The 60,948-nt window shown below is 45.4% G+C and overlaps 1 protein-coding gene and 1 long non-coding RNA gene across 4 annotated transcripts; one reads left to right on the top strand and one right to left on the bottom strand.

Moving 5' to 3' along the window:
- Window positions 1-4,522: 4,522 nt before the first annotated feature.
- On the bottom strand, window positions 4,523-17,886 carry LOC145534683 (uncharacterized). Of its 2 annotated transcripts, none has more exons than XR_014074868.1 (2): window positions 17,724-17,886; window positions 4,523-8,153 (listed from the first exon to the last, which is right to left on the bottom strand). It is a non-coding gene; the product is annotated as an uncharacterized LOC145534683 (long non-coding RNA). The 2 variants fall into 2 exon arrangements; XR_014074867.1 differs by lacking the exon at window positions 17,724-17,886 and adding an exon at window positions 14,591-14,854.
- GATA6 (GATA binding protein 6) lies at window positions 17,203-49,377 on the top strand. Of its 2 annotated transcripts, none has more exons than XM_081562750.1 (7): window positions 17,203-17,669; window positions 19,078-20,249; window positions 24,444-24,610; window positions 28,327-28,452; window positions 29,491-29,578; window positions 29,671-29,774; window positions 47,969-49,377. In XM_081562750.1, exons 2-7 carry the CDS (start codon window positions 19,121-19,123, stop codon window positions 48,134-48,136), a joined length of 1,782 nt encoding a protein of 593 aa, XP_081418876.1. In that variant the 5' UTR covers window positions 17,203-17,669; window positions 19,078-19,120; the 3' UTR covers window positions 48,137-49,377. The 2 variants fall into 2 exon arrangements, with proteins under 2 accessions (XP_081418876.1, XP_081418877.1); XM_081562751.1 differs by lacking the exon at window positions 17,203-17,669 and adding an exon at window positions 17,994-18,355.
- Window positions 49,378-60,948: the final 11,571 nt, after the last annotated feature.

Below are 60,948 nucleotides of genomic sequence, written 5' to 3'. Positions count from 1 at the left end.
TGGGTTCCGTCCCTGATCTGGGAAGATTCCACACGCCACACAGCAACTAAGTCCATGAGCTCTAGAGCCCATGCTCCACAACAAGAGAAGCCACCCAGAAGCCCAAGTACCACAACTAGAGAGTAGTCCCCACTTACCACAGCTAGAGAAAGCCCATGCACAGCAGCCAAGACCCAGCATAACCAAAAATAAAATAAATAACTTAAAAAAAAAAAAGCCACCACAGTTTTGTCCCAAAGCATACTGATCAGTCAATGGGTACCTAAGCCACTTTGTCAGGGGACAAAGCATAAGTCGAATTTCTATGGGCCTTGAGTTTCCCTTCTACAATGAAGTGGAATGAAGAGGAAGATGGAAGACATAACCACTTTTAAATGATGTAGGGAAAGACATAATTTTTCCATTGGTATTTTTCTTTCTAGTGGTGGTGGTAGATCCTAAAGTTCTAAGGTAGACTGAAGGTCTAGGGGCTGGGATCTGGGACAGAGTAGGGACTTATGGCCTGGGGCTCCTTGAGGATGGGAGTAGAGGGTACCCCAAGATGGAGCAAAGAGTAGAACATTTCCATTTCCCCACACTGTGTGGGGAAAAAAGCAGAGACATTACTTTGCCAACAAAGGTCAAGGCTATGGTTCTTTCAGTAGTCATGTATGGATGTGAGAGTTGGACTATAAAGAAAGCTGAGCATCGAAGAATTGATGCTTTTGAACTGTGGTGTTGGAGAAGACTCTTGAGAGACCCTTGGACTGCAAGGAGATCCAACCAGTCCATCTTAAAGGAAATCAGTCCTGAATATTCATTGGAAGGACTGATGTTGAAGCTGAAACTCCAATACTTTGGCCGCCTGATGCGAAGAGCTGACTCATTGGAAAAGACCCTGATGCTGGGAAAGATTGAAGGTGGGAAGAGAAGAGGATGACAGAGAATGAGATGCTTGGATGGCATCACCGACTCAATGGGCATGAGTTTGAGCAAGCTCCGGGAGTTGGTGATGGACAGGGAGGCCTGTTGTGCTGCAGTCCATGAGGTCGCAAAGAGTTGGACACGACTGAGCAACTGAACTGACTGACTGACTGACTGACTGACTGACATTCATGTGCCTGGCCCTGCTAACCTTGCTTCCTTAGCTCCACCAGCCATATAATACCTTCCTTCAGCAGTTGGGACTGGGATCAATGGGGAAAGATAGTTTAGTAGATATTGTTGCTTATCTATGCATTTCCCCCCTTCACTCAACTCAACGGGCCCACATTTTTGTCTTAGTTTACATCATTCTCACCTGTGGACTTTGAGGGGAAATGTTCTCAAGCTTCATTCTTGGTTAGCTTAACCCCTAATTAGCCCATTCCATTCCCAAGCTAAGGTCACTGGTTCAGGGAGGATGTATGACTTACAGGATCCAATCAAAGTGAATTTCAGGACTCCTGCTTGGAATCTTGTGACCTGGGTTTCTTCTCTCTTCTTTTGGGTGTAAGAAGTCCTTTTGCCACCTGAGAAAAGTGACCTGAAGATAAAGTCAACAAATGGGAGAGATACATACAGGGGAGTGGCAGAGAAATGGGGCAGGAACTCCTGGATTAAAGCGACTCTGAACTTCAGTTACATCAACACATGAATGTTCTCACTGCTCAATCCAGTTAGGATTTTCTGCATCTTGGGAGCTTTAGAGAGGGTTGGCAGTATCTCATATCTAGCCATCATATAGCCCATCTCTAAGGGCTGTGTCTTCCTTCTGACATGTTAGGAATGGTAGTCCGTTGTGCATATTAACCAAGAATGTAGTTTAAACAATATACACTTGCAGTGAACAATATTAGAAACAATTAATGTTCAAGTACACAATACTGTATAATGATAAGGGGAGGGGTGGTATTTTGGGTTCTAACCATCATTTATCATGTTATTTCTATGAGAATATACGCTCCAACATTCAAATAAGCAACTTACCAATGAACTTTGGGGGATCCTCTGGGTCTCAGGTTTCTCACGGGAGTGTAATATTAGATGAGGTGTAAGGCATTTCCTAGCTTTCTTGATTCTTTTTTATGGGTTCATTTTAAAGTAAGTAAAAGTGAGTCCTTACAATAGGGCAGCATTCTTGAATAATACGGCATCTGTTCACTGGCCTTCAGCAAGTTCTATCTTGTTCACTTTCACAGCAGTTGAGAATTTGCTGTCATTATTTTAACCACTTTTGAAACTCTAGTATAGTGCTCACATCTTGCCTCTAAATACGTATATACAGAATACCTTATTTCCTACAGCAAACCCAGTTTCTGATTTGTCAGTTTTATGAAAACCTGAGAGACCCAAACAGGCTCACATTTCTAAGCAAAAGCAAATAGTAATTTTCTCCTTCTCCACCCATGGGTTAGTCAAAGCAGGGACTTTTTTCTAAGAATAGAGGTATTTGTCATCTTTAGATGGTTTCAACACAAAAATGTAATAGTTCACAATATTTTGTGTTCAGGGCTTCCCTGGTGGTCCAGTGGATAAGACTCTGTGCTCCCACTGTGGGGGCCTGGGTTCCATCCCTGGTGGGGGAATTAGCTCCCACATGCCTAAGCTAAGCCCACACATTGCTACTATTACTGATTTTGCACGCTCTAGGGCTCAAGCACCGCAAATAGAGAAGCCTGAGCCACAACGAAGACCCAGGGCAGCCAAAATAAATAATAAGTAAGTAAATTAAATTTGTAAAAATCCATGTTTAAACGATTTTTGTTGTTTAGTCACTAGGTGTTTAAGTCACTAAGTCGACTCCTTTGTGACTTCTTGGACTGTAGCCCACCAGGCTCGTCTGTCCATGGGATTTCCCAGGCAAGAATACTGGAGTGCATTGCCATTTCCTTTTCCAGTTTAAATTATAAGTTCTCTTTTAAAAAAACCTAAAAAGCAAAAGAGCAAGCAAACAAAAAAAAAATCCAAAAACTTTGGGCTCAATTGTTAAGTTATAGATTGAAAAACAAGTGGTCAAGTGAGCTCAAAGGGTGACTTGAAATGAAAGATCCGTGCTTGGAATCATGGGTGATGACCTACCTGAATTAAATATTACTAAGAGTACTTCTTCCAAAATCTTTCCCCCAGGGATGCCAACGAGTCTGAAATTCCACCAGTCACACCTTACAGAAATCGTACTATACAAAGTCTCCATGGAAACAAGAGTATGTCTCCTCTGATGGGCTGGTTATTGTTAGCCCATGAACTCTCAGTAGCTTAACTTAGATCAGCCGTGTGTCTACCTGTTTGGGGCGGGCTGTTGGGAAAGGGAAGAAAGGAAGGATTGAGTGTGGAGTAAATGATGAGAGTTATTGTTGATTTCACAGCACTGGGTATGGGAACAAGAGACTGGAGATAATATGACCTATTTCATAGCATTGCTTTGGGATTTCCCTACATATCTTGATTTGAAGAAGTCAATACATCTCATTTTCCTTCTTGAAGTTCAGAGGATATGGACTGGAATAGCTCTTCCCTTTCCATCAATCTTGTTCTCTGCCCTGTTGTTGCTTATTACATAGGACCAGGACCTACCCAACGGGTGTTAGTTGCTCAGTCTTGTCTGATTCTTTGTCATCCCATGCACTACAGCCTGCCAGGCTCCACTGTTCATGAGATTCTCCAGATGAGATTATCGGAGTGGGTAGCCATTCCTTCTCCAGGGGATCTTCCCAAACCAGGGATTGAACCCTGGTCTCCCACATTGCAGGCAGATTCTTTACTATCTGAGCCACCTCACCTACAAAGGGGTCACACCAGGACCCCTGTACGTGACCTAGCAGTTGCTCTGTAGGTAGAAGAATAATTGTATGGACGCAGCTTCTATCTCTTGAATGAGTTCATTAGGATCATGCCCAGAGCTAACATCACTTCAGTGAGCCCCTGGTTTGGTATATGGAGGGAGGGAGTGAGAGACAATTCTTCCTTCATCTCTTCCTCATGACCAGCTCATATTTCCTGCATCAGTGTGAGAGATGACGCAAATAAGAGAAAATGTGGTGGCTTCTCTTGTTGGGGAGCACAGGCTCTGGGGTGCTCGGGCTTCAGTGGTTGTGGCACTCAGGCACTGATGTTTGCTCTTGACAGTGTGTTACAGGAGAAGTATAGTTGATCTGATATGGGTCTGCAACCGTGCTGTGAATCTATTTGGGGTGCTTCTAACTAGGTGGGACATTTTATGGTGACAGTTCTTTTAGAAAAGGATTCTGTAGGGAGGAATTTATAGACAGTGTTCTAGTAAGGTGCTCCATCTTTTGGGGTGTTGTGTGAGGATGTTGGAACTTCATTTTCTTAGTGTGTTTTGCCCTGTTTCCCATGTATCTGGGGGCTTCCAGGGAGGGAGGACCATGGTGTGGATGGTAGCTGGTTTTCACCAGCTCTCACCCTAGAAATATCCCTACCATTGAAGAGACATCTACTCTGCCCTGAACCACAGGACAGAAAGCATAGGTGAAAGGAATTTGACATTGAATTCCAATGAATCCTTCAGAAGGGACCCTTGTTTCTCTAGTACTGTTTAACCTTTTTTTTTTGCTGTGAACTTATCCTACTTTATTTTTGGCAGGTGCCAGTTATAAATCTGTTCCTTCATTATAACTACTGGCAAAAGGCAGTTTTTCTCAAGACTGACATTTGTTTGTTAACATTAGAATGATGAAAACAAAGGAGGAGCATGTGACTAGTACTCAGAACGGAATTTACACTTCACTTCGTCTTTGTGGTGTTGAGGATGCTGGTGTGGCTTAATACATTCTTGCTGACTGTTCACCATTGATACTCCTTTTAAAGTGCTCTAATTGGCTTAATAAATTATTGGCCAAAAAAGAATTCTGAACACAGACAATATAATATTCTTAAGTGGTTGAATTAAGAGGAAAAAATGTGGAAAGTATTTAGAAGTTGGAAGTAGTAGAATGTAGTGAAATATAAAGTCCATAAAAACTGAGATGGAGTCTGGAAAGTAGAGGAATATGTCTGCTGCAGAAACAGCCTCACAGTGGCTCCTATAAGGACCAAGGATACGATGCTTGGGATTAGAGAATTTGCACAGGCTATGGTTGGGATTTGTTTGTATTAAGATTATTGGATCAGAAAGTGGCTTATAAAGATAGCATTTGATAATCAGCATTATTCAATATAGAATCCTCTCCAAAACTTGATGTTCATACCTCTGGTTGAGAATTCTATTTAGAAGGATACAAGAGAGAGAGAAAGAAAAGAATTTTCAAGGAATTTTATCTCTTCAAATAAAGAGATCATTATCTTAGCATAGAAAGATCTGACATCAGTATTGTTGGAATTCACTATTTGGGCTTAGAACGTGGTAGCTTAAAACTTTCAGGACTTCCCTGGTGGTCCAGTGGTTAAGAATCTGCCTGCCAATACCGGGAACACAAGTTTGATCCCTTGTCCAGGAAGATTCTAAATGCCGTGGGGCACCTAAACCAGTGTGCCATGACTACTGAGCCTGTGCTCTGCAACGAGAGAAGACACTGCAATGAGATGCCCCAACACCGCAGTTAGAGAGTAGCCCCTGCTCACTGCAATTAGAGAAAGCCCACGCACAGCAACGAAGACCCAGCTCAGCCAAAAACAAAACAAACACCAATGACAACAAAAAACTTTCAAAGTCGTCACACTTAACAGTCTAGCTAGACACTGTGTGTGTCCATGAGGATACAAAGATGAACGAGACGTGATCCGAGCCCCCGAGGTCTCACGGACCAGAGCAGCACAGGGATGCAGTAAAGATTAGCCACCTATGACCCACCTTGTGTCCCAGTGACCACAGCACTGCCTGAGCATCAAGAAGGCAGCCATAATCATGGAAATGTGGTAGGGTGGGTGGAGAGAGAAGAGGGCCACTGTGTGATGGACAAATACTTGACAGCCTTCACTGGTTTTAGGATGGATCTCACGACCACCAGAGTCACACTAGTCATGAGTGTGGACACTGCAGAAGCTCACCAGGACAAAGTGGAGGATGTAACCCCAAGGCCAAGTTCTAGCCATCATGCAGGGTTTCCTAGAGTGAGAAAAGTTACTGACTGGCCAGAAAGAACTTTTTACACTTGCTCATTGTTAAAATATTTGCACGTTGAGAATTTTACTGCCTCTGCAACCTTCACTCTTGTCTCTGATATAAACACAATATGCTGGGTGAGAACCTATGACTCCGTTCACTGCTCAAGACATTGGCACATTCATCATTGTAAAGACAGCACGTTGGAAGGTTTTATACACAGAAGGAGTGAGTTTATGACCTTAAACAATCCCCAGTAGGAAATGTCTGACATACTTATAGGCTTTTTCCCATACCTTTTCTTTTTGCCTTTGATCACCTTCCTACCTAACTTTTTTGAGACCTTGGGATGTCGTCCCTTCTCCCTTCATCTCTCTTCCTCTAGAGAGGTGGCCTGAAATGGAAATTTGTGTTTTTCCTTATTTATCAAATGGCTCAAATAGTCTGCCTGTTGAGCCAGACACTCTTCTAAGCATTTGATAAATATTAACTCATTAAGTCTTTATAAGAATTATTTGAGGAGGAGGCTACTGTTCTTTTTTTAAATTTAATTGATTAATTTTATTTATTTATTGGCTGTGCTGGGTCTTCATCACTGCATGTGGGCTTTTTCTCTAGTTGTGGCGAGTAGGGTCTACTCTCTAGTTGTGGTTCATGGACTTCTCAATCCGGTGCCTTCTCGTGTTGTGGAACACAAGCTCTAGGGTGTTCAGGCTTCCGTAGTTGTGGCTTCCAAACTCTAGAGCACCAGTACACTAATTGTGGTGCAAGGGCTTAGTTGCTCCTAGGCATGTGGGAATCTTCCCAGACCAGGGATTGAATCCGTGTCTCTTGTTTGACTGGTAGATTCTTTACCACTGAGCCACCAGGGAAGCCCAAGTCTACTGTTCTTACCACCCTCTTTGTTACAGATGAGGAAAATCACAAAAAGAGATATTGGGGAGCTAGTATAAGGACACACAAAGAGAGTGAGCTGCTGAGCTGGGATTTAAACTCAGACCTCCAGCTCTCAACCTCCACGTGAGAGTTTCATCTAGCCATAGTGCTCAGGTGTGGATGAATTCTGCTGCCGGCCCACCAGCTCAACCACTGGGTAGGCTCTTTTCTATTCATCAAGACTTTTTCACTTCTGCCCAGAGCAAGCTGAGCTCTTTACAGAAAGGTGCCTTTGAAATGGACAGGTTGACAGGTTTATTTGTGGATCCACACTGTGGTTTTTGGCTAGAGCTGGCTGGGCATGGGCTATGTGGTTGTCAGTCTTTTAAAAAATGGTGTAATATTCCCACTGTTTTTGTTGGATAATTGCATGTCTTTAATTTGTGGGATTATAAACAGAGCTGTAACCTAGCTTAGGAGTAGCCAGAAAAAGTTATCTGATATCCACTAAGTCAAGTTTCTATTTTTAGACACCTCTGTAGAAGCGAATATTCTTACCATCAGGAAAGAAAAGCAACATCATAATATACTCTAATTGGCATCTCCTGACTGGATAGGTTAAAAAAAAAAAAGCCTTCGAAAGAACATAGGCAATAATTCAGCTTCTTTCCCTAATAGGTAAATATAATTTTCCTCTTAGATATTATGAGAGTTTAGGTTTCTTCAGAATATGAGCTCTAAAGGGGGAAAAATATCATACCTTTTAAAATTCATGGATTTGGAACAGTGATTTAAAAAAAAAAAACCGACCTACCTAAATTTCGGCTTACCTTACTCATAAACTGCTGACTGTTGTTTAGTCGCTAAGCTGTGTCTGACCCTTTGCAACCCCATGGGCTGCAGCATGCCAGGCTTCCCTGTCTTCCACTATCTCCCAGAGTTTGCCCAAATTCATGTCCATTGAGTCGGTGATGCCATCCAACCATCTCATCTTCTGTGTCCCCTTCTCCCACCTTCAATCTTTCCCAGCATCAGGGGCTTTTCCAGTGAGTTGGCTCTTCACATCAGGCAGCCAAAGTATTGGAGCTTCAGCTTCAGCTTCAGCATCAGTTCTTCCAGTGAATATTCAGGGTTGATTTCCTTTAGGATTGAGTGGTTTAATCTCCTTGCTGTCCAAGGGACTCTCAGGAGTCTGCTCTAGCATCACAATTCGAAAGTATCAATTCTTTGGTGCTCAGCCTTCTTTATGGTCCAACTAGGTGGAGATAAATGAAAACATTAAATTACGTAAAATATTTACTTATGTAGTAAATATGAAGTCCCCATAGAGTCACCATATTGGAAATAAGGACATTCATAGTCAGTGACTGCTTTTTATCACTGTTCTGTGATTTAGTTGACATGACATATTTATAGGCAAAGGTGAGGTGAAGTCGCTCAGTCGTGTCTGACTCTTTGCAACCCCATGGACTATAGCCTACCAGTCTCCTCCGTCCATGGGATTTTCCGGGCAAGAGTACTGGAATGGGTTGCCATTTCCTTCTCCAGAGGATCTTCCCAACCCAGGGAATGAACCCAGGTCTCTCGCATTGTAGGCAGACACTTTATTGTCTGAGCCACCAGGAAAGTCCTTATTTATAGGCAAAGAATAGATTATTTAGATGCCATCTTCCATTGGAAGACCTTTAAATGGTTTGAAAACTTGAGCCTGATTTAATTGCTCTGTCTTTGAAGATGAATCATTCTCTTCATTTAGCACATTGGTATAGTATTTAGATTAACTAGCAGGTTTGTATTTAGCCTGGCAGAATCCAAACAGCCAGATCAGGTACATGCCAGTGGTCTTCCTGGGGCTCTAACAGAACTAAACACAGGGAAGAGGACTCTAGTCACTGATTTGTGATTAATGTGTGTAGAAAGTAATATTTCTACCATTTTATGGATGGAGCAACTGAGGCACTGTGAGGTTAAGTGGCTTGCCCTCGATCATAAGGCTCTTTCATAGATCCAGGAAAACCATGGAGAGACTTCCCTGGTGGTCCAGTGGATAAGACTCTGTACTCCCAATGCAGGGGGTCCAACTCTGATCCCTGGTCTGGGAACTAGATCCAGAGAGCCACAACTAAGACTGGCACAGCAAAAATAAATAAATAATAATTAAATATATATCAATAATATTATTATTGATTATCTAAGAATAAATTATTATAATTTATTCATAATTAATAAATCTAATATTAATTTGGTACTATTTAATAAATAATTAGATGATTTTTAAGAAAAGGAAGAAAATTATGTAAGCTGACCAGGATTTTACATCTAATTCTCACCAACTGTAAAATTTGCAAGTTACCATTTCTGTTCCTACCCAAAAGCAGGTTACAAACTGGAAGTTAGAAATAAAATGAGAGAAGGTTGACATCACTTTCCAGGGGAAGGAAGCTACCAAGGTTCGCCTTGACTAACAGAGCCTACATGGGTGCTGTGGCTCCCCTCTATTGATCCCGCCTGGCTTCCGTCCATGAGGATTCAATCAGCCAGGGGACCACTGGCCGGGGTGGGGGGCAGTGGACTGTAAATCTGGGAAGGCTGCAACTCTTCAGGGTCTTGAACTTTATCAGGTTTGAATGTGTGATTGTGAAAGTAAAGAGCAGAGAAATGACAGCACTTAGTAAATCAAAAGGAGAGAAGATCAAGACTGTCAGAGACAAGAGAAAAACAGACTCTGGGCACAAACCTGGCTGGAAACCTGCTCAGAGGGAAGACTCCTGTGTTCCCTCCAGACCTTGCCTCCTGAAACACAAACCCCCTTCCCCACCATTTTATCTAGGAAACGGTATTCTTTGTTATGTGCCATGGATTTTTTTTTTTTTAAGTTTTCATTATTGAGGTTTAGGTCTTGTTTTAGCAGATGGGATGCTATAAGAAAAAGAGAAACAGAAAGAAAGGAAATCGGTTGGAAAAAAGTCTGGAATAATCTAGATTTTCCTCTATCAATATTGAGGCTCCTTAGCTTCTCTCTCATAGATCTTTATTTTTTTTTTTATTCCTTAACAAAATGTGATTAATGTGGAGTAAGTCTGCATAAACAGCAACACAAAACTGAAAGGTAAAAAGCATGAGAGTAGTGAATGACCAGGTCAGTTTAATTAGCTCTCCCCCTACCCCTTATATTTAATGCCCATCCTCAAGTCTGCCCTCCTTCACGGCCCCAGCTGTTAATTTGCTCCTATCTCCTGCCAGAAAGAAGCTTCTAGGGAGGCAATGTTGCTGAGGATTGAAGTTCTTGGAGCAGAGGACAAGGCTCAAGATTACTATCTTTGTCCAGTAGTAGTCTGCTGCTGGCATTTGCAAGGGCGACAAGGAATTGTTCCTCTTCAAAGGAAACAAAGACAAGTAGATCTAAGCTTGTATCACCCACCCTTCCTTTCCTATCATAATGCGATAGATAAGTCCCCACTGCTGTACATAGAAAAAGCCCAAGAACCCTTGTGAATGGTGGGTCTCAAAGTTGAATGAGTGCTCAAAGTTCTTTTCTGGGAACTAATTTAGCTCCAGGGGGATAGGTGGGTCACCCCCCAAATTGAAATCTGTGTAGTAGGTGTGAGTTTGTTACAATACAGATGTTGGTAATAGTTCATGATTACACAGTGCTTCCGATGTGCTGGGTCCCCTCAGCCCCCACACATAAGACCATTTTTAACCCTCTCAATCATCCTGTAGGGGAGGTGCTTTTCTCAACCCCATTTTATTTTATTTTTTTTATTAGTTTATCTATTTTTTTAATTTTACACTATCGTATTTGTTTTGCCATACATTGACATGAATCCACCATGGGTGTACATGTTTTCCCCTTTTAAAGGAAACTGAGGCAGAGAGGTCAGGCAAGTTGTCTTGGTCACTCAGCTAGGAAGGTGTGGGTTCACAACTCAAACAGGAAGGCTGGCCCAGAGTCTGAGCTCCCTGGGCTCACACAGGATTCCCTCAGTGTGTGAGCTAGAGCAAATACCACCCTACCTCCTTTTCATATGTTCATCATGAAGACTAGAGGAAAATCTGAGCGTGGGCACTTTTCTAGAGAAAGAAAAAAGGCTTAGACATCTCCCTCTATCTTGAAAGCTGTCTGTGGTACTTTGTCTAACCGGCTCTACAGAAGTGCCAACCTTCTAGACTGCAAACTCTTCAGAACCAGTAGGTGCCTCTCCGAGTTCTTTGTGCAGTGCACACTCAGTACTGTTGGGCAAGGGCAGGAAACTGGAGGACTGCACATGGGCAGACAGCCTTTTGGTCCTAATTCTCTGCATATTTGCAACATAGCTGGAGAGGTCATATTTCTGGGTAGCAAATGCAGTACTTAAAAAATTTTTTTTTTCCCTGGGCACTTTTTTCCCCTTTGATTGAATCATGAAGGAGCATAAGCTACTTAATTCCAAATGTCTATCATCTCCTTTTTCGCTTCTCCAATGCCCCCTGCCCCACCAGAAAACCAGTCAAAGGTCTCTAGGCTGAGACAGCTCTGGGTCAGTGGCACGGGACACTAACCCTAGAAAGGGCATCGCCTAAACACCTAGTGATACCTGCAAAGCCCAGAGAAAGCCCAGGTTTCACCTGTTTAGTGGGATGGAAATTTCTGCATCTCTCTCATCTTCTTGAGACATAAATTGTCCCTTTTTGTGTGATGGTCTGATTTTTCCTACATTTGGAGGCTGGGTGAAGGGTCAGGATTAGATGAGGTGAGTGATCCTCACCTCAGAATTAAATGAGGTGGAGTTCACCTTATTTGGGTGAAGAGATGAGAAAAAAGAGGCATCTTTAATTCCTGGAGCCCAGCATGAGATGACAAACAGAAGCTGAAGGTGCTCAATGGCCTTTCGAAATTGAGTCTTGTCTCTAACCTGCCAGAGAAGAAAAGATTGAAAAGGCAGAAGATGTGGGAAGAGGCCCCACAGCAGGGAAGCCAAGAGGGTTTTCAGCTTCTACCCCCAGTTTCTTGCCTTGCTGTATTTCAAAGTGGTATATGTGTGTTCAGTGGTTCAGTCAGGTCTGACTCTTTTGCGAACCGATGGACTGTAGTCCACCAGGTTCCTCTGTCCACAGGATTTCCCAGGCAAGAATACTGGAGTGGATTGCCATTTTATCCTCCAGGAAATCTCCCTCACCCAGGGATCAAACCTCCTGCATTGGCTGACAGGTTCTTTACAGCTGAGCCAGCAGGGAAGCCCATTTTCAAAGAGGTTAGAAAAGGCTTAGGTGGACCTGGAGTGTGGAGGAGTCTTCATTCACTTAGGGGATGAAGCAGCGACTCAGTGCAAGGAAACTGAAAACACAGCATCTGACTCCACACAGCCCAATTTTCAGCCCTTGATCAGGAAATTGGATATTCTTTGCTTCACCTTTGGTGAAGGGGAAGACATCACTCAAGGGCGGGCCTCAGCATGGCTGGCAGTCCAAGGCTTTATGCAGTGATTACAGTAGTAATTAATAATAATAATAATAATAATACATCCCACACTTCATAACCCAACTCAACTTGGGGATGCCTGAATATTTGGACTGCTGCCTCCCATGGGCACACTGTCGTTCTGCAGTCCACACCCTCCCCATTAGCCTCCATGTGATCCAGACGCCGGGTCCCTTCCACCCACTACATTCTGACTGGGGTTCAACAGGTCTGCTTCGGAGGACCATTGATGCGGAGTAACACTGCCCCTCAGCAAAACCGCAGAAGTGGGCGACAGGTTAGGAGTGGTTTGGCTTTGTAGTATAAATTCAGCGTCAGCAAATAATTCAAATGGGAGCTAACTTGGGGTTTCCCTGGGGGCACAGATGGTAAACAATCTGCCTGCAATGCAGGCGCCCCACGTTCGATCCCTGGGTCCGGAAGATCCCCTGAAGGAGGAATTGACAACCCACTCCAGTATTCCTGTCTGGAGAATCCCAAGGACAGAGGAGCCTGACGGGCCACAGTCCAAAGGGTCGCAAAGGGTCGGACGCGACTGAAGCGACTTAGCAAGCGTGGGCTCGGTTTAGGTCTTCAGTGTAGTGCGGAGGCGGGGGGGGGGGGTGCGTTTGGGGAGTCCAGCCCAGGCCTGGGGTCCCCGCTCTCTCGGGGCCCCAGGGCTTGGCACCCTTGGCCAGGCAGCGGCCGCAGGTCCCGCCCGGCCCATCCGAGGTCTGGGCCGCCAAGTGGGGACTGTCAGGGTGTCGGGACGCAAGCAGGCCGCGGGGAGGGAGGCCGGCGCCGGTGTGGAATGTCTTTATCGAGATGGAGCCACAAGCTTCTCCTTCGCTTCTTTAAGCGATCACGGAGAGACACCTTTCGATCTTTTGTCAGACATCTTGGCCCTTAATAGCTAAATTTATTTGGTTTAAAGCGGCCTGGGGAGAAGCAGCGAGGGAGAAAATCTTTCGTCGGTCATTGGGTGGCCTAGATAACAAGCTTTAAAAGAGAGAGGGAAGAAGAAAGTAAAAAGGTTAATGGATGAGGGGAGGGCTGGAAGGCGCCCAGCGTGGGGCTTTTACAACGACCCTCCCCCGGCCGCCCCCTTATCGCGGCCCTAACTTACCCGCCGCGGACGAAGTACATTAAGTCACGTAAACAGCGCGCGGAGAGGAATGCCACCGCGGTGACCTTTCGCGCGCCCACCTCCGCGCCGTGCTGGCGGCCGCCGGCGGCGCGCGGGGTCGGCGCGGGGCTGCGGGGCCGCGATCGCCAGCGCCTGGGGCCCGGAGCCCCGGACCCGACGGCGGGCAGGGGGCTGGGGGGCCCAGAGCACACGGTGGGGCCACCTCCAGGCTGCGCGAGGCCCACGCTTCCGCAGCCGCCGCCACCTGACGTTTCTCAGTAGTATTTTGGGCTTTTCGAGAATTAAAACAAAACAACAAACCCCATCACCATCACTGTCAGGACTCTCTGGGCGATGACCTGCGTCGGAGTGACAGCGGTGGAGTCGAGTCGTGGGGACGCGCCATCCCGACCCAGCGAGTGGGCCCGGGCGCTAGCGGGGGTGGAGGGGGGCGCCTAGGTAACCCCGTGTCCTTCGCGCAGAGAGTCCCCAGGGCGGGAAGAAATATGGTACAAGCGAGAAGGTCCCATAAATCTGGTTTGAAAAATAAAAACCAAAACCAAAAAAAGAAAAAGAAAAAAACTCTGGAATTAAAACCATGCTGTTAAGTCAGAAATTGCATGTATTCGTTTTCTTCCTGAAACGTCGCTGGAGGACCCGGGATCGGTGAAATGACAGAGGATGCGCTGCAGTTTGCTGGGGTGATCGTGGGTCCTCTCCGGGTCTCGCGTCTCCTCCGGAAGCGGCACACGACTGCCCCCCACCCCCCACCCCGTCACCCTTCCCCGTTTGGCCGCCAGGCCCCCGCCCTCCGCCCGATTGGCGGCTGGGTTCGGCTGGATTCGAGTGGCAAAGGGCCGTGTGGCGCGCGCGGCCCAAATAAATCAGCCCTGGGGACAGGCCGCGCCCGGGAGCCAGCCCCCCTCCAGGGATGAGGAGGGCCGCTCGGGGAGGCAGGCTCGCTCCGGAGGGGCCACTCCCCGGGTCTAAATGGTCCCGAGAGGAACGATTTCGTTCCAGATTAGCCAATCCCCAAGGAAGAGAGAGGCGTTAGGAAAAGAAAAGGAAAAAAAAAAAAAGAAGAAAGAAAGGAAAGGAAACAAGTTCTAAGGACATGACCGTCTACCTGGAGCACCGCGGAGGCCTTCGCCGGCTCTTGCGGTGCCCTTCTTCCTCTGCGCCCCTAATATCCCCCACCTTCCCGGACCAGCTGGGACTCTCAGAGGAAACTCAGAGCGCCGGGTCTGGGGCCCCTGGGAGGGTGGCTTTGAAAATGTGCCGCTCTCCAGGGGTGTTGTCTCCACGGCCAAAGTCGATGCGTTGGGAAAACTGCAAACTGGAAGGGTCAGGCAATCTGGCTTTCTGTCTGAATCAATTCCATGGGTCAAACAGTTTTATTTCTTAGTTAACTGGCAAGAAAAACAAAACCAGTCTTTAAAAAAAAAAATTGTGACCTTGCAAGAGAGCAAATAATTACCTCCCTGCCCCCACCTTTGTTCTGAGCAATACTCAAACTCGATCGGATTTCGGGGCGGGCGGCGGGGGTGGTGGTGGTAAAATGTCAGGCTCTTTCTCGAGCCTTAGTAATCGCACAAAGTGAAGTTGGTGTGCCTCCCGCCTCTCACCTCGGTCCCGGCAGTGTGGGGGCCAGGGCACCCTCTCCCGGCTGCTGCGGAGCGGCCGGAAAAGCGGGTCTCTGGGGATCATCTGTTGTCCAAAGAAATTCACACGGTCACCCCCGTAATTGCAAATATAAAGAAATACACACAGCAGGAATCAGTTTCTCGCGGGGGCGGGGAGGCTCGGTCTCCTTGGGGTTCAAACTTGGAGGCCATTCACAGCCTGTATTCCCAACTTACCCAAAGGATTTATTTGTTAACTTGGTTTCATTAGAAATCAGTTCACTGAATACGTATTTTAAAAAAGAAAACTTTGCTTTTGAGAACAGACCTCAGAAACATTTAAGAACCCTTGGACTCAAAGAAAATCAAATGCCCACAACCGTTCTGTAACGGCTTACAGATGAGCTTTTGCAAAACTCAGTCTGCATAAAAATTAGGTCGGAACTCAGGTTAAATATAAAGAAAGAAAGGCATTGGAAGCCCTGGTCGGAGCTAAGTGGACGGCGGACGCCGGGTTATCTGTTCGGGTAGATGCATTCGATCGAACCCAGGTTAAACTTTAAAGCCCCTGGATCCTGCACCAATCGCTAGTCTCCTTTCCAGAGTTTCCTGCGTTCAGTCTTTCGGAATTGCGGCCGCGCTGAAACTGGGAGCCGCCGCAGTGATCGGGGGAGGCAAAGAGGAATGTAATAAAAGTGACTAAATTGGATGAGAACGGTTTATGGACCTTCTCGGTAGCAATTTGAAATTCAGAAGTGTTTAGCAGCAATTTACAACGAAGAATGGGAAGAAAAAAGAAAAGAATCGCCGACTTTCTCGATTCGGTTCCCCCCCTCTCGGGCTGCCAGGCCCTGTCTCCTTGTCCCCTAGGACTCACAGGTCCACAGTTACATCCAGAGGAAACATATATTTAGCCAGAAGGTCTCATGATCTCTAGAAACCCTATTTTACTAAGCCTCTACCTAACCTGATTCAACTCTGCTAAGGCGCCTCTCCCTTCCCCAGCTGGAAACACACACACACACATACACAAAGATACACACACACTTCAGGGAGACTGACCTTTAGAAAATCATTTACTTTACCTGAAAAAAAAAAAGTGTAAAAAATCTATTCCCACAAAACAACTCCTCTTGCCCTAGTTAAAACTCTCTTTCTCTCGACAGCCTCCCGAGGTCACATCTGTTAGAAAAAATCCTTCTTGCGAGTGAAAGGGAGCGAGACATACATCACGGCTGCTGCCGAGGACGAACCTGCGGCCCCGCGACGCCCTGCTGACAGATTGGCGCTGATAACCCCGCGACGTTCATTTCCAGCCCCTCTGCCGGCCAAGGACCGTATCAGTTTGTACACAGTTGTGATAACCATTTGGAGGGAGAGAAGAAGGGGTGTGTATGTGAAGGTGGGGGCGTGGGGGAAGAGGTATTTCTCGCTGGGACCGAGGAAGGTGACCCCCTTCTTTTGCCAACGACTTATCTGAGACTTACCTGAAGTTCTCCAGGGAAAGTTCAGAGCAAACGGGACACTCAAACTTGGAGAGCACCTCCGGGCGCGACTAGCGTGGAAACCCCTTTCCACTCTGCGCACTTCATGGACTAACATTTTCGTGCACCGTGACCCCGAATTAAAAGTTTCAGGTTAGCTGGGGAGTGCAGATGGGAACCTTCCGAAACTTCCCAGGAATTTAGCACATTTAGTAGGACAGAGATAAGGAGCTGGACACTCGAGTTCTTTCTTTCCTAGATCCCAGGAGACGAGACCCCCGACGGCCACCACGACCTGAGCCCCAGAGTCTCTAGAAGAGATCGGGAGAGTTTAAGGTCAGTCACACACAACTGTGGAGCAAAAAAGCTCATTTACTGGGTCGGGAGGAGAGGGGAAGGCAGGCAGAGGAAAGCATGGCCCCCCTTATTCGGGGGGAACGCTGACCCCGGACGCGGCGCGTCGCTCCGGTTGCGGTGGCTGCGTGGGGTTGTGCATGGTCAACTCCTCCCGCGCCATCTCCCTCCCCTCCCCCTAACCCGCCCCCTTGAGCGCGCGTGTAACGGAGGGCGGAGGAATGGGTGTGGGTCGCCAGCTAGATCAGGCCTTCTGCCACCTCCGCCCCTCCCGCGGCGTCCCCGGGATCGGCGCCCCCTGGATGGACTGGCCTCCTGCTCCCAGGACGGCGCTCGCGGCTCAGCCCACACCCGCAGGCTGCGCGGGGCTCATTGTCTGCCGGGGCGGCGCGCTCCCCTCCCCCCGCCGCTCGGCGTCCCCTCCCCACCCTCTTTTCTCTCCTCCCCTCGCTCCCTCCTCCTCCTCTTCACCTCCAGCGCCCAGCTGCTCGCAGAGCGCAGTTCCGACCCACAGCCTGGCACCCTTCGGCGAGCGCTGTTTGTTTAGGGCTCGGTGAGTCCAATCAGGAGCGCAGGCTGCAGTTTTCCGGCAGAGCAGTAAGAGGCGCCTCCTCTCTCCTTTTTATTCACCAGCAGCACCGCGCAGACCCCGGACTCGCGCTCGCCTGCCGGTGCCCTCGGCCTCTCTCCGCGCTCGGGAGCACCCTCCGCCACGGCTGTTCTCCATGCGCAGCGCCCACCCGAGGTTCGGCTGCTTCCTCTCTTGCCCCAGCTCCCCTCTTTCCTCCTCTGCACCTACCCTCCCCAGTCGCAGGCCCCTTGGCTTCGGCTCTCCGGCCCTCTGCGGGCCGCGATCGGCTCCGGGGATGTCTACCTTCTCCATTCCCCGCAGGCTCCCAGGTTCCCGGGACACCGCGGACCAACTTCTGGTGTCTTTTCCTCTCCCCGAAGCGCTTATCTGCGCTCAGCCTTATCTCCGAGTTATCTTGGCGCAAAGGGGCGGGAGCCGGCAGTTAGGCAGGCAGAGAATTCTTTCTTGCTATCTAGCCCGGGTCTGTGTGTGGGTATTAATTTTAGTATGGTTATCTCCGATGAGCCGAAGCGATTTGAGGAAGCGGCCCCGAGAAGGCCAGTCCGGCTGCGTTCACCTCCCTCCTCCACCCCCTCCCAGTCTCCCTGTCATTCTTCCTGCTCTCCCCTTTGGGGTGGCCTCGGCTTCGGGGCGGTCTCACGTCCCCCCACCCCACCCCCCCTTGCATTTCCCCCTCCTTTTCTCTGCACTCCGCTCCACCCCGCGACGTCCGATTCCAGAACGGTCTGGCCTTTCCGTGGCTGGGGATGATCGCGGGGTGGGCCGGGGTGGCCTGGCCGGCGTGGCCCAGCCGGCGTGAGCGCACGCGCTGGCGGCTGCATAGGCGAGAGGTACCTAAGGTGCGTGGCGGCGGGGACCTGGGGTGCGCAGGAGATTTCGGCCCCGCGGACATCCCCCAAAGCCTGTGGGTCCCTAAGGTCTGAGACTCCGGTCTCCGCCCTGGCGCCCCACCTTCCCAAGGCTGGGTTGTATTTCACTCCGGGGCTCGCGTTCTGTCTCGTCAGCGCAGTCCAGGAAGCTCTGGGAAAGCCCAAGAGGGAGAACGCGGCGGTTTCGTTTTCGGGGGACAGGTTGCGTTCTCTACGCTAATGATTTTCACGCGGGCAGCCCTCACCCAGAGGCATTCCGGGCGAGCGACCGCGGTACGGAGGCAGGATAAGGCAGCGCAGACACGCATGGCTCCTTAAAAAGTTCCTTTGTGTGCCATTGGCCGGGAGGGAGCCACTTTGGGGCGGAAGGAAAACCTCGGCCAGTCTCCCAGTCACCCCTGGGATCTGGCGCGCGAGGATGAAGGATGCTGCGTCTAGGGTGGGAGGGGAGATAGAGGGGATCCAAGCCTTGCGGGTGAGGAGGAGCGGGTATCCTTGCCCTGGAAGGACTCTGCGGCGGCTGCGCGGGCTCCATGCTCCTTCCCCACCCCTGGAACTTAGGGCAGAAACGGGATTTTTGAGGAATCTCATTAGCTGGAGAGACGAGCTGAGGTGAGACGCAGTGCAGCCCGCGCCTTTGATAAGTCCTTTAAAAAATTTCTCTTCTCGACCCTGTCTCCCTCCCCATCTAGTCTCAGGAGCTAAAAGTGAGCTTGCAGCGGCGCCGGACCGTGGATGGCCTTGACTGACGGCGGCTGGTGCCTGCCGAAGCGCCTTGGGGCCGCGCCTCCTGCGGACGCCAGCGACTCCGGAGCCTTTCCAGCGCGGGAGCCCTCCACGCCGCCTTCCCCCATCTCCTCCTCTTCTTCCTCCTGCTGCTCTCGGGGTGGAGAGCGCGGCCCCGGCGGCGCCAGCAACTGCAGGACGCCGCAGCTCGACACGGAGGCGGCGGCGGGACCCACGGCCCGCTCGCTGCTGCTCAGTCCCTACGCCTCGCATCCTTTCGGGGCTCCCCACGGACCTTCGGCGCCGGGGATCTCGGGCCCCGCGGGCGCCCTGTCGAGCTGGGAGGACCTACTGCTCTTCGCTGACCTCGACCAAGCCGCGACCGCCAGCAAGCTGCTGTGGTCCAGCCGCGGCGCCAAGCTGAGCCCTTTCGCGCCGGAGCAGCCTGAGGAGATGTACCAAACCCTCGCCGCCCTCTCCAGCCAGGGGCCTGCAGCTTACGACGGCTCGCCCGGCGGCTTCGTGCACTCGGCGGCCGCCGCCGCTGCAGCCGCGGCCGCCGCGAGCTCCCCGGTCTACGTCCCCACCACGCGCGTGAGCTCCATGCTGCCCGGCCTGCCGTACCTACAAGGGGCGGGCGGCGGGCCCGCCAATCACGCGGGGGGCGCGGGCGCGCACCCCGGCTGGCCTCAGGCCTCGGCCGACAGCCCCCCGTATGGCAGCGGAGGCGGCGCGGCGGCCGGCGGGGCGGCGGGGCCCGGCAGCGCCGGCTCGGCCGCGGCGCACGTCTCGGCGCGCTTCCCCTACTCGCCCAGCCCGCCCATGGCCAACGGCGCGGCCCGGGACCCCGGGGGCTACGCGGCGGCCGGCGGTGGAGCCGCGGGCGGCGTGAGCGGGGGCGGCGGCGGCCTAGCGGCTATGGGCGGCCGCGAGCACCAGTATGGCTCGCTGTCGGCCGCGCGGCCGCTGAACGGGACGTACCACCACCATCACCACCACCACCCGAGCGCCTACTCGCCCTACGTGGGGGCCCCGCTGACGCCCGCCTGGCCCGCCGGACCCTTCGAGACCCCGGTGCTGCACACCCTGCAGAGCCGCGCCGGAGCCCCGCTCCCGGTGCCGCGCGGCCCCGGCACAGGTAAGAGGCAGGGTCGTGCCGCGGCGTGCGTGTTGGAGGGCGCGAGGGGGGGTGGAGCAGCTTTTTGACCTGGGCCGTTTCCGGGGCTTTCCTGGTGTGGGTGCCCGGAGTCTGGCCGCGTTGCGGTGGTGCTTCTGTTCTGCAGGAGAGAGACTAGATGCGCCGGTATGCCTCAGTCCAGGGACTGCAGTGGGCCGTTGGGAAAAGTGAGCCCAGGAGGGACCTGACAGGGCCTGAGCCTGGTCGCAGACCCCAGTTTTCCCGGGTGGAAGGGTGAGACTCCCATTTGGTAGGGTGACTTTAGGTGAGTGCTAAGCATGGCAGTTACCCTCTCCTCAGATACAGTCGTACCAAATTCACCTCTCCAAAGATCGGGAGCTGAGTGTGTTTTTCTCAAGGAGAGTGTCTTTCCACGGTGGAAAAGGACCTAGTTGGCATCTCCCTGCCACTCGTTGGGAGGGAAGGCAGAGAGGTCAGCCTCGTGACTGTCCCGAAGGAAAGCTGGTGGAAGGGCCCTTTCGCTTGGCATCAACAGGCAGGTTGTCTGCGGCTGCTGCTCCCGTCTGCGCCCCACCCCAAGGCTGGGACCAGGGGTACCCCAGCACCCACACCTATTCCTCCGCCAGAGTGCACGCCAGTAATTTTTCAGTTTCCAATCCTACTCATGCTTTCCATTCCAGTGTCTGGGGGCAGTTTGGAGTGAGCTGGGAAGAGTTGTCAAAATTCCTGCAAATGCGCGGTCTTGAAGAGCGTTTGTCCTGCTCAAGCAGGGAGGGTGTGAACTGTTGTCTGGCCCGACAGAGGCGTTTTGGCTTCTTTCCTCAGCCGCAGGGTTCTGGATCCTTCTTCGTGCTTTCAGGGGTCTGCCTTTGTATTTTACGCGTTTGATATAACTTGACAGTTTCCTAAGACAAAAAAAAAAAAAAAAGACTTTTTTGGCCCATTGCTTCTTTAAGGGGTGTTGTGGGTGTCAGAAGGTGGCAAAGACAAGGAGGCCTTTCAGCCTAAGTTATCCCACCTGGGACTCGCACGCCCCAGGGCTGGGCTCCTCCATTCAGGACTTTTAGGGGTCCTAATTAGTGAGGGTCAAGTGAGGCACAGCCAGCCTTGTGCTCAGGGACAATCTGGGAATGCCAGTGCCCGAAGGTGGAGGATCTGACTTGAACCTCCCTCTCTCAGTAACATTGGGCCGAAAATCTTTCCAGTCTGTGGGTCTGGGTGTAGAGAGTGGGGGTGGGGAGGGGCCCCGTTGAGCTTTGGAGACTGGAGAGAACAGACCCAGGTCACCCTTGCTGCTGCATGGGGACCCGTGTCTGGCTCCTGGGAGCAGAGAGACTGGGAGACGGATCTTCAAAGGATGGGGAGGAGGTGGTGGTTGGGGTGTGAGGTGCTTGTCAAGTCAGGAATCCAGCAGGGAATCTGAAAGGTTGTGTGAATTGGGTTGGGGGCAGTTCTGCCAGCCTGGTGGACACACCTTAGCCTGACCTCCATTTCCCTTTGCCCCGTTTCAGCATTTCACGGGACAGAGGAAGAGCAGCGGTCCAAAAGGCAGAATGGGAGTCTTGGGATGTTTAAACTGATTGGTTCCATGAAGAAAACCCTTTTAGAGGGGTTGGGTGCAGTTACAGACAAGTTATAAGTTATTTCATTTTAAACATAGTCTATCCTTTCACTATTTTTTCGCTTTCTGGGTAGGAGGCTGCAAAGTTAGGAAAGTCTTGTATAGATTCAGAATTTTATTTTTTTTTTTAAAGGAGAGGAGTTTGGGAACACACTACTTTTTCGTAAAGAGTCTTTTAAGAAGGCAGGAAGCTGCTGAGAATAAGCCAGTCTGGGAGCTGGGGAGACGAATGACCCTAATTTTGCTTGTCCCCACAGGTATTCTCCTGCTAGAGAGACCTTGACCCCCAGCCCCTCTCCTTCCAGGCTGATGATTCTCTGCTTCTCCACTCTGATTTAAAAAAAAAAAAAAATTGGAGGCACTCTTTTAACTGATTTGAGTGGATGTCAGGGCTCAGTGCGAAGGCAGGGTGCTCTGGGAACCTGGTGTGTCCACCTCTCCCTGGTGCTGGTGGGTGTGTGGTGGGGAGGCTAGGGGTGAGCTCTGTCCCCAGAGGCCAGTGCCCTTCCAAGCTCCTGTTGAATTGGGTTCCATTCTCAGTCTGGGGATGACTTCACCCTTCTCCCAGAGTCTGTCACTCCCTGGGACACCCAAAGCAGACAAGTTAGGATGAATAGGGGGCCTATTGGGGGCCTGTTGGTGAGAGAGCTTCCAGCACAGTTAGATTTTGTGCTCTATAAAAAGTCGCATTTTGCTAATTTTGGTTGTAAAATAGAAGCTACCGAACGAGGAGCGGGAAAAGTATGGAGGGAATGGGAGCTGTAGATTTTACTTAAATTTTATTTATCCAAGCAAGGCTTTACATTTTGTCTCTGAGTTTTCAGCCGACCAAAGAGATTTACCTGGGGCGCTCACAGTCTTCTATTGAGAGTTTCTTTATTGTTCCCAGGCTGCGAGAAGGAGGCCAGGCATGGGGCTGGGTTCTCCAGGGAATGCCCCACTTCTCCATGGAGAGGGGCTCTGATAGGTAACATTTTAAAGTCAACAACAAAGACAAATACCTTGTTTAACTTCAGTGTCCTTGAAGTCCTGAGCATTTTACTGATTACCGTAGTCAATAGTGGCTTTTAGGGCGGAGAAGAATAAATCTTTGTGATGTGTTCTAAGTTGCAGTATCCCCATGACAACTTTGAACTGGGGTTATGGAGGGTGCTAGTTTCTTTTAAATTTATTTCTTGAGGAGGAAGGAACCTTGTTTTGCAGGGAAAATAATATTAATTGAATTAAAGATTTTTGTTTATCCAAATCAGACTGAAATATCTTTACAAAAGCTGACGGTAGACACAAGCTATAAACCAACCACTGATGAATAGAAAGAGAAAGAATAGAAAGGTTTGCTAACACAGTCTTTAAATAAACTCTAAAGTGTAATGTTTATTTACTTTAAAATTTGATTCAAAATGCCCCTTGAAGAAAGCCAAATTGTAGCATTTAAATTTTGTGTAATATAAATAACTCTAAACAGTTATTTTAGAGGAAATATTTTCCAAAGTCTATTTTAAAAGTACTTGATAAGTACCCATCTCACTTTACTTAATTGTTCATATTTAGCTGATTTAAGGGGAAGTAATAAATGTTAAAATCATTTACTCTAAAGGCTTTTTTTTTTTTTAAGGTAGCAGGTTTAGGTTAATTATGAACTTTGGAAAACTAACCAAATAGTAAAATGACAAATATTAATTTAAATAGATGACATAAGTTGAAATTTTATTGTAGGAAAGTAGGAAAAACTTTGATTTAGCACTGGAACAGTGCTGGTAATTTTCTGAATCCATTCAGTATCGGTCGTTTGTAGAAATTTCGTAGACTGTAGCAATTAGACCCATTTTGAAATCATAATATTTTAGTGTTTGGTTCTTGTGACATGAAAATCAAACTAACATTTATCTCTGTTCTTACTAATTTCTTACTGCATTTGCCCCCCAGGAGTCATTATTAATTAATTGGCAAAAGTGCCCGAGAACAGTATTTCTAATTTCAGTTGTCTATTCTTTATGGAGGAAAAGGAAGAGTGGTAGCTATAGCAAATACTTTCAAAAAATTACTTGAGATAAAAGAAGACAGCCTCGTTATGTCCCGGGGTATTTGTGGGGATATTTGCGGGTGGGGGCTGGGGTGAGCGATCACTGCTAATATTGCAAAGCTTGCTCGGGTTTTGGCAAGTGATGTATTGTAATTATGATGGATTTCAGTTTTGAAAAGCTTGGAAACAGCGGGAAAGGAGAGGTCAGGGGGCCCACACCGACCTCCCCGCGGCTCATCTCAACTCCAAGGTCCTTGGGGAGACAGAAGTCGGATGATCCGGGCCGGGCTTCCAGCTCTGTCACCGGACTTTGCAGGGCTTTGCATGGGGCGCGCCCAGGGGTGCAAAAGTATTGGACAACTAATTGGTCAATAGATCGGTCGCGGTGACACCAACAGCCGGCTCCCAGACGGGCCGCGGAGCAGAAAGGCCGGGTGGGGAAGGGCACGGGAGCGGGCCCGGGGGGCTCCGGGTGCCGGTTGGGGGGTTCGTGGGGGTCGGGCGGGCGAGCGCGCGCGTGGCGGGACCTCACCGGCGTCTCGTCCCGCAGACCTGCTGGAGGACCTGCCCGAGAGCCGCGAGTGCGTGAACTGCGGCTCCATCCAGACGCCGCTCTGGCGGCGCGACGGCACCGGCCACTACCTGTGCAACGCCTGCGGTCTCTACAGCAAGATGAACGGCCTCAGCCGGCCCCTCATCAAGCCGCAGAAGCGCGTGGTGAGTGCGGGCGCCGCCCTCCCCTGAGGCCCGGCCCGGAGCCGCGCGCTGCCCGCGGGGCCCGGGTCTCCCCGCCCGACCCGGCCCGCACCTGTGCCCGCGGCCTAGAGCAGACCCGAATTGGGGGTCCCGGGTAGTTTCAGCGCCCACCGGGGCAGAACGTCCCCGAAACTAGCCACTGGGGAACGAAGGCAGCTCTCTCTCCAAATTCACACGTAGAGTGACATCCTTAAATGGAGAGAAAAAACCAAAAAACTAGGAAGGTGTAGTGTGCCACTGTCTTTTTAAAAAAGTACCAACCCCCTATCTTTACACATTTCTAGATGTACTTGCAAATGCACTGAAATAGTTTTGGAAGGAGATCCAAGGAATGAGTAATGTTAGTGACCTCCAGGGAGAAAAACTGAGGCTATGGCCCCAGGTCAGGTGAAGGTTTCTTTTCACTGTGGACTCTTGGGTCTGGTTTGGAGCCGATTCTTGAAGAGATCTAGCTCCTCTGTAACATCCCGTAAAATGGATGTTACAATGGAACCCACAGCCCCCTGGTCCCCACAGGCTCCTCTTGAATCCCTTTGACTCTGTCCTTTCCACCTCTGGGCCCCTTCCATCTCTTCAGACTAGTTTTAGCTCCAAATTCCATCCGTCCTCTGGATTGTCCTTGAGTCTAGTGAAAAATTTATTTATTCTTAACTTTTGTTATTTTGAAATCTGGCTGTTCAGAGAACTACTGTTCATAGAACTTGAGGGGGAAAATGCAGTCTGCACGTTTTTCTCAAGTAGAAGATTTTCACCATCCCAACACATTTCACTATGATTTAAAGTGTGGGAATTCTGATTTTCTTCAGGGATTAATCTCTTATTGTCCCCTGTGTTTTTAAGAAGGAAAGGGTATTTACTGCTGTCCTGATTAGAGAAAATAAATGAAAGCTTTCACACGCCCCACTGTAAGGCTAACATTTGCTTAGCCAAGTACTTGTACTCTAATACCTTTTAAAGTAAAATATTTTACAGTTAGATGCCAGACATCTTAAGTATCCAAGTAATTTATTTAATTGTTATACTCTAATTAGCAGGAACAAATGCTACACATGTTGTTTGTGTTAAATAGATTAGAGTGAAATTGCATCACAATGTGAGTCTGCCACCTTAAAGAGAAGCAATTAGTTTTATGGTTGTTTTGTTTTTAATGCATTTAAAATAAAGTGGCCGAGGTTAATTTAATGAGTGTATGTGCCTTAAACTTGTTAGTCACCCACAGCTTAGACTTTGCTTCAAAGGGCATCCTTAACTTCTGTGCCTGACTCCCTATGGTTTTCATTTTTCTTACATGCATCGTATTTAAAAAGTACTGCTGGTAAATATTCCAAGGAAGTTCCTTGTTTTCATGCATTAGCCAATGTATGAACAATGAAAGTGATTATTATTTTTTTGGAAAGGTACATTGAACGGAGTCCTGGCTGAGCCCGGAAAGGTAACATTTTCTCAAGATTTAGCAAAAAACTGGCAGAATAGTAGCCATTTCGTTTCTAGTGGCATTTTAAATTTAATCTATTAACATCCATATTTAGAGAGTGTCGTTAGTTTTGTGCACTTACCAGTAAAAGTAACTGTTAACAGGAAACACAAAACCCAGTTTTTAACATCTCTGAGTCTATTAGTTTTCCTTCTGTATGGCAGGTGTCTTGGCAGTGACCAAGGTCCGCCAATGTGCTTTGTAAATGGGTTATAAATGATACCAATTGAAGGGTGTGTCTATCAATTAGTTCTCCTGTGGGCTTCTTATTTATGGTTTTGCTGGATCTAGTTAGTTCTCAGACATAGAATGTTGAACCCAAGTTTGTTTAGCTAGCAGTACAGGACCAATCACGGTGAATTTGAACTTGTAATACATTGCAAAATAAGAGATTTATGGTGTAACTTGAATTCCTTGTCAGTGATGAATATAACTGAGATCGCTTGTTACAAGGAACTTTTATAACCTGCTCACCTTCATTTCACATGTTTATGGGGACTGGCTTCACTTATGATCTGCAGTTGACAGTCATAAAGTTCTTTGTTTTAATGGCAAATTCTGATAACAAGTTTGCCTCACATTGGCTCCAAATTCCACTGCAAACTATCATAAATGACCTGTTTATAAAATGAACTTTCCTGTCCCTAATTTGCGTATTTCATATTTATGAAGAGAAAGAAGTGCTCTCCTGGGAGATTATTCTCTTTTAAGGATAAAGAAAAAAGAAAAAAGCCCTGATGTGTAAGAGTTCATGTTTTCATGATTTTAACAAAGCAAGTCCCCAAATAGTTCTGTCAGCCAAACATACTCGTTTCCACCAAAAGTCAAAGTGATTCTTTCTTAGCACAGACTTCTTAAAAATGTGGCAGTGCTAAGAGTCTTCCCAGTGTCTCTTTGGTGTTACAACTTGTCTGTAAAGACTATGCTGTAGCAATAACAACAGGATGTGAGTTGTAAAAACAAAATTCAATTTTTAGCTTTTGAATTTGCCAACAAAGATTTTGAAAATCTCTGCCTTTTAATCTGAATAGTCAGTGCATACTCAATCTATGTTTTGGTCATCTATTCTTTATAACTTCTTTTCTTAAATTAATCATCATGGCCAACTTCCCTAATTCTATATCTTTCAGCTTGTTTTGGTCCCTGGATTTTCCCCATAGGTTTTTTTTTTTTTTTTAACTGAAGTCATAGCACATTTTTTTAGTTGCCTATCTAGGTAATCGAAAAGCAAATTTAGATTTTTGTCATTCTAGGTAGGAACTTAGACTAGCTTAAAAAGCCTCTCTTTTTAATTCACACGTAATAGTTTAGAGGAGATAAACTCCACATAAGGATGTTATGGGTATAAAGGAAACATAGAAATCAGAGTGACAGACAGTTGACCTTTTCTGATAAATTTAACCCTTTGTACTGAGAAGGAAAAGGCAACCCACTCCAGTATTCTTGCCTGGAGAATCCCAAGGACAGGGGATCCTGGCAGGCTACCGTCCATGGGGTTGCAAGAGGTGGACACGATTTATCGACTAAACCACCACCACCACGTGGGGAAAAGTACTATGCTGACAGGGTAAATCAAATATAGCTGCATCACCAAGACAAGGACAGCACTAGCACAGTGTTGTACAATTTGCTTATCCTTTGGAGAATGGATAATACAGAAAATTCAGGCAATAGGCGATCATGATGATAATTAATGAGATGTATTAAAATATGTCTTTTTACAAAATTTTTGTGCATCTTCCAAAACTCATTTCTATTAATATATATAGGCTTTTCTACGGTTTCTGGTTTATTCCTCTGCACACATCTGAGAAATAGACCTGGTTATCTCAGTTTTCAGATGAGGCAGAAACTCCCCAAAGCCACTTAATGCGTTGGCAGGCAGTTTGTGACTGCATTTCTTTACTCAGACCTCTGGCAACAACAGTGAGCACAGGCATTGGCCAGTATTGTGACTGCTCTAATCTATACTAATCAGCTGGGGCAGATCAACTGATCTGTATTAGATGGAGCACAGTTTGGTCCAGGAAGGTCAACCTAATTACACTTCAAGGGTTTGTTTTTTTTTTTTCCCTCAAGGGGGACTGCCTATTTATCATAACCAGGTACATGCTGGTTGCTAGCAGGGACACGACACGTTGACGTGTGTAGCGTATATGGGAAAAGCACTTATGTCTGTCCACTCTCTTGTGCTGCTTTCTAGCCTTCCTCCCGGCGGCTTGGATTGTCCTGTGCCAACTGTCACACCACGACCACCACTTTGTGGCGCAGAAACTCCGAGGGCGAGCCTGTGTGCAATGCTTGTGGACTCTACATGAAGCTCCATGGGGTGCGCCACCTACTCTGCTCCTGTGCACACACCTTCGGTGTCTTGTTTGTACTTAGTTTCAGCTTAAAACATCAGCAAAGGAGAGGGCATGCAAGTGAAGGATCTGATCTTTGTATATGCACGTTTGTAAATCTAGGGGCCTGTTAATTATACTATTATCATACCGGTAAGAAACAAAAAATGCTGCCAGTTAAACTCACACGCATCCACAGTCAGACGTCCAGATTGTAGAAATACAAAAATGTGGGAAATGTGCATTTTAGAACTGATAGGATGGTAGTAATCTTTCTTAAAAAAAGCTGTAAAATTGAAGTCTAGTTGATTTATAATGTTGTGTTTCAGATGTACAGCACAGTGATTCAGTGATCCATATGTGTGTGTGTGTAGTCCTTTCCAGATTCTTTTCCCTCCTAAGTTATTACAGAATGTTAAGTATAGTTCCCTGTGCTATACACGAGGTCTTTGTTGGTTATCTACTTTTATATAGTAATGTGTGTATTTTAAAAACCTGTACACTGAAAAAAGCATGGAACCTACTAGAAATGCACAGTAACTAGTTTATAGCTTAAAGATGTGGATGCAATCAAATATATCTATACAGAAGAGTCATAACATTGGATAGCTCTAGTTAAAAAGATTCTGCATTTTAAGCATAGCACAAGATATTATAAAATATGCCAATTTTAAAAAGAAAAATAACCTTGGTATATGTAGAAGAATTCACGATCTCTTTGAAATAAAAATATGTAATTCAGTGGTTTCACTCTGTAATTGAAGTTGTTTAAAATAATAAAGGGAAGAGATTCTACCTGGCAAATCACCCCATTTTTTTTTCTTGGAAGAATCTTTGCATTTGATGGAGAAAGTGTAGTCTTTGTGCAGTTGGAATCTATGAAGTGTGTCTAAAAATTGGATTGAAATTTATGCCAAGTTCTTTTAAATGAGGGCTTTCAGTACTGACGTTCGGTCTTTAGTTAGTTTGGTTTTTCTGCAGTATAATATTTATTAAACTTATGGCCTATGTGAAAAATTTTTTAGGTGCCTCGACCTCTTGCTATGAAAAAAGAGGGAATTCAAACCAGGAAACGAAAGCCTAAGAACATAAATAAGTCAAAAGCTTGCTCTGGTAAATATAAGAAAATGCTGTTTGACTGTAAAATATTTGCCAACCTTAGTAGAGTACATGTATATTTATGAGGTTAATTTTGACCGTTGCAGGTAATAGCAATAATTCTGTTCCCATGACTCCAACTTCCACCTCTTCTAACGCAGATGACTGCAGCAAAAATACTTCCCCCACCACACAACCGGCAGCCTCAGGGGTAAGTGTTAAAAAAGCATAGACTCTTTCTGAGCTAGGGAGTTGCTCTCTTGTATATTATCTCCAATTTTATCTTATCTGGTAGTACAATAATCTAAACCAACAGTTCAGTTTAGTTAGCTGATACCTAAGAATAGTTTTTAGAGGAAATTACATTTAAATGTCAACAAAATGGCAAACTTAAGTACTTTACAAAGATCTTAATTAAGATCTATATCATTTTTTTATGGTTGAATTAACCTAAGTAAAAGCAAGACGTTTGGGTTTGAAGTGCTTTAAATTGTTTTATTTCCAGGTTTTTATCTGAGTTTATATATGTGTGTGTGTGTATACATATGTATATCTATATATCTATATATTTTTAGTGTAGATCAGGAAAAGTACCAGCTCAATGGTTTTACATATCCCAATGCCCATGACATTTAAATTGCTCTTGCTTGTCTTATCAGCATCTTCCCTGGTGGCTCAGTGGTAAAGAATCTGCCTGCCAATAGGAGGGTGCAGGTTCCATCCCTGGGTTGGGAAGATCCCCCGGAGAAGGAAGTGGCAACCCACTCCAGTATTCCTGACTGGGAAATCCCAGGGACAGAGAATCTGGTGGGCTATATAATCCATGGGATTACAAAAGAGTCAGACGGGCAACTAAACAACAACAAATCTTATTGACTCCAGCCTGCTCTGTTCTCCTCTTCGCTTCCTTCTTTCCTTTTTCTTCTTTTTTTGGAAATCATCTACCCAAAGCAAAACTTCATCACCATGAGTCAATACGCGCTGCTGTATTCATTGATCTTCACCTAACTGTTGGTCCTCTGCTGGGCTGGGCAGCCTTGCCTTCTTCTAATGTTCCTTGATTGTACCCAGGCTTATTTCAGCCTTGTGATCAGCCTGTGAGCAATTGGGGTTGTGAGAGATTCACACCCCTACGAGGATGCCTGGGTTTTGGTGCAGATCACAGACTCAGTTTCAGCAAAGCCATGATTGAAACTCAGTTTTTCTCAAGTAAAGAGCACTTTCCCACCCTAGGGTTTCCCAAATTTACCTGGAATGCCCTTTAGAAATGACCCGGCCACACCCTGGCCCTCAGAGATGCAGGCTGGCCCCGGGGCGGCAGGTTTTCCCAGAGTGCCCCGGGTGAGGATTACACTGAGACTAGTTTAGGATGATACATTAGCATTAAAATCCCTACTTAGTAATTCTTTTCTCTGTTGAATTTTGCTTTATTTGGGGTACTTTGAAATACTACAGATTCCTGGGCTCCACCCTGGATTTTCTGAGTCAGCGTCTCTAGGGGTGGGGCTTGGAAATTTGGGTTTTTGAACAATCACTGCAGGTGAAATTGAAACTACTGCCCTCGAGGTGTCTTTGAACTGGGAACCTTGAAGCTGGTATTTTTGCTGCCTTAAACTAACAAAAATTAAACATGAAAAAAAATTTTTTAAACTGCTTTAAACTATATTTGATATTTTCTTTATCCTCCAATTCAAGCTCTTTTGGGGGGGATTTCTTTAATGAACAAGAAACATATTTAAGAGTTTCAAAATGGAAAAAGCTTTTTTACTGTTTTTGTTTGTTGCAGACACATGTTCTTAAAGAACATTCTTGCCTTTATAACCTTCATAAAGGTGAATGCTGGTGAAGGACTTTTTTTTTTCTTTTTACAAGAGGCCAGCATGTAACTTAAAGGGTCTAAAGTGGTAAATAGAAGTTACTTGTAAGGAAATGAAAAGATAAATATTATTTTAAAATTTCCTTTATTAAGCCCTAAGTCCTCAGAAGCAATTATGTAGCTTGAAAGTGTGTTAGTCACTCAGTCGTGTCCTACTCTGTGACCCCATAGACTGTAGTCTTCCAGGCTCGTCTGCCCATATTTCCCAGGCAAGAATACTGGAGTGGGTATCTATTCCCTTCTTCAGAGGATCTTCCTGACCCAGGGATCAAACCCAGGTCTCCTGCATTGCAGGCAGATTCTTTACCATCTGAACTGCCATGGAAGCCAATTATGGGGCTTACGTGAGGCAAAACAGTGTTCTGATTTTCCAAATCATTGAGGGACCAGCTACGGTTTCAGCCTCAGTGGTCCATCTCTACTGGTTGAAAAATGGATTGCTGCCTACTCCAGCTCACTTTTGTCACTGCTATAGTCCAAGAGTGAGGCAAAAGCTAAATGTGAATGATAAATGGCACAGAAATAGAGATATTTGCCCAACAATGGGCTTTAAAAACGTGGTGGGTGGAATCTGTTTTGCTTTCGCGGTGGTTCTGTGATGTAAAAATTCAAAATTGACTATTTGCAAGTCTAATCAATTTTGCCCTCCAGGGGAGGAACAGTGCAAAGGCAGTGACAGGATCTAGCCTGGGCATGCCTGGAAGTGGGACCTTGGGAATCTGGAGGCTGGTCCCAAGGCAGCCTTGGTATCTCGGCATCTGTCTCTCACTTGGGACCCTGCTTCCTTGGGGTGGCCGGCCGGCCAGTGCCGTCAGAGGAAGCCTCAGTTTTCCACTAGCAGCCAGGAGGCAAAGCAATTTTAGTATTGAAAAAAAAAAAAGTACTTTAGAGATTGGGGGAGTTAGAGAGCGGTTCCCTACAAGGTCCCCATTGCTCCTGGAGCCCAGGCAGCCTCCATGGGAGACAGCCATGTGAGCTGCAGACAGGGCAGTTCTCCGAGCCCAGGTGGCCTCAGAAATGCGTCGTGACAGCTCTTCCCAGAGCTGGGGCTGGGGGTGGGGGGGTGGGTGCGGGGGAGAGGACGACCCATCATCCCCTCCTCCCTCCAGGGACCCGCCCCTCCCTGGCCAGGGCTGGCACCTGGGCTCCTGGGTGTTTCCCGATGGCCAGCCCATCACGGAGTCCTCGGTGCCCTCCTGAAGGGGCCGTTGGGGGAAGCAGGCTTACTTGGCAGAAGCCAACCTGCTGGCCGCGTATGGAAACTGCCCCCTCCAAAGATAATTGAAGCCAACTCAGTGGTGTCCCCGTGAGCGCCAGTGTGTCTTTGTTGGTCCCTTGACACTTTTCAGACCCTCCTGGGCTGACCGGTTCTGCGTGCGCGTGGCCACTGTGGCAGCAGAGGTGGCATGAAGAGTCTGCTGGAGGCGTTATCTGTGAGCAGCTGGCAGAAGCATTTGTGAAAGGCGGCTGTGTTGACAAAGATGTGACATGTTCCCACTTGGGTCTCAGTTTATGATGTTGGAGGGCAGCTGTCGTTGTGACCGACTGCTTATAGGATTTTGTGAGTGCTGTAGGTAAAGGGGATGTTGCTATATCCTCGTAGCAAAGGTGTAGCTGGTCTGTAGCACAGGGTTCCTTCTTTGGCTTGACCCTTAAACCTCCTGTGGTGATGGGTGCGCACCGTGGATCTCCAGCGGCCCCTGTGACTGGCAGGGTGGAAATTAGTCCTGCAGGGAAGTCCTAGTTTAATAGGGAAAGCCGAGCTCCAGAACAAAGGGTGATCGTAGGCACGTTCCCAATGGAACAAGGAAACGGGCCACGTGCTCTACTTAGAGACGTCGGTGGCTACGTACCTGCTCCTCCAGCCTTCCTTAAGGATCGTGAGTTAAAGCAGAGAAGTCGAGAGAAAAGACCTATCAGATTGGCTGTGTTAATTCCCGTCTGAGGAATCAGCTGCTGGAGATCACCAGCAGTCCTAGAGGACTTCTTTCTTTATGTTCCAAGGTCCCCGCCTGCGGGCACAATCAGCGGTGGTCCTCTTGGGACCTGGTACCTGAGCAGATCTGGCTGAACCAGCGTATTCTGGGAGGAGACACAGGAGAGTCATGTTTGCACTGCTCTGAAGCTTCACGCTGTTGACTTTTTGGCGTGTCTTAGCTTTATGTTGCTCCTTTGTGTTTTACACTTGATCTTAGCCAAAAGGCTGAGAAGCGATGCTCCTTTGCGTCTTAACTGGACTTCTGTCTCATTCCTTCTCGTAGTCATCAGCTTGCTGACCTGGCTCCCTTAGAACTCAGTGTCTCTGTTGCAGGCTGTGCCCGTGTGGTGTGGTTTGGGAGGTGGAGGGAGGGCAGTTTGTCTCCTTTATGAAAACAGGAAAACCTATAGCTGCTGCCGCGCAGCCTGGTAGTAAAATAACCCCTGTCTTGTTCCTTTTAGAATTTTTTAAAAATGATTGCAATAAATGATTTATTTGCTTTCATTTATATAACACTTATTATTCACTAGACTGTATTATCTTTCATTTTTCTTTTCCTTATTTTTTTCTGTGTTGATCAGAATTTTAGAATCAATTTCTTGTATGGAATTCTTTGGGCTGAGAAATGTGTTGAACTTAATTTTAAATACGTTGATTAATTTAGTGACTTTGGAACTTAAATTTCCCCAAAATAGTTTTTTTATTCAGTGTAAAATCTTCTTATACCTGTAAATTTACTGAAAAATGTGTCTTTGGTGGACCTGAATAGACATCAGATTTTCTTTGCCATTTGTGTTCTCTGTGGATTGTAAGAATATTTAAATCTTTCACTCAATTCCAGTTCTTGACTGAGTTATATTTTTATGGTATTTGTTGTTATTGTTATTAGACAAATATGATAACATTTTATTTCAGCAATTCCCAAATAAGATTTAACAAGTAGCCTCTGTAGATTCCTATCCCTCTTAGGACTTGTAACTAAAAATTTATAAAACTGGAGGATACTTTGGATATGTACACACATACATAAAGTGTGTGTGTGTACATATATATATATATATATATATATTCTACATGTGCATGTACCATATGTTTATAGCTCATCCCCCAGTTTTTAGATAAAGGGTATTTCTCTTAATTTTCTTTGGGACAGAGAGGATTAATTTGGTAAGAAGATGAACAATAAGACAATGTCTGAGAATAAGAAATCACTGGACATATTTTGCCCACCTGAAAGTAGTTCTGTTGATGATTATTTTAAAAAGTTAAAGCCTACTTAAATTTATATTAAAACTGCAAATATAATGTTGAAGTCATCATTGAACACATAAGTTGAAATAAACACAAACTCTATCTGAGTAGCCTTTGCCTTGCAGTCATTGTTCTATTAAGGAGCATTGTGCTGGGGTGACACTGTTTTTCATGTAGTAAAACAAGGTTCCAGACATTGAATTATTCATAACGTGGTGGTAGTGGTGGGAGCACGTATGTACTGACAGATCAGATTTGAAAAAGCTATAAATGAACAACAAAGTAGAAGTCAAAAGTAGGGAGCCGTGAATTCCGACTACAGGGTTGGAAATGGCTTCACAGAGGAGAGGAAATCTGAATTAGTTGTGGAGGATTTTTGTAGGGGAAAATTTGGGATCGAGATCAGGAAGAAGAGCATGGATAGCTATGATTCTTCAAGGGCACAGTTTTAGGAATTCAGTATGGCTGAGCTTAGGGTGTAAAAAGCCAACAGCAGGAGATGAGATGGATCAATTAGGTGGAAGGCAGGTATTTCAAACTGCTTTCAAGTCCATATTAAGCCTTAGGGTCCACACTAAGTTCATTTCTAAATGATGGACTTTCTCTAACACCTACTGTGCTTTCTCGTCAAGCATGTAGTTGTAGTCTGACGTTTAAACTATGCTGAACTGGGCGTGTTTTGATAATTGATGTAAACAAATGCGCGCATGATCCTTTTTTGTACATTTTACAAGCAGGGTTTTCCTCTCACAATTACTAAGGAAAACTCCCTCCTCAAAACTCGTGATGTGTCCTGACCTTAGAATGTTTAGTTTCTTGGTCCCTAGGGGCTCCTTGGGGGCAAGATGGTTTCAGGGTGGCTGCCAGGTGACTCTTCACAATGGAGACTATTAGGGAGGGCATGTTAGTGATAGGGATTCATTCCCTCACTTTGTGGTTGGTGGTTGGTCATAGACAGCTTCCACGGAGAGAGGCAGGCGTCCTTAGACTGAGACACGGGAATCGCATGTCAGATTCCTCTCTGGCTGGTTCTCTGCCTTTGGGTGGGCTTTGCCCATTTTTGGTCAGTTTCTCTGTGCTGAATAGGTATCTCAGTTCCTGTCTCATTTAACCTTCAGGGAGGCTGTCTGCCTAGGGGAGACTCTTTTCCTTACTGCAGCCTCTCCTAGGTAACAGCTTTATGCAATGACCTTGTCAGAAGCAATACCTCTGGGCTGCACGGTGCTAAATCTCATGCTAGAAGTGGTTTGAAAGAGTTAAGTGCTTAAGTGCTTGTAGATGAGGGGCAGTGATTTAGGGACTGACGTTTCTTGGGCTGTCTGGATGTCTTTATAAGGCCTCCGAAGAAAGGTTAGGTACTTGGCAAGTTAATATTTTATATTCTTTTTATGGATTTTATTTTATATGTTAATATTTGCATCCTATGATGAAAACGGGAAAACATCCCTTGAGTCGCGTAGCTTCTTTATTAGTAAGTTTTATATTCCACTGTCTTTTCCCCTGAGTAGTTGAATCACTTTGGATTTACTCGACATGATTGGTCACACAATTATGGCTTCTATTATTATTAATTATCCTTGTAGTGGTTAGATAGCTGAAAGGAACATTCACGAAGGACCTATATACAGTCGGAGTTGCTTTCGCTCAGAGGACCTCACGTGTCAGAAAGAGATTTAAGAGGCTGCTGAAGTGGGGGCCAAAGTTCCTGCTTAACTCTTACATTGAATGTTCCACACATACCTTTAGGGCACTCGAGAATCGGGTGTTAGTGGGTTAATCATCATAATGGTTGCTTTGAGTTTTCTCTGTTTCTTGTACTTTCCCATTTGTAAGACTGTGGGATGTAGGAAGGTAGGAGACTAACTTCTACCAATTACCTTTTATGTTCCAGTTGTTTCATGTATCTTTTTTATTCCCAATTATCAGTGTACAAATGAGGTATCTTTTTCTATTTTCTGTTTTGGGGAGTGACACTCAGTAATAGGCCCAAGGTTATGTATCAGATACAGTGATGGACAGAGAGGCCTGGCATGCTGCGATTCATGGGGTCGCAAAGAGTTGGACATGACCGAGCGACTGAACTATGTATCAGATTAAGAGACGGGCTTGGAATTGGATCCAGGCCTGGCAGATGCAGAGTCAGTGTTTTTACCATTACAGCACACTGAATTCATATGTGATAGTATACGCGCTGTTGAAGTCTTTAGAGGGAAGAAATGGCATTTTCTTAAAGAAATCTGATTAATTTTGGTTAGTTTTAGCTGATGGTACAGCTAGGAGAATAGCACCATAGAAGTGATTTGCTCATGACCAAATATATAAGCTACATTGTATACATTTTCTTATTAAATATACTTATCAATAAAACCCATTGCATTTCTAGGGCTTTGTTAGCTGGGTAATAGGAAAAAAAACAATAGGTAGGCAAGTTTACTGTTGTTGACATGCCTAATGTGATGGTAAAAAGTTCTTCCTTAAAATATGAAATACAAGATCCAGGTACCAAAATCCTTTCAAAGTGGGATTTAAACCCATGCTTAGTGAGTGCCAAGTGAGTTGGAACTTGCAAATTGCCTTCAATTTAATTTTTACAAAATAATTAAAAAGCGTTTCTTAAAGAAGCAAGCATCCATTTCCCCCCACCCAAGAGTTTATAGTCCAAGATATTTTTTTCCCCTAAATGAATAAAAAGAGTTAAAAAGGCATTAATCTCACACGAGGGTCTGGGAGAGAGTTGCACTTAGGTATTATGAGGGGCTCATTTGTAAACCAGGATCCAGAGTGACTCCATAAGGTCACAAGACAAGCCCGCCTTGCAGCCGGGGCTGGAGCCGACGTCTCCCACCGCTCCCAGGGAGTCGGCCCATCATCGCAGTTATTAATATACCACTCGCCACTTGCTGCAAGCCATGAACATAAATATTTTGTTGGCATTTTATCTTCACGCTCCTTACGTGCCAGGCTCCCTTTCTTTTCTTCTTTCACAGCCCCTTCTAATAACTCACTCACGTTCCTGTCTGACCACATTGGCCTTCACTGAGAAAGTCACACGTCACCCTGGCAAGGAACCTGGAAGCATGTGGAGTTTGCATAGTTTCATTTTAATTTGAGGGCCTTTTCTAGACTTCCCTTTTTTTTTTTTTCTTTTTTTCTTGTGTGCTTGTGTCCTGAGGAGGATGGTAGTTAGAAATACACTTACTACACTAATATCCAATGAGTCTGTATGTCTGTTAGGAAACAGTAAAGCTGTATCACTCTTTAAATAGTTTGTAACCTATGTGTCCACCCAATTTATCACAGGACTGTGGTTTGTTTAATAAGTGACTCATTGTCACAATCTACAAGCTAGAATGCTAGGTAAAGAATAAGCATGGGTTGGGTGTCGCCTTTTTGTTATGGCCTCAAGTTAGACGGATCCATCTCAGAACACAACTTTTCTTTGCGGATTACAGATACTCTGTGATTTTTTTTTTTTTCCGCCTCTATAAGAATATACAAAATTGTCACAAAACATGAAATAATGTTACGGGAAAACACAGCCAAATTTAAGAAATCTGGCTTAGGGTGCCCTGAAATGTTATTGCTAAATGAATCTTCGAAGAAAATGAATTCCTTTACTGGAACAAAAAGTAATTTATTATGCATTTCATGGGTGTCTGCCAAAAGAGTTACTAGCAATATGAAGATCTAATGGATATGAATTAAATACAATCTGTTAGCTCTGTGTTTAGTCCAATTTGTTAATTTTCTCTGAAATTTGAATAATTTTAAAAAGCATCTCCAAAGACAGGTCTTTACACAGGCGATCATTCATGATTCAGCTACCTACCACATCAGGGCAAGTACTCAAGCGTTTGTGAGCTGAAGCGAAAAGAGATGATTTTATTCACCCCAGATTTTAAGAAAGATTTGAGCAAATAACAGGTATTGATTTCAATGTCCTGTTGGAGTCTTTTGAGTAAACGATTCCAAGTCATTACTTGACAGTGTCTAAATGATAATTTACTTATGGCCCCTTTTGGTAGCTGTTAGCATGGCATGGTTTTGCCAGAGCTGGTGCACACGCTCCAGAATCATACTTTTATCCTATTAAACACACGTGTGAGCAAGTGCTCAGTTGCTTCAGTAGTGTCCGACTCTTTGCGACCCCATGGTCTGTAGCCCATCAGGCTCTTCTGTCCATGGGATTCTCCAGGCAAGAATACTGGAGTGCATTGCCATGCCCTCCTCCAGGGAATCTTCCCAACCCAGGGATCGAACCCTGGTCTCCTACATCTTCTGCATCACTTGCGGATCCTTTACTACTGAACCATCAGGGAAACAATACTTGTAATTGAAAGGTCTCATTAAGTTTAGTCACCTGATTCATGGTGGAGCCTGAGTATGGTCTGAAGTTTATGCTCTGGGTTCACGGATTAACAGCTGGAAGGACACAGTCAGGCAGCCAGGCGCTAGCTCCAGCTCTGTGTGTGACTATAGTGAGTTGCAAAGGTTTTATAAAGCCCCTGTTTTCCTCCCTCTGCTAAAGGGGAAAAATAATTCCCACCATCTGGTCTTTAGGAATAGAGTGTAGCATAAGTGGGAGATGCCTGAAGACAGCTTTGAAGCTCAAGAAGACTAGCACTGTTTAAATATGACCTTGGAATTTGATAGTGATGTGCTTTATTTGCATGGCATTTTTTTTTTCCATCCCAAGACATCAGACATAAATCTTTACTTTCTTCATGGAGGGAATTTAGAGACATAAAACTATTATGTTAACAAAATAACTGTGTTTAAATACTTTTATTTCCCTGATAGCAACGATTTTTCATTTGTTGTGATTCCTAGCAGTTTCATAATGCTTGCTTACTTTTTTTTTTTCATAATGCTCTCTTGTCAACGTTTCTGGGTTCATGGACCGCTGTCCACTTTGTCTAGTGGAGATGGCCAGAGCAGGGGGCTCATCCAAGCTCCTATAGCTAATGTTTAAAAGTTAAGATCCTGATCCACCAGGTTTTTTATCTTGCCACTGCATCTTTTACCACTGAATTTGACTAAAGTCATCCATTTCGATTCATTTCAGAAGATGAACCTTTTCTTCAGTAGGCCAGTGACTTCAAGTTGTGGGACAAACCCTTTTTTCAGGGTTTGCAATTTAGATTTGTATCAGGTTGGCCAAAAAAGTAGTTTTCCCATAACATCTTATGGAAGCTATGGGAAAAAAAACAAAGGAACTTTTTGGCCAACTCAGTACATCATGATCTTACTGATAAACCCAAGGTCCTTGTAAACTTGGGGCCACGCCTTCATCACAGCATGCTTGCTGTTTGTGTGTATGGACGTGTAAAACAGTTTGCTCCTTTGCCCAGAGTAGAGTGTGTCTATCGAAGAATTCTTTTCCTCCTTAAAAACAGCAGCGTCTAGCCTATGGATGTAACTCAGCCATCTCAGGCCCGGAAGGGGGAAGAGGGGTCAAGGGGGTGGCTGATGAACTCTTCTCAGTAAGGAATTTGTTTGCTAAATTACAAAGAAATAAACTCTTCTGCAAAACACTGAGTTGGCTGAGATGACCGTGACACTCTCTTCTTGAGCTTTGTTGAGCAGTTGTGGGAGACTTCGAGGTTTTGTTGTGATGGATGGCTTTCACACGTCCTGGTGGAGACAGAACCTGTGTGTGTTTGTGTATCTTCCTCGTGTTACCTCTGCAACTGTCACTGGGTCACTTTTGTGTCTGGCCCCCTTCCCTCCATCCAAACTGAAATGACCGTGGAAGTTAAGGTTTATCTGAAAATGTTTCTACTTTTGCTGAAACATACACTTAGTTTTTCTTTCTTCTTCATTTTTTTTCTTTTGAGGAAGGCTGCTGTGAGGCACCACAGGGTCTAATCTAGAGGTTACGAACGCAGTCTGGGCTAAGTGGTTCTATTCGTGTCTGACTCTTTGCAACTCTATAGGCTGTAGCCCACCAGGCTCCTCTGTCCATGGGATTCTTCAGGCAAGAATGCTGAAGTGGGTTGCTGGGCCCTTCTCCAGGGGATCTTTCCAATCCAGGGATCGAACCTGCATCTCTTCCATCTACCTGCATTATTGTTTAGTTGCTGAGTCGTGTCCCACTCTCTGACCCCGTGGCCTGTAGCCCGCCAGGTTCCTCTGCCCATGGGGATTTTCTAGGCAAGAATACTGGAGTGGGTTGCCATTTCCTCCTCAAGGGGATCTTCCCGATCCAAGGATCCAGAGTCTCCTGCTTTGGCAGGTGGGTTCTTTACCACTGAGCCACCTGGGAAACCCTAGCAGAGAAGACAGCTTTGGCAGTGAGGGGTGGCTGGCTTCCCCTCACCCAGGAAATAGCTGGAACCACTACTTACTTAGAGGTGTAGGAAGGAGAGACCAGACGCCATGGAAGCTGACAGCCTGAATCCACGCTGAGGAGGCAGTGTGGTCATCTTCAGAGTCCTGTGCTCTGGAAATGGTCACACTTCCCCCAACCTGTTGGGGGTGCTGGGTTTGTTTCTCCAGATCAGCCCATTCCTTTTTGGTTTCCTTCCTCAAAAACGACATTTATAATTCACAAGCCAGAGAACCTCTGTAATTCTCCAGGAAAGGCTGTGTCCTTTAAGGGTTCCCTTTGCTCTGCCACCTTTCCAGGACTGCTCCCTCAGTACCGTGGGAGGCTTTCTCTGGGCCTGCCTATTATGGGATGTGACGAGTAAAGGAAAAGAGAGAACTGACACGGTTGTCTTGTCTGACTCTTGTGACCCCACAGACCGGAGCCCGCCAGGCTCCTCTGCCCATGGGGATTCTCCAGGCAAGAACACTGCAGTGGTTGCCATTGCCTTCTCCAGGGGATCTTCCCCACCCAGGAGTCGAACCCCAGTCTCCTGCATTCCTGGTGGTCTCTTTATCAGCTGAGCCACCAGGGAAGTCCTGGAGAGCCCAAGTGTGAGGCAGATGCCACGGGGCGTCCACTGGAGGAGCTCACCGAGTGAGAAATCCTCGACTTTGCAGATCTGTGTCTGAAAATGAGCGAACGCTTATTCTCCCGGGAAGACAGTCTGGGTGAGCCAGAAATTGCTGTGTCGCCTCACAGGCCAGGGGAGATTTTCCGTGTTCGCGTCTGGAGCTGCTGCTTCTCCCTAAATTAATTTATTCCTGTAGGAGGTGGGGTGTCCGGCTGGTTGCTCTGGGTCCCCCATCTGACCTGGCCTGCTTTTCAGTGCTAAGCCCGGCCTGGGTCAGGGCTGATAACACATTCTTTCAACAGGAAGTGCCTCCATTTTCAGTCTGTGGGAGGGTGGAGGCCGATAAGCTGGGAGTGGAAACACAGAACAGATTTCTGCTCCACCCTCGGGTTGCACTTTGATCAGAGAAAGAGCCAGAACCTGGGCTGGCCAGGCTGCCTCCCAGAGGAGGAAGGATGGCTCGGCTGTGGGCGTCCGGAGCGCTCTCTCCTGCTTTTGTTCAGGAACTTCTGGGGGATTAGGCTGGTTTAGGTTAGTGACGTGCCTGCTTTGAGATGTCTGTCGAGATGTCTGTGTACTGATCCTTTCAGGGATTTAAGTAGATGTGAGAAAACCTTAACCGGTTGACAGTTAAACTTGTCTTTGTGTGTGTGTGTGTGCTGGGTCCAGGATCTTAATAAGTTATCTCTGATTTTCTCCCCAAATTGAACTGATTCTCTCTCTTTTTTTCCTTTTAACTTTATTTTAAAACTTTTTATTTTGTTTTGGCATTTAGCCGATTATAGACTCTTCCCTGTTAGCTCAGCTGGGAAAGAATTCGCCTGCAGTGTAGGAGACCTCAGTTCGAGTCCTGAGTTGGGAGGATCCCCTGGAGAAGGGGAAACCTACCCACTCCAGTATTCTGGCCTGGAGAATTCCATGGACTGTATAGTCCATGGGGTTACAAAGAGTCGGGCACAATTGAATGACTTTCCCTTTCATAGCTGATTAGTTTCAGATCAACAGTGAAGGGACTCAGCCATACATGTACCCATTCTTCCCCAAACTTCCCTCCCATCCAGGCTGCCACATAACACTGAGCAGAGCTCCCTGTGCTATAAAAGAGGTCCTTGTTGGTTATCCATCTTAAACATAGCAGTGTGTACATGTCCATTCCGAACTCCCTAACTATCCCTTCCCCCATCCCTCCAACTGGCAAACATAATAAACTGCTTTTTAAGAGGCAGCTTGCATATTCCCAGTGAGGGGAAGATGCTTAACATGACAACGTGACAAGCCAGGTTTCTTAAGAAGGAGAGTTATGCCAGTTCTAGACTTCTTCTGCAGCTAGATGCCAGTTTCAAGAGCTCAGGTTATACTGATGGGCCCATCTGTGTACTCTGTGTGATGTTTTCAGGTATCTGAAACTGTTTCACACGTGCATGACTGGCCAGGTTGCAGTCTATACCAGGTGGTGTGGCGGTGACTTCAGGGTGCGTGGGGGCCCTTCTGATCCTCCCTCCTTTCTGATTCCTCCCTGGTTTTCATGCTACTTTATGACTGTCCAGCCTGGCTCATTTCTCAGGCAATGGTGCCTCGTGTTTCCAGACCTAATGTCTTCCAGTCTCCCCCAGAGTTAGACTGCACTGTGCCACTCCATTAAAATATTCAAAAGGAAGCTAGAGATGGCTAATAATAGGTTGGTCCCTCTCAGGTGGTCCCTCACCTCCTCACCTGGGTTCTCTTGAAATACCTATGTATGCCCATGGATAAGTTGTAATTGTGATTTAGTTAGAATTTCTTTCCTGTGGTTTTTCGATTAACATTGCATCACAGGATTTTTCCCATTTTGCTACATGATCTTATTAGGTTCAATAATTGCATAATTGTTCACTGAGCGGATATCCCTTGCTTTCCCAGACCATCCCCGTATTATGAGACATTAGATTATTTCCATGGTTTCCACTATTATAATAACCCTGCAATGGATGTCTTCCTGTGGGGCGTCTTTCCCTCCCTTTGAATTCTTTCCTTATAATCCATTTCCAGAAGTGAAATTACAGTGCTCAGAGAGGTATAAAGTTCTTGATGGGTTCTGCTAACTGCCTTCTAAGGCTAGTGCCAGAGTGTAGCCTCGCCAGTCAGGGATGGAGGGGTCTGGCATTATCTGTCCCATCTGATCTCATCACAATGATCACATTATGTATCATGACATAAAATTTTAATTTTTTTAAATTGAGGTATGATTGACATGGAAAAAAATGCTGTGCATTGCCACATTCCATGCTTAAATAGTATGTGATAAGTGAAAGTGACAGTCACTCAGTTGTGTCTGACTCTTTGAGACTCCATGGACTGTAGCCCTCCAGGCTCCTCTGTCCATGGAATTCTCCAGGCATGAATACTGGAGTGAAGTTTCTCAAACCTTTGGCACAAGTACTTATTTTATTTTTTTCTCAAAGGTAACAGATATTGCTTTTGACTTCAAATGAGTTGATATTTTTTTTCAGGAGCCCATCACCCATGTAATCTGGGATTTGCTTGCCATATCACTTGCCATATAACATTTTTGTCTGAACAAAGAAGACAATAAGCGTTTCAATAGTAGCTTTTAGGACAGTTGTTCAGGTCTAAGAATAATATTCAGGGTATTAATATTTCTTTAATGCAGCTTATTTGATAAAGGGCCAGTGAGCCTTTTGAGGGGTGCAGGAGGGCCTGGCTTTCTTTCTGAGGAGAGCCGTCATCAACGGTTAGAATAATGTCCTGGTTGAAGTGAACTTAGCTCTGGCTGAGTTCTTAGGGCTGCTCCCACCCATCCATGCAAATTGCGTGGCAAAGAATGACATTGGGGAGATTCCATTAGGTCCATGCTCCTTCACTGCAATAACAAAATTCTCAGAGTAGCATAGGGCTTCACTGGTGGCTCAGATGGTGAAGAATCTGCCTGCAATGCAGGAGACACAGGTTCGATCCCTGGGCCAGGAAGATTCCCCTGGAGGAAGGAATGGGCTGCCCACTCCAGTATTCCTGCCTGGAGAATTCCATGGACTGTAGCCCACCAGGTTCCTCTACAGGGAGGCCATAGTCCACGGGGTTGAAAAGAGTTGGACATAACTAAGCGACTTAACACTTTTTCATAGTAGCATGCACGTACTTAGTCTTGACTGTTGTCAGAGGCAAGGGCTTTCTTTATATATTCTAATTTAACCCTTGCAACAGTCTCCTGATATAGCTGCCTGTTTATTTCTATTTTCCAGGTGAGGAAACTGAGAAAGTTCTAGGTCAGACTTTCCAGTTTCCCTCTCCCATGGCCTCTTCTGGCTCGTTGCTTCGTGTCCTTCCCTTTCAGCCGTCTTGTCTTGCGGGCAGGCCTCCCTACATCCTGCATTCTTCCAGTTTTGAACACCCTTTCCTCACCCACAACAATAGCTTCCCTTGAAGGAATGTTTAACATGGCAAGGCATTCTGACACGTCTGCAAACATTAGCTCACTTAATTGTCGTGAACATACTTGAGGTAGGGCTGGTTTCCTGAGGAGCAGGCTCAGGAGGTGGGTGGCTGAAACTAGGGTAGAATTGGAAAGCCAAAGCTGGTCCCACTGTGCAGGCTGTCTGGCCATCCCCCAGGTATCCTTTCTTTGCAATTCCTTTTCCGACCTCTCGTTCCACCTTCCTGTCTCAGACAGTCATAAGCTCATGACAGCTGTTGAGTGGTCTTCCTTTTGAGTGTATCTGTCTTGGTTTCCCTACACAACCTGGGAGCGACTGGCTCTGGAGCTCACTGCCCCACTGCCTGGCTCTGATGAGCCCTGCTCATGATGCTGGTTGTGACTTGTGGTGCCAGCACTGCACGTCTGGCCATTTGAGGTGAGCTGCTTCCTGGGCCGGTCTAGGTACCCCTCCATTCCAGAAAACAGCACTCGCTGTGGTGAAGTCAGATTTGTCAGATAAATGTGAAGGAAATGCTTTTTGGGGAGAATAGGTAGGTAATATAAAGCTGGATATGACAATCGTGTACAAGGGACCTCACTCTACTAGTTGTATGATAGCTCTTTTCTAAAATGAAGACTCCTTTTATAATTGAATAGCATCCTTTTATGTGTTTCTTTGGGGGTTAAGTCTGGATCCATGGTTAGTTTGCTTATAGCTGAGGTTTTCTAAAAGGAATCACCATATTTGTGCATGCATGCTTCAGTAGTGTTTGACTCTTTGCAACCCCATGGACTGTAGCCTACCCAGCTTCTCTGTCCATGGAATTCTCCAGGCCAGAATACTGGAGTGGGTTGCCATGCCCTCCTCCAGGAGATCTTCCTGACCCAGGGATCAAACCAGGATCTCCTGAATTGTAGTTGGATTGTTTACCCCTGAGCCACCTGGGAAGGCCACCATATTTGTATGTGTATGTAAATCCATAGCTTTAGTTTGTTTAACAGGGTTATTTCATCTATTTCACAAGAACCTACTTTACATTTTAGACGTCTCAATGAGTTTGTGAAGCTTCATTTTTTTTAGGCACCCAGAGCCCTTTGTTTACATCTTTAAGCTCGTGTTATTTAAAAAGAAGTTTTGGTGGGGTGTGCTGTTGCTGGATTTTCACAAACCTTCATTTTTTGCCAGGGAGGGGAAGGGTTGGTTAGCTGTGGAGGGGCCGGTTTTGGTCAGTCTAGCTGGGGGAAGTTTCATGGTTGGACTTCCTGCAGTCCTGCCTCTCGGTCCCATATAGTTATTCTGAGGATTCGAGACAAAACCAGATCTTCTCTGGAGAGGACAGGTTAGGATTGCATTCACTTCCAGGCTCCTGAGTGGAGCCAGGGACACTCTGGGAAACTTCCATTCATTTGTTCTGTGTCTGGTGCCCTGTGTTTCTCTGAAGTGGATGTAACATCAACTTGGCCAGACAGATGGATGTTTTAGGATTTAATGGGCTTGTGAATGTAAAAAAGAAATGCTCTGAAAAGTGCAAGATGTTTTACCTGTGTCAAAAAAACAAATATCCTGTAGTTTATGGAAAGCCTAAAAGTTCAGAAGAAATACCAGGCTTCCCTGGTGGCTCAGTGGTAAAGAATTTGCCTGACAATGAAGGAGACTGGGTTTGATCCCAGGGTTGGGAAGATCCCCTGGAGAAGGAAATGCAACACACTCCAGTATTCTTGCCTTAAAAATTCCATGGACAGAGGAGCCTTGTGAGCTATAGCCCATGGGATCCCAAAAGAGTTGGACGTGACTTAATGACTAAACAACTACAGTGCTTTAGAAGGAGAACAAAGTGATTTAAAAGTATGTGAATTTGGTTAGATTTGTTTTAAAAAAGAAGTCAAATGCAACTGTTTTCTCAAACAATGGTCTAAACATGATTTTAGTTATTTTGATTTGATTTTACTAAATTATGTTTGCTATTTGGCTTTTCTTAATTTGAATGGAAGAAATGAAACGAGAAAAATGACCTTTTGCTTCAAGAAATAATTGTCGTGATCATGACAGATATAAGATGCTAGCATTTTCTTTATCACGTGGCCTGCTTCAAACATGACCTGTTTTTGGGAAGAATTAAAGCCTGTGTATGCATGGGTTAATTTTCCATGAAGTCAGTGCCCAAAAATTTCATTTATCAGGCCATGCTGAACTATGTATCTTTTCCTTCTTAGACTTTAATAGGACTGCTAAGCCTCATGGTTCTGCTCTGTGTGTGTGTGTGTACATGCAGTGCTCTGCACTTTCTCTTTTGCAGAGATTAGAATGTGCGGGCATCCTTAGGGCCTGTGGACCTATATGGTGTGGTTTGTTTCACTGTCAGAGATCTGAGCATTTGGCACTTTTTACAAATAGGCTGCCTCCAGTTCCCCTTCCTACCTGTGTCCATGCAAATCTTGCCGGGTGGTTCCTGCCATGAGTTAATAACATGAGCAGGAGGCTGAGTCTAAGAGCTGAAATCGCCAGGGTTGGGTCAAGGGCCTCTCACCGCCCAGTGAGCAGCTCTGTCGGCTAGTCTACCATCTCGATTGTCTCTCCCTGACATATTTTTAAAAAAAATATTATATATTTTTGATTATTTTTTTCATTGCTGCATGGGCTTTTCTATAGTTGTGGTGAGCAGCAGCTACTCTCTAGTCACAGTGCTTGGGCTTCTCGTTGCGGTGGTTCTCTTGTTGTGGAACACAGGCTCTGGGGCACGTGAGGCTCAGCAGTTGTGGCTCCTGGGCTCTAGAGCACAGGCTCAGTAGTTGAGGTGCACAGTCTTAGTTGCTCCGCTGCAAGTGGGATCTTCCCTGGATCAGGAATCGAACCCGCGTCTCCTGCACTGGCGGTGGATTCTTTACCACTGAGACACATTTATCCGTAACCGTCTCTCCCCTTCTCTCCGTCCCCCTCTTCCACCAGGCAGGCGGCTCGGTGATGTCCGGTGCCGGGGACAGCACCAACCCCGAGAACAGCGAGCTCAAGTACTCAGGTCAAGACGGGCTGTACATCGGCGTCAGCCTGGCCTCGCCAGCCGAAGTCACATCGTCGGTGAGACAGGATTCCTGGTGCGCCCTGGCCCTGGCCTGAGAGGCCGCGGGGACCAGAGGAGGATGCTGCCGGCCCGCGGGACTGCCTTCACGGATCCTCTTGGCAAGCAGTCCGGACTGGGCCGAGGATGCTGACCAGACATCTTCCTCTGATACACGATTTCTGTGCCTTTATTTGAAAGAGATGAATCTCCCGAGAGGCTTGCTCTGCCTTGCCCCTGGGGCCCCTGTCTTGAAGACCCAGGGAGAAGAGGGACCGCCTCTCCAGGGAAGGACCGGGGCAGCCCACAGCCTCCCTGGCCACGGTGGCCGCTTCCAGGCAGCTGGTCTCTGGGTCGACCAGGGGATTGGATGTCCATCGTGCCACGTGCAGAAACCGGAACTACCACCGGGGCCTTGCCTGCCATGGAATATCGAAAGAGATTTTTAAACCAAAGTTTTATGTGTATTGCCCCAATCATGTGCTTCTTCTGATTGGTTTTGGTTATTCCAGAATTTCTCTACCCCTTTTCCACAGCCCCTTTCCCTGATTTCCCACGCGTTCATGGAGAAGATCCTTCGTTTGGTACACACCTCCGGAGGCTGAGTTGGTTCTTGAGGTCTCGTCAAAAATATCACTCGGTTTGCAGGACTGCATCATAACTGTAACATACACTGTGACTGACGTTTCTCAAAGTTCACATTGTGTGACTGACCTGAAGTCAGTCTGAATTTGTAAACAGGGTAGCAAACAAAAGATATTTTTCTTCCATGTAAACAATAATTTTTTTAAAAAGTGCAATTTGCGTTGCAGCAATCAGTGTTAAATCATTTGCATAAAAGATTTAACAACATTTTTTATAATGAATGTAAACATTTTAACTTAATGGTACTTAAATAATTTAAAAGAAGAAAATGTAAACTTAGACATTCTTATGCTTCTTTTACAACTACATCCCATTTCTATATTTCCAGTTGTGAAAAAAATATTTCAAGAACAAATCTTCTCTCAGGTAAATTGCCTTTATCCACTTGTTAAGAATTTTTGTATAAGAACACCAGTATCTCCCCTTTATTTTACTGTGGAATATGTGCTGGAAAAATGGCAACAAAACTTTACTACCTAGCAGATAACATTTGTAAATACTTTAGGCATCTGTACACACCATGATGAAGTCTCTATAGTGTGACTAACCCACAGGCAGGTTGGTTTACGTTAATTTTTTTAAAAATGGGATGTCATATGGAAACCTATTTCACCAGAGTTTTAAAAATAAAAAGGGTATTGTTTTGTCTTCTGTACAGTGAATTCCTTCCCTTATAGTTTCATTTTGATACTGTGTATGGCTATAGATGTTCATATAAAGCAAGTACATGTGATATTTGCAAATGGTCTTACAGATTTTCAATGAATTGTCCTCTTGGAGCTGTTTTATACCTTGGTTCATCTGAAGTTGTCACATGGAGTCAAGTTTCCCCTTTCGTTGCATTGAGGACAATTTTATAAGTGAAAAAGACCCAGTATTATATGACATTATCTGCGATTATAAACATTCTGTTTAGGATCAAGCCTTAAAAACATTGAAAAAATCCAGAGTTTCTTTTCCACTGAATGAAATATACTCTGTGGCCCAGAGATGGAAGGATTTCCTTCCTAGTTCCTCCCTTTTACAGAGTGTGGTGACATCTCCAAGCTCATGTGAAGTTTAAGTCTTTATACTCAGCAGAAGGTAGAAAATGGTTTGAGCAGCATCTTTTTTTACATTGCAGCATGGGTTTCAATTGGGAGGCTGTTTCACAACACAAAATGATAGCCTTTCATTTTGCCTCCCTAAACATGACTCTTTTGTAAATCATGTACTGATTACAGCTGGTCTGTGGGGTCCAGTCTGAACCAGGAGAAGGGAAGTCTTCTTTTGTGATGGGGTGTTGCTAGAAGTCAGATGCAGGCCTGGGATGTTTGTGGGGAGAAGTCAGTGAAGCTTGTTTGTGCCCTGATACCCTCTGGTGGGTGGGGACAGTGGTTAAGAGAGTGAGGTCTGGAGTGAGACCATGAGGTTTCAAGTCCCTCCTCTGCAAGGAGAGCTTGGTGACCTTGGACAAGCTACCCAGCTTTCATTTTCCTCATAACATAAGGCATGTGGTGGTGCTAGTGGTAAAGAACCTGCCTGCCAACGCAGGAGACATAAGAGATGAGGGTTTGATCCCTGGGTCGGGAAGATCCCCTGGAGGAGGCAATGGCAACCCACTCCAGTAATCTTGCCTGGGAAGTCCCATGGACAGAGAAGCCTGGTGGGCTACAGTCCATAGGGTCACAGAGTTGGATGTGACTGAAGCGACTTAACATACACACACGTAACTCATAGGAGTGAGATAATCCATGTGAAGTGCCTGGTGCATAGCCAGCACTGTGTGAACTTGACATTGACGGAAGGGCGTGACTCTTAGCAGTGCATGCGTGTTTTGGATGCCTCGCTACATATGGTGCTACTTATCGCTCACTCCATATGGTGCTACTCCAAATGGAGTGCTACCCACTCCAGTATTCTTGGGCTTCCCTTGTGGCTCAGCTGGTAAAAAATCTGCCTGCAATGCACAAGACCTGGGTTTGATCCCTGGGTTGGGAAGATCCCCTGGAGAAGGGAAAGGCTACCCACTCCTGTATTCTGGCCTGGAGAATTCCATGGACTCTATAGTTCATGGGGTCACAAAGAGTCGGACACGATTGAGTGACTTTCACTTTTCACTTTCACCCCATATGGGGTACCTGAAGTTTATGGTCAGTGAGAGTCGTGTCTCTTGGCTTACCTGCACTTTTGAACAAAGTGGGGCAGAGTGGAATGAGGGATTCCCCCTGCCTCCCCTCAGCCCAGGTGGCTGGTGGCGGAGATGGACGCTTCAGAAATATTAGTCTGGGTTTGGCTAATTGTTTTGTAGAACTGGTATGGTCTGACAGCAGAAGAAAATTACCCCTACTGGCTCTTTTCCCCCTTCCTCTTTTTATGGTTCTCGTTACCTTGAGTGCTTTCTGGTGGGTTGGGAGATGTTCAAGTTAATATACTTTGATTGGAAAATGAATTTTTTTTTTTACAGAGTCTTCCAGAGGATCTTTTTTTTTTTTTCTGGGGATGGTCTCAAATATTGCTCCTTATAATCCTAAGATACCAGTTAGGTTCTAAAGTGCTGCTTTAAAAAAAAAACAAAAAACCAAAGGGGAAGGAATTCATGAAATATAAGGGGCAGAAAGAGGGGGAAAGGGCTTCTTGTAGCCTGTCCTAACACAATGAACTCCCCTAATCTGGCCTTTTCGTGATAACTTGCTTATGTGTAATTAACTAAAGCAGATGTTTGATAATTTCTTCTAAGTACACAAATTCAGCACTCTCCCCTAAAGTATAACCTACAAAACCCATGTCCTTTCTCACTAGGGAGTACATTTAAATACAAGGTGCGCTTCAGCTTAAAGAATCCTCAGACCTCCTTACTGAGCGTCGCAAAATTTATGTCCTCTGTCACCCTTGGCTGAGTTCAGGCCATCTTACATAACTGAGGGCTCTGTCTGGGGTCTGTCTTCAGGGTCACTTCGTGTTGTTCCCTGGTGCCTATGGAGGGAGCCATTCATTTTCCCCTGCAAATAAATTAACTTCTTGCTCATGGGAAATGTTTTCCCCAGTCCTTGGAAATTTGATGTAGTTTCAGATCAGAAATAAATTTGACTGTTGGGAGGGCAATACAGTCAGCCTTTGGCTCAGCCGTATTCCAGGCTGCTCTCCATTTGTGGAAGTGTGGTGGCTGTAGTGTCTACCTGCATTGTCCACCGGGGTCTTTGGGTCCCTGTGACTCTGAGAAGGTGTGTGGACAGAGGGTGGGAGGGCAGAGCAGGGATCAAACTTTTTTCAGAACAAGGCAGCTCAGAATAATTAAAACGCATTGTTTCTGGGTTGAAATAGCAAGTCAGTTTGGCGACACTGGTTACCTTCTATTGTTTGGACGCTCTGATGGACCATCAGAAGTGACTTGGATTATTTAAAAGGAGAAACAAATATTAATCAACTTGCTAGGCCAGATCTTTCAAAACACAGTCCGTGGGTAAAAATTTGGTATCTGCCGCTCTGGCCAGTTGAAACTCCGGGTTGGATTCTGCGTGGCTAAACCTTTAGCTGGAGCTGGGTTCTGAGCAGACCCCTCTGCTGTGGTCTCTGGGGAAGAGGGGAGTGGGTCAGGGCTAAGGTGATAACTGTCCGGACCTGCAGAGGAAAGGAATTGTGGTGTTTTCAATTGGTTCAACTATAGGATATTAGGCTGAGAGCCTAAGTAAGTTTGTAGGAACTTTGGATAAGTAAATTATGCTTAGTGAAGTGAAGTCGCTCAGTCATGTCCGACTCTTTGCGACCCCATAGACTGTAGCCTACCAGGCTCCTCCGTCCATGGGATTTTCCAGGCAAGAGTACTGGAGTGGGTTGCCATTTCCTTCTCCAGAGGATCTTCCCGACCCAGGGATCGAACTTGGGTCTCTCCCGCATTGTAGGCAGACGCTTTACCATCTGAGCCACCAGGTAAGCTCTAAATTATGCTGGGTAGTCCCAAATAGCTTCGAAAGGGAAGCTAGGATGCTGGAGAGGCAGCTCTGAGATTCAGGTCAGAGTGGTGACCCTCCAGGCACTGTGCAGCGTCTGTGCAGTCTGCCCTGGAGAACTAGCAAGACAGCTGATGCATCGCCATGCCCCGTGCTCAGCAGTCGTTACAGGGAAGGGATGGTTCGATGGTTGATGTCATTATTTTAATGAGATACTTATTATGTGTAATAATGAGAATACTTATTATTTTTTTAAGATTGGCTAAAATATGGCAATTAAAGATGAAATAATGTTTAATTAGTAGAAGGGCCTCTATTTTCAGTTGTCAGTGGTCCCTGTGGTGAGATAATCATCTAGGTATTGCTGAGCTTCGAGGTGGGTCATTTCCTCTCTCTGAACCTCAGTCTCCACAGCAACCATAAAATGGAGAAAGCAGGCTGTGTGGTCTTGGGGGATCCCTTCCATCTGCCTTTTCTGCCCACAATCCCATGTGCAGATTATTTGCAATGAGGCCATGGTGGGCCTGCGGTCTGGTCTGGGCTCCCAGAGTCCATGACCAGGGAAGCTGGTGGATTTGGGATTCCTTTTGAGCTCTTCTGGTCTCCTCGTCACCTCGGGTTTTTCTGTGGAGGTCAAGTCCTCCTGTTGCCTTTGCGGACACTGAGGGTGACAATCCTGGTCATGTTCATGAGCACAGGGGCTTGGTAAGAGGTCCTGCCACCCCCTAATGCCAGACCTGCTGGGTTGGAGGCTCCTGATATAAAACTTATCCAGTGATACAGACCCAGACCGGAAAATGGAAAGGTCTGGCCGCCGAGCATCAGCAGAACAAGGAAAAAACAGCTTTGCTTTGCTTGGCCCGTTGCTTCAGTATCTTGTAGTTGGGTCTTTATTTCTTGGAAATAACCAACTTTTCATTGTTGTTTGCCTTCTGTGTCTTTTTAGCTATTACAGACTTCTCCCTGTCTCTCCACCCCTTCCCTGGCTTTACCATTTGACAGTCTACGACTTATCTGAAATAGTAATTACAGGTATTTATCCAGCGCTTACCAGTTTCTATACAAAGTGCTGCACCTATATCAATGTAGCTAATTCCCATGCCAAGTGAATGAGGTGGTACTATCCCCATTTTACAGTTGTGTCTGCCGAGGCACAGAGAAGTTAAGTAACTTGCCCAAAGTTACACAGTGGCAGAACTGGGATTTGAACCCAGTCCATCTGGCTCCAGAGCACATGCTACTAATCACCCCCACCATGCTGTTTTTTTCATCTTGGTTTAAAGGGGAAGAAATTGAACACAGAGGAGGAGCCAAAACGATGTGAAACTTGAGGCTACGCCCTCGCCCTCCCCCCTAGCATCTCAGAAATACACAATTGTGATTTGCAACACAGACATCCCTAGACTGAGGAAATCTGTTAAATGTATACGCTTCTTCCTTTCTCCCAGTCATCAGTTTCTTTAGAACATGGAAAGTGCATAGTTGTTAGCTGAAAATGGTGAATTTGGAGGTGTGCTGTCTTTGAATATTTCACTTCTCTCCTTTTCATGTTATTTCAACTAAGGCTTGTTGTGCTCTTACCTAGCTTAAAAGATGAGAGTAAAGCATTTTGCTAAAGTATTAAAAGCTGGTGAAAGGATTAACAGTGGTTAAAACCGAACACCAGAGAGAACAGGGAGTAAATGAGAACAGGGAGAACAGTTCGTCATGGAGTAAACTCTTTCTATGCTTGGTTGTGCCAAAGAATTTTTTTTCTTTTTTTCAGGAAAGTTTGTGCAAGATTTTGGCAGTGGTGTCTTAGACTTTATCTTTCCAAAGAAGTGTTCATTACTGCTTACATCACTGTTGCTATTATTATTTTGATAACTTGCGTTTCCAGTGATGTTATCCGTTGGGGCTTCCCAAACTTCTCTGCACCAGAATCACACACAGTGCTTGTTAGAATTGCAGCCCCTGATTCCTGCCCCAGAGAATTTGATTCTGCATGTCCTGTGTAAGGCTGAAGAATCTCCAGTTTGGGGTCCTTTGTGTTCATTGAAACTTCTTGAATAGTACAAAAGTAAAACATTATAAGTGGGAATACAGTGGAAAACAATTGCCCTTCTTATATCTGTTCTCCAGATACTCAGTTCCTGAACCAGATACAACTTCTTATTTCGTGCATTGATTATACACATTAACTATCCATGCATACACACACATTATAATAGCCATTTTTTTTCACACGTGGTAGTGTACTATACACATTGCTTTGCATTTTGCTTCTTTTACTTAGTATGTCTCAGTAGTTCATTATTTAATAGTACCCTCTTGAAGAACATTTGTTCCCGGTCATTTGCTTTTCAAGCAATGTTGCAATTACTATTTCATATCTGTGTCATTTCACTCCTATGCAAATATACCTACAAGATCAGCTTCTAGAATTGGCATTATTGAGTCAAGGGATATCTCTATCTATAAAATTTTTATAGATATTGCCAAATTACTCTTAGGGGTTTTTCCTATTTGCAATCTCATGGGCAATTTTGAGTGCCCTTTTTTACCTTAGTCAAATAAACCTGTTATCAAACATTCTGGTTTTTGTCCATTTACTATCCCTGAGCTTTGTCTTGCATTTAACTTACTGTGACTGAGGTTGAATATCTTTTCTTATGATAAGAGCCAGGTGTATTTCCTTTTGTGTGAACTCTTCTCAATTCTGTCCATATTCTTTACTTCTTTTTACTTCTTTTTTCTAATGGGTTATTTATCTTGTTGATTTGAGAAGTTCTTTGCAAGAAGGAAACTAGCTTTTTGTCTAAAATATACTTTAAAGATATTTATTCTTGGTTTTTCTTTTGACTTTATGTTTTCTAAAAAAAAAATCAGGATTTTTTAAAAAGGTAATTCAGTTTATCAATTTTTTCTGAGTTTAGAATTTTGTATAATATTTGGGAAAACTGTCTCCACTGTTGAGATTGCTTTTTAAAATCTCATGTTTTCTTCTAGAACTTTTGTGGCTTTGCTTTTGGGGTTTTCATTTGGAATTTTTGTTTTTGGCTGTTTGTGACATGTAAAGTATACATATATTTAACCTATGTTTTTCCAAATGGCAACTTAATTGTCCCAGCATCATTTCCTGAATAATCCCATGTACCTCCCACTGATTCGAAATGGGAACTGAAAAAAAAGTAGATTCTCATATGTATATGTATTCTTGTATATGTATATGTATACATATGTGTATGTATGTAAATTCTTATGTGGATATATATTTAACATAAAATTTTTTATATATATTTGGGTTTATTTCTGGATTTTTCTATTCTGTATTGTTAATCTATTCATGCTTCGGTATCAAATGCTTTGACTATTAGACCTTTCAATATAGTTAGAGGGCTAGCCCATTCTTATTAATCTCTTAAACATTAAGAATTTGACCACTATTTTCGTTTATTTATTTTTCATAGAATCTTTAGAACCATCTTGTTCAGTTAAAAATCCCATTGGTGTTTTGTTGGGATAATATTAAAGTTTGAAATTAATTTTGAGAGAATCAATATCTTATTTTGTTAAGTCTTTGTTCCAAGATGAAGTGTGTGTTTTCATTTGTTTAAGTATTTTTCTGTTTTTCATTTTAAACTTTTCTTCATGTAGATTTTGTGTGTGTTTCAAAGGAAGTCTATTTCTAGATGTTTCACACTTTTTGATGTTAGTATAACTCTTCTCATTGGTTGTTAGGTATGCTAAAAGTATATTAAGCTTGTTTCCCAGAATTGTTCTGAATTCTGAAATTCATTCTGAATTTTCATTTGCTTCTCTTGCATTTTCTGGGAGAAGATACAGTTTTTACTTGCATGGCTGGTGTATTGGATGTTGATGGGAGACCCCTGTTCTTGGTGTTGTCTGATCGAGGAAATACATAAGTGTACTTGTTCATTTAAATCGTGGGTTCATTTAACTTTAGAGATGGAAGGGACCTTGGTGAGGTCCTGCTGAGGAAACTGAGTCTCAAGAGGTTAAATCCTGCAAGTTGATATGGAACCTGGATTTCCAGATTCCTTGTTCAACAGCCTTGGCTCTGGGCTAGGCTGAGAGATCATGGAATGAAACACGAGAACCAAACACTGTGAGCAACAGCTTGGCCTTTGGCAGAGTCTGGCAACTTCTTCCTACTCTGAGCATTGCTTCATTCATCAGTTTAGGAATTAACAAGCTATTGAGACTTGGGCCAATCTGCATACACCCCAAACACCAGCTCTGAGTTACCTCCAAGGAGCAGCACAAATGACAGTTGGTCTCCAGTGAATCATCAGGTTGCATTTGCTGGAATAAATGAGAGCATTGTGAGAGCAGGAAATCGGGACAAACACCTACACTTGCAAACCCAAACAGTGTCCCTCTCTGAGCCCCTGGAGATCACTTATCACCAAATGGAGAGATAGACGCTGCAGAGTTTTTGCAGGCCTCACAGCTTGTAAATAACCGTTCTTCATGCTCTCCTCTTGTTGAATCTGGAAGAGTGGAGGTCTCTGGCTCCAGTCAGCTAGGCAGTGACCAGTGACTGGGCTGGCTGGGCGAGAGTGATGACTCTTGTTGAATGAACTTTGTAAACTCACTCTGCTTAGTTCATTGTTGTTGCTATTTAGTCACTCAGTTGTGTCCAACTCTTTTGTGACTTCATGGACTGTAGCCCACCAGGGTCCTGTGTCCACAGGATTTTCCAGGCCAGAATACTGGGGTGGGCTTCCATTTCCTCCTCCAGGAGATCTTCCTGACCCAGGGTCTCCTGTATTGGCAGGTGGGTTCTTCACCACTGAGCTAACCAGGGAAGCCCTGTTTAGTTCATAACACCCTATATTTTGAAAAAACAAGGCATCTTATTCATGGAAAATCACACTGGGAGCACCTGCTGTGTATTTCCTATCACTCATTGATCCCTTTGGAACACACTGCATGATTACACAATATTTAACATTTCTATAACTCTTATCCAATTTTTCTCTCTCTTACACACTTAGTATTCTTTGTACTTTTATAGGACTTTTTAAAAAATTCTATTCTTCCACTTACATTTTGACTTGAGTCTACAACAGACATTTCTGACTTTTTAATTCTACTAGCTTCAGTGGTGGAATTTCCAGTTGGGTCCTTCTAGGAGAAATTCCCAAAGGTGTCTCCTCTCCTTCACAAACAGTTGAGAGAGTCTTTTATTTTGGAACTGACAGTGAGAAGCTGTTGGTTGGTGGTTGTATCTAGGATCAGGGTGGTGGAGGGAGCTGTTTCCGGTTCAGCCTGCCTCCCTTGACCTCTTTGAAACATTTGACACTATGACCCACTCCATTTTTCCTGAAGCTTCTCCTTTTGACTTTCATGATGTTATAGATAAATCAGGGGTGCAATGAAGTGGAAAGACTGTGGACTTTTGAGTCATGCAAACGTGGGTTAAAACCCTGACTCCGCACACCAGCTCTGTGGCTTGACCAGGTTACTTAACCTCTCAGGCTGCAGTGTCCTTTCTTCAAGGAGAAGAGCAGATTTCCCTTGTGGTCCAGTGGTTAGTACTCTGCGCTTCTACTATAGGGGACACAGGTTCAATCCCTGGTCAGGGAACTAAGATCCTGCATGCTATGGCTCCACAAAAAAAAAAAAAAAGAAAGAAAAAGAAAAAGCAATATTACCACCTGATGGCCTTGAAGCCTCACTTGATTTCAGCTTTGTGAAGGAAGGAGTAGATTTTGCAGCCCTGACCATGGGGCTAGCTAGCACTGTGCCTTCATGAGATAGTTACTAATTTAGTTGCTCTCTAATTTCTGTATGCAGTTAAGAACAGCATCATTCATTCATTCTCCATCTTTTCGTCAGGATTCTCCAGAGAAACAAAACCATATGTACGTGTTTATATACATACACACATAAACGTTTCTGTGTGTGGATATCCATCTATTCGTCTACTTACCTATAGATATTTATTTTAAGGAATTAACTCACTCGATTACTGTGGGGGCTGGTGAGTCTGAAATCCACATCGCAGGCCAGCGAGCTGGTTACGCAGGTTATGAGTTGATGTTGCAGTCTTGAGTCTGAATTCTGCAGGGCAGCAGGTTGAAAAGTTAGGCAAGATTTATACGTTGCATTCTTTTTTTTTTTTATTGAAGTATAATTAATTTACAATGTTGTGTTATTTTCAGGTGTACAGCAAGGTGATTGAGATATATATATATATATATATATATACATAACAAATCAAAAAAATATATATATATATATTCTTTTGAGATTCTTTTCCATTATAGGTTGGAGAAGGCAATGGCACCCCACTCCAGTACTCTTGCCTGGAAAATCCCAGGGACAGCGAGGAGGAGCCTGGTGGGCTGCAGTCCATGGGGTTGCTAAGAGTCAGACATGACTGAGCGACTTCACTTTCACTTTTCACTTTCATGCACTGGAGAAGGAAATGGCAACCCACTCCAGTGTTCTTGCCTGGAGAATCCCAGGGACAGCGGAGCCTGGTGGGCTGCCGTCTGTGGGGTCGCACAGAGTCGGACACGACTGAAGTGACTTAGCAGCCATTATAGGTTATTTCAAGAAATTGAATACAGTTCCCTGTGCTATACAGTAGGTCCTGTTGTTTATCTATTTTATATATAGTAATGTGTATCTGTTAATCCCAAACTCCTTATCCTGCCCTCCTCCTTTCCCCTTTGGTAACCAAATATTTGTTCTCTATGTTTCTGAGTCTGTTCCTGTTTTGTAAATAAGTTCATTTGTATCATTTTTTTTAGATTCCTTGTATCAGTGATATCAAATGATACTTGTTTTGACTTAACTTCATTTAGTATGATAATCTCTAGGCCCATCGATGTTGCTACAAATGGCATTATTTCATTTTTATGGCTGAGTAATATTTCATTGTATATGTGTACCACATCTCCTTTATCCATTCCTCTGTTGATGGACACTTAGGTTGCTTCCATGTCTTGGCTATTAAATTAGTGCTGCTGTGAACATGGGGGTACATATATCTTTCAAGTTAGAGCTTTTGTCTTTTCCAGATATATACCTAGGAGTAGGGTTGCTGTATCATAAGGGTAACTCTGTTTTTAGTTTTTTAAGAAATTCCCATACTATTCTCCATAGTGGCCGCACCAATTTACATTCCCACCAACAGTGTGGGAGGGTTCCCTTTTCTCCACACCCCCTTTATCATTTGTTATTTGTAGACATTTTGATCATGGCCATTCTGACTGGTGTGAGGCAGTCCCTCATTGCAGTTTTGATTTGCATTTTTCTAATAAGTAGCAATGTTGAGCATCCCTTCATGTGCCTGTTGGCCATCTGTATGTCTTTGGAGAAATGTCTGTTTCGGTCTTCTGCGTTTATGTTGCATTCTTGGGGGGATTTTTTTTTCCTTGCTAAACCTCAGTCTTTGCTCTTAAGGACTTCCACTGATTGGGTGAGACCCAGCTACATTACAGTGGGTAATCTGCTTTATTCAGTCCAGAGACTGATATTTGACCAAACAACTGGGTGCCATAGCCTAGCCAATTTGATATGTAAAGTTTACCATCATATTCCACAGGCGTGGCCATTGAACCTTAGCAACTGGGTTTCAGTCTAATGTTGATGGGGTTAATTGAAGCGGACGTGGTAATGACACAGCTTGGAGGGGCCCTTAGGATCTTAGGAACTCAGGCAGGATCAGTTTCCTGTGCTGGGTATTTCCCTGGGGACTCTCTCAGGCTTCCTACCGAGGGGGAGCTCTGTGGAAGGGGCTGTTGTCCGGAAGTGCAGGAGTGCCCTGTGCCCATCCCCTCACTTCTGAGCTCAGCTTGCATGGTCTGTCTGTGTGACCCTGGGCAAGTCACTGGGCTCCTGTGGGCCTCCACTTGCCTACAAAGAATGACATATAGACTCGATGCTGTAAATTCCTTCCTCATTTTTCAGCACCAAATTTCTCTGCTCCTCTTTTGGTACAAAATTCATAGAGACTTGTTAGGAACTTACAGGTTGCGATTGTGTTTTTGAAAATGGCTCCAGATTTTCAAATAGCATTAAGAATTGACATCATATGTGTTTATGGATCAGAACACTGAAGCCTTTTTATCATTGTAGTGTGATGATGTCATACATTCAGTAAGTATCATAGGCATTTTTTGAATTAAAAAATATTTTTAAAAGTATGTCTCATTTAAAAGACATGTTCATTGCAGAAGCTCCAGGGTAATGATAGGTAGACACATACTCTGCCTTCATTTTCTGGGAGTTTAGCAATCTGTAAAATATGTTGGAAACAAGCAAGGCTTTGGAATAAGACT

The sequence above is a fragment of the Giraffa tippelskirchi genome, chromosome 14, assembly GCF_054371585.1.
Source record: "Giraffa tippelskirchi isolate mGirTip1 chromosome 14, T2T-mGirTip1v1.2.pri, whole genome shotgun sequence".
Classification (NCBI taxonomy): Eukaryota; Metazoa; Chordata; class Mammalia; order Artiodactyla; family Giraffidae; genus Giraffa; species Giraffa tippelskirchi.
The sequence above is the reverse complement of the archived record's forward strand: the minus strand, read 5'-3'. Positions and strand labels throughout refer to the sequence as shown.

What these genes read in the sequence shown, in the direction of transcription:
- GATA6 (XM_081562750.1), top strand. Translation starts at nt 19,121, where the DNA reads ATGGCCTTGACTGACGGCGGCTGGTGCCTGCCGAAGCGCCTTGGGGCC. An exon ending in TCAAGCCGCAGAAGCGCGTG is followed by an intron (nt 24,611 to 28,326) that starts GTGAGTGCGGGC and finishes GCTGCTTTCTAG; the next exon opens with CCTTCCTCCCGGCGGCTTGG. An exon ending in TCTACATGAAGCTCCATGGG is followed by an intron (nt 28,453 to 29,490) that starts GTGCGCCACCTA and finishes AAAATTTTTTAG; the next exon opens with GTGCCTCGACCTCTTGCTAT.